The sequence below is a fragment of the Hevea brasiliensis genome, chromosome 3, assembly GCF_030052815.1.
Source record: "Hevea brasiliensis isolate MT/VB/25A 57/8 chromosome 3, ASM3005281v1, whole genome shotgun sequence".
Taxonomy (NCBI): domain Eukaryota; kingdom Viridiplantae; phylum Streptophyta; class Magnoliopsida; order Malpighiales; family Euphorbiaceae; genus Hevea; species Hevea brasiliensis.
The window spans coordinates 103029046-103101134 of NC_079495.1; the positions used below are offsets into that span (position 1 = coordinate 103029046).

Consider the following 72089-nt stretch of genomic DNA (forward strand, 5'->3'; position numbering starts at 1 on the left):
TTTATATAATAAGATGTATTAATTATTTTTTTTAATTTTATTTTTATCTCTGTTAAGTACAATAATTATTTATACTATTTTTTACAACTCATTTTATCATTTTCCTTTTTTTTTAATTACTATATGAAATAAAAAATAATTTAATTAATTTATTAAAAGATTTATTATAATTTAAATAATTTAATTATTTTTTAATCATTGTAAAAAATTTTAAACGATAAATAAAAATGAGCAAAAATAATATATTATAATTGTATTAGGTAAAAAAGACAAAATAAAATGAAAATAATAACATATAACTGAACATTTGAAGTAAATTTGGTATTATCTTTACAATAAAGAAATTTTACTTTTTATTTGAGTTCATATTACATGTACCCTTAAAATATCTTTTGTGGACTAAAACATCAACAATAAAATTAATTTATTTTTTTATATTTTATGATAAATAATATATTATCATTCCATTGCTATAATTGCACGATAATTTAAGATAATAGCTGCTAATGAGTGATGGGAGATACATCTCAAACACAATCTAATTAAAATGGCTAATTGATAATCTTCCGCCCGTACTGAAATTCAGCCAAAATAAATAAATAAATAATTGGTTAACTGACCTTGAAAGATAACCCCAGCCTTTATTCCACTGCCTTTACTATCATGAATTAGACTCGACCACTGATACACCCAAATTCCCCATCACGCTTTCATCTACTTTAATTTTAATCACAATAATTACCTGTAGATGTTGTGACATGCTGACTAGACTCGCCATCAGACTGGTTTCGGTTCAAACTAGCTCAGAATCGCCCATTCTGATTCATTTAAAAAGGTGAATTGGAATTGAAATTGTGTTTTGATTCAGATTTCGGTTCGATTAAGGTCTAAATTGAACAATCCAGAATTTTTTTCAGATTTTTTTAAATTTTTAAATAAAAAAGACAATTCAATCGGAACTGTACTGTTTAATTCTAATTCAATTTCTGTTCAATTCATCTAAAGTTTGAGTCAAAATTTAATATTTTATTCTCTAATAGAATTACAAAAATTGATATTTATATTATTTAGTATAATTAAAAAAACTCTCTCCCTCTCTTTTCATATTTTTTTAATTTATTTAAAAATTAAAAATTCATGTAAAAATATCAATAATAACAATACTCATCATTTTAGCACATGTTATTAGATGAGAGAGAGAGAGATAGAGAGGAATATTTTTTAGAGAGAGAAAGTTTAGTGGAGGTATATATATATATTATTGAATTTTAAGAGAGAGAGAGGAATATTTTTAATTTTAAATAAATAAAAAATTATCTGTTTCATAAATAAATTTTATAAATACTGAAAAAATAAGTGGAGAGAGATAGAAGTTTTTTTTTATTATACTAAATAATATAAATATTTATTTTTAACAATTGTCTTAAGCAATAATACATTAATTTTGATCAAAGTAAATTAAAATTAGTCAACTTATTGTAAATAAAATAAACTTATAGAATTATCTATAATTGATAAAGATCAAAAAATTCTAAATTTTTTAAATGGTTAAATTTACTCTACATTAATAATAATATATAAAATAATAATATTATATAAAATAATAATATTTTTAAGTCTATTTTAAGTGAAATTTCAAAAACAACCTCGCATATCAAGCGGTGGATATCTATATTTTCCTATATAAAGCCACCTGACTTAACACTCTAAGCATCACATTGTTCTTAATTTACTCTCTATTTTTCTCTCTTGTTCACTTGTCTCTTACACCTATAGGGAAAAACAATGGCCGTGGCAGGATCACGACGAATGATGTGGCCGGTTGAAATGGCAGTGGTAGTGATCGGGCTGCTGGCTATGGCATCGCCCACCATGCAACTTAGCATGAAAAACCCTCTGCAAGGGGCTGTCCAGAAGATCAATGACTTAAAACCACCAGTTTATGCGATCATTGTGACTACCACTTCCTCTGAGCAGGCATTTAATGAGTCTGGCATCTTCAATTCTACTTCATCTGTTGCATACAAAGGTAACTTGTGCGTGAAACTATTCTTCTTATAAAACCTTTCTAATTTCCTCCTATAATTTACTATATAACGTGATTTTTGTTTATTACTCAGGAAGAACATTCTTGCTTGGAACAATTTATGGACGTAGATTTGTCTTCGTTAATAGTCCAGCTAATCCATCGGTATGATTTCAAAGGATTATTCAGTGCATTCGATACACAACTATTTTCATTAACAATTATATGAAATTTATTTTTTCTAATTTTCATGAGTAGGAAAATATATATCCTTAAATTTACTATGATTTCATATTATATTTTAAAAATGATCGATAGTAATCACTTTATAGTAATTTTAATTTATGAATAAGAATATAATTATAAAATTTCATAAATTAAATAATAAAATATAAAAAAGTAAATAAAATTATGTATATATTGAATTTTTATAACAAAAGAAAGTAATTTATTAAAGTGTATAATGAGACTATATCTAAAAAATTTATCAAATTTTTGTATTTATATGTTATGAAGTACGTAATACATGTATTCTTATGTTATTATGATTCGTTTCTTTTTTTTTTTTTTGCAATATTTTTCTTTAATTAATTGACATGCTAATGGCTATATATTTAGATTAACGTGGCCATAACAGTGGAAATCATGGCTGCCAAATTTAATCTTCTTGGAATCATCTATTTTGGGAGTGCTGGAGCCCTTAATGATTGGTTGAGCGTCGGTCAAGTTGCTGTACCCAGCGCAGTTGGCTCCACAGGACTTTGGAAATGGCTGGTATTTTCTAAAATCAGGATTTTTCTTGCTTAAATGGGTAAATTATGAATTTAAGATATAAAATATATAGTAATACATATTTATTAAATATATGAATCTCATATATCTTTATTTTGGTACATGATGAATTGGATTTAGACTAGAATTTCCTTTAAAATCAAGTTTTCTTGCTTCTTTTTTTCAAATATTAAAATCTAAATATATAAACCTCCTGTGTTATTATGAGCAGTAGCTCTATATTTATTTACTTTATTTATGTGTGTAGCCATACAATGCATCAAAGGAAGGTCTGCTCAAGTTCGCAGAATTTAATGAACCAGAGGAAGGAGAAAATTTGCTCGGAAGTGTACTGTATGAAAAATCAAAGGTGTACGTAAATGGGACATTCAAAGAAAGTATTTGGATTGAAGTTACTCCAGAATGGCAACAGATTGCAGATAAGATTGAGGTTTGTAACTAATAATAATTCAGTAGGAATTAAGCTCAGCAAATAAATTAATTGTATCTTAGATTAGAATTTGCAACATAACAATCCATAATATACACAGATCGACTTTGTTTTTACTGGACTGAGGATCTCCAGTGCAGATACATACGTGAGCAATGAAGCATACAGAGACTTCCTTTACAAAACTTTTGAGACCTCAGTTGTGGATACATCGAGCATTGCTGTGGCATTGGTTAGTCAAAATTAAATAATTAAGAATTGAGTTAATTAATTAATTAATTATTTACATTAATTGTTTGTGTGATTAATTTGCAGGGAGCTCATACAAACGAACTGCCATTTATTTTGTTCAATGGAGTTTCAAATTACGCTGATGGAGGTGAAAGCAACAGTGATTTGGCCAACACATGTGCAGTGAAAGTATTGGAATGCTTCATTCATCTTCTACTTGGAAGGCCTTCTCCTGCTTCTTATGATGATTGAGTGAAATCAATTTATCTTGTTATCGTGGCTAGCAACCAACGCACGCGCTAAATAAGCTTGCCAATATTTACGTACTCGTTTGGATTTTGTAATGGCCTGCTGCCATAAATAATAATTATATTGATTAATTAAATATTATATGTTATGAAGTAATTAAAAAAAAAAAAAATCTATCCTTAACTAAAAAGGTGAATTTAATTCAACTGAAAGCTAGCCATGATATTTATCATTTCACTACATACCAAAATAATTAAATAATCAAATATTAAATATCTTTTCTCTTATATATATATATATATATATATATATATAATTGAAGTAATTAGACCTAATAAAGTGAAACTAAAAATTTATCTCAAGAGTTAACCATTTTTAGATGACAATTAACATAAAAAATAAAACCACAAAACTATATACGGACCAATACCTTTGGTTAATTATATTTATTATTGATCTTCCTAATTTCCACATTCTTAATTTGTAATTTATATATATCAGAAATTTTGAGATTGATGACCATAAATTTCACCGCGTCCATAATTCATTATCGATATATAGTTTTTTTTTATAAATAATTTTTCTAATATTAAAAAATTTAAAGACAGAAAAAACTTAATATAACACATCAACTTAAAATTCAGTTAATTGGCTCTCTTACATAACCTATTAAACTTAATATAGCATATCTTGATAAGTATCTGCCATATTTTGAAAAGATTTATAAGTTTTTCTTTGCCAAATGATTAAAAAAAAATCACAAGTGCACCAGTCACTCAAGTAATACAAAAAAGATATCATTCCCTAGAATATTTGTGTTATAGATTGAATTTTTGATGTAGAAATCTACTAATCTAAACTAAATTTGGACTAATAATCAATTAAATGGAAAGATTGGAAATTAAAGGGTATAATTGTAAATTCAATAAAGCATTTGCTTGAATATAAAATTTTCACTAAAATTATAAGAAATAGATTGAATTAAATGAAATATGGTAGAAATAAAAGTGCAAGTAATTAAAATCGATTAACAATCAACAATGGTAAAAGGCGACTCCAGAGTTATAGGGTTCATATTTAAGCTATTTTGGAATTTTGATAGGTTAGCCAAACGTGTGAAAATTATAGGTTTCAAGAAGATTAATTATTAAATCCTTTGAAAACTCTTTCGAGTGAGACAAATAGTGTCTTAATTAACTTAATCCTACTTTTGTGGAGTTAAAATTAACCAAAACCTATTAGGTTCTCTAATCAATTTATTAATCCTCTTAATCCTAATTTATTTTTATATCTAAGTTAATTAAGTTCAATTTCTTGATTATATCCTGCACTAAGCATGCCATTAGGCACACAAAAAATAGATAAAACCTCATAAATTCCATAAAATCTGGACTAATCAAATGAAATCTATAAAATATCTTAAATATTACATATTCAACTCCAAAATTTTAAAAGAACTACTTACTACTTATGTTTAATACAAATGCTCTAGCAAAAGAAGAAAAAAAATGATGAAAAGAAAACTAAAACTAAAGAAACCTGATGAAAGAAACATAGAAAATGATGGAGATGAAGAAGAATCGAAGTTTCAGATGAAAAATAATGAGATTGACGGCTCCTTTTTCTCCTCCTTCTAAATCTTTTTTCTTACAGCAAAAATGAGGTAATAATGCTTTTATATGCTCTGAAATTAACCCTAAAATAGACTAAAAATGGTGTGTGGTGAGGTCATACACGTGTGACAGAATTTTACTTCTTTAGCCAATTAATGAGAAAGCACATGACCAAAATTGTGCCCATGTAGCGTCTTATGCAGAGTCAGGATTGAAGAAAATAAGTAGAAATAGGTTTGCGTGGCCATGCAAGATCTTGCGATATTTTGGTAAATTTCAGAGAATTTTCCGTGAAGGTCCATAAGTAAGTGCATAGGCTATGCATATTTTGACAAGCTTGAGAGAGTTTCCAGTCAGCTGCATAGGCTATTGTATAACCTATGCAGGTTTCGGCTGGTTTGAGTTCATCCTCCATGAAGGTGCATAGGCTATGCAAGAAGCTATGTATATTTCGGCAGACTTACAATATTTCTCTAGTCTCTTGCAGCCTATGCACTAGGCTATGCAATTTTCGGCAACTTAAGAATTTTTTCTATTTTTTGGATACATGCTGCATAGGCTATGTAGCTCCTTATATAACTTTCGATAGCCTTAAAAAGTCTTCAATTTTAGACTTCATTTTTGGCATTTTTGGTTCAGGAATTTACTTCTCATTTGTACAATTACCATTTTAGTCCTTTAAACACACCTTTTATCTACAAAGCAAAAGTAAAATTACAAAAATTATGAAAAATTAACTAAATAACTAATAAAATTAACTAAAAATGATTAATAAATGGATAAAATAACTATGAAATCAAACCTAAATGACTATATGAAATGCATATATCAAATACCCCCATACTCAAATATTTGCTTGTCCTAAAGCAAACCTTAAAATTTAATGCAATTTTAGGGTGCCTTATCCATGGAGTTATAAAAATTACCTACTAGAGCAACCTAACTCATCTTTGGCCATACCAACAATCTGTATACTCATCTTTCAATATGCAAAGAATTTAATGCTTACCCAAACTTTCACCGCTTAGCCTCAAGTCAATTAATTATTCAAAAGTTCCAGAACCAACAAATCAAAAGAGAAAGTCATGCTCAAAAAGAACTCCAGAGCAATCAATAGCCAAAGTGTCTCTATAAAGAATGATGAAATTTTATGAATGAATGAATAAATTTCCAATATCATTGGCAAACTTCCTACTTCTATCCACACTAAAGTAGCAAGTACAATAAAGAGATCAAATGTCTTTTTAGGGATATAATAGGGCTATGGGGTTTAGAATAAGGCTAACAAGAAAAAGATAGTTGGGATTCAAAGCATGAGAATAATAATGTTTGATCCTTGAAGAAATTGGGTACACTCTTTTTTTTTTTTTTCTGGATAATAAATATATAATAAAAAGAAAAAAGAAACACTCTAAAAATAATAAAATAATTAAGTGCTAGCACATTTTGCAAAATACACAAAATTATGAGATTACTTTAATGCTTTAAATTTGTATTTTGTACTTTCTTTTTATGATTATCTCTAAAAATACTACCCCAAACTCATTTTCTTTAATAATTAGGTGGATTTTCTTCTATTCGATTAACAAAAATAACAAGCATATATATATATATATATATATATATACTAGCACTTTTACAAAATAATAAGTATTTCTTTTCTTTTTTAATAATATATATATTTTTATATTTATTTTTACTTATTTTTTATCTTTTTTTTAAAGTATACTACATTTTATAAATAATTATTCTTATGAAAAGGGCAAGAGTATTTTGTCTCATTGGCTAGATAATGACAAGGATTTTCAAGAAAAATGAGTGTAATACAGGCTAAAGAGTGTTTACAAAAGATAATTTTAATAAAAGGAGAGTCAAAAGTTTAAAATAAGGGAGTTTTAATCAAAGAATTTATTTTTCAAGTACAAGCTAGTTGTACGCGTTATTTTGAATTATATTTCTTACAATTATAAAATTTTAAAAAAAATTTAAATGTTAAAAAATATAAAATAAGTTCAATTTGACTAAAAAGTAATCATGATTTGGCTAATTTGTCCAAATTTACATTTTATGTCAAAAATTTTTAATTAAAACTCCACGGAGTCTAGCAAAACAAAATAAAATTTGAATTATTATGTTCATACAATTTGAAGTTTACTAATCAAATTAAAATTAATCATAAATTCATTTTTCATGTATGAGATTAAGCCATTAACATGTTAGTGGAAAACAATGACTCCATTTTGGTACAAATTGAAAATTAAAAAAAAAAATCTCCCAATATTATCAAAAACAAGTCTGTAACCTTATGATTATGAGGCCTAAACCAGTGAGCCAATCTAAGTAAGAAATGCAGGGAAAATCAATTTTGAAAATTTGAAAGCTGCAATCCCCAAGTTAACGCTTACCATCTTGTGGCTTTACATTAACATATGTTAAAGAATAGTTGTAATTGTAAATCTGCCTAAATCAACATACAGGGCACTTTCAACACAACACAACTAAAAAATTGGGTAGTTAAATTTTCTTGATAACCTTAAAAAAAAAAAAAAAAAAAAAAAATCAGACTGGCCGTTGCATGGTTCTGAATCCTAAAGACAACATCCCTGGTGTTGGTGCATCCCATGAAAATGAAAATGTGCCTCTACTGTTGTAACTAGACAAACAAAAAATTATCACTTGCAGTCTATAGCACAACTCAATCGTGAAGGAGCCATTAGAGAATTTTTGCCATCATCAGAAATAATAGTTTCAAATTTGATAGAATGATAAAAAGATTGCTGGCTAAGGCTTTTGCATAGACTAGATTTTTCTCACTTTTATAAGACCAGTTTTCCTTTCATGAGTGTGGAACTTGCACTGCCAATCTCCAGAAAACTCGCCACATCTTGGGTTAAAGGTCATTCAATTTAATGGAGAAGCCTCTACAAAAGCTTCAGTCCACCTGTCACATCATCAACCACCTCAACAGGTCCTGCACATATCAATGGAAAAACAATGTGGAGATAAAAATGTAAATCTCAAAACCTTCATTTTTGTTGTTTTTATTATCTCCACTTTTGCCACATGATAAAAGATACTCAGCACACACTGAACTGAACAGTGCATGCATAAAAACGTTCTATTTAGTTTGCAAATCATTTGAGAAGTTACATTTTGTTATTTTTGTAAAAACTGAAGCATACAGTTTTTTCATGGAACTAAGGGATTTTTTACAATCAGATCAGACAGCTCACAAGGTACACGCTGCTAGAATAGAGAAACTTACCAAGAATAGCCATCACTGTTCTTGAATCTGAAACAAAAGCAGAAAAATAAAAATAAATTTTACCATGCTTGTTGAAGAAAAGAATGTCAACATAAGCCAAAGTCAACAGTAAGCTTGTCAAGAATTAGAGTGTTGTAAATGTGCATTTGAAAAAGGTTGACTTGTCCATGACCCCAAAAAACAAATTGAACTGGGAGAGAGCCTGTGCTTTAAGCAACCTTGCTTATCCTACTAATTCTTGCATTTCCATATATTAGAGCTCAACCTCAGCTTTGCAAAGTAATTAATCCTCTGATTTGCGAACTAATTAATTTGAATTTGAAAGTTTAGAATCATATTTCATCTTTTTGTTTATTTGCTTTCATACTTCCAATATATTAAGAAAACAGAGAAGGAATGTTATGTGTTATTAGAGGCTCAAGCACATTAATTATAAACTATAACCATTCTCTGAGCTAGACAAAATCTTTAAACTGCAAATATACCCAATGGAAGAAATTTTATCATGACCTCTGCAACTAAAACAGGTTGTCTGTTTGAGGTTTGAGAGACTTCACTGGTTTCTACCTTCTACTTCCTAGCTCCTAATTCCTTAGGTCCATTTTGGGTTGCTGTAATGCTGCCATAATGCTTCTTAGCATGCTCCTTCAAAGCATTAACAGCAGTCCTTTGTTGATTTCCTTTTGAGGAGCTAACTTTTACTTTACTTCCCATACTCCACAATTTGCCAAATATGGCACAGACAGTTTCAATTCTTCTACCAAACTCGTCAACAAGCTATGTTTCCTAAAAACACATAAAAATGACTCCTGAGCAACTTCAAGTCCAAATGGACACTTCATTACACAATGAAACTATAATTTATGTTGTCTACACAAAAATTAATCATCTAGCAAAACCAAGCCAATCTCAATGAAGGGAATCATCTCTGTGACTCACTTGGTGCAATCTGTGTTCTCCCAGCATCAATGGTTACATGAGTTGGCAATTTAAGTGATTTTGCCCTCTCCTGCCAAACAGGATAAATAAGTTAGGTAAACAAAACCATATAAATGAAACTAATTAAGAATCTATAACAAAAGTTAAGGGTAGAATACAAAAATTGCCATCAAAGGACAAAGTAAAAACATAGGCCTAGAAAATACTTTTAAGGTCATTATAACAGCCAATTAAGTTCCAAAACTAAAAAGAGGCTTTACAAATTTGGCCAACAATGCAAAAATTACCCGTCAACAAACATTCAAAACTTCAACAACATGCTCCTTATGAGTTTGTAGATAAAAATAACAAGATTATAAATGTTTTAAAGCAAGAGAGGAAATAATGTAAAACAAGCTGAACAAAACAGAGAAAAAAACAAAATAATCCTGGTGACAGCAATAAACAAGGCAAAGAACAAAGTCACATCTATTAATGTTTCTTCAATTACCATTAGCTTAGCTAAGTGGAAAGCCATAGCAATACATAAATATCAAGAGAGTCACAGTTGACAGTATCTAAATTTAGGTTTCAATGATTTACTGTTTTCTAAATAACATTTTGGAGACCAACATTACATATTCTGATAGGGTCAAGACTCAAGAAGGGCCAAAAACCTTTCAAGGTTTATTCTAGAAGACCTAAAGAACAAGGAAAGGAAAAGGAATCTTGCTTGATGATGTGCAATTGGAATGGGCTGCTGTAAGGAACAAAAGGGAGAAGGACATGTGACCAAAGGTGGTTATAACAGAGGAATCATCTCCAGAATACAAGGAAAGTGAGCAGAATGAAGGAGCATCTTTTGGCTATCTAGAATTGTGAGGGCAGAATTATTTCTCAGTCATTTATCTTTCTTTTTCTCTTCTTGTTGCTGTAGAGACTGGATTGCTATTTTGAATTTAATATTTGTTCTGTAAAAAGTTTGCCGAAATTAATACAATCAAACCTGTTTCTCTTAGTTTCTTGTCTCACTTATTTATTTTTCATACTCCTTACTCTATCATATTCTCATTAATTTGGGTATCCACTTAGGCTGATGCTCTTACATAAAAATCACAAAAATAGTTAGCGGAAATTGTAAAAATCCCTTTTTAGCACTGCAATTCTCCTTCACCTCCCAATCACCAACCAAAAACCAAGAAAAAAATAAATTAAAAATGAAAAGTGTTCACAAATTGTAGCACTGAAAAGAGTGTAATGGCCATATTAACTACTACAACAGCACAAGAATTTTAGGACGGCATTAATTATGACATCACAAGAATGCTAAGACATACTGACTTGCAAAATAAGCATATCCTCCTCGCTTTCAATTTTCACAACCACCTTTGGCTGCGCACACATCTCCCACCTGCATTTTTATCAAAAGCTTTAGAATTGGAAGAGGAAGAAGCAGTAGGAAATAACATACCCACCCCCCTACCCAGGTTCAAACTAATTTAATTTGAATAAGCGTGTAGATTACCTGTTTAACGCTTTAGGTGCCCGATGAAGGAGCTTCTTATATAGGCCCAAAGTTGCATGGCTGGCCAAGGCAAAGCTTTTTCATGAATTAGAATAAGGTCCAGTTGAATAGCAAGAAAAGAGAACAGAAGAAAAGTAGCATATTAATCAGCCAAGGATCATTAACGTCAATGTATCCTTGAAGAGGAGAACTAACTCATGAAAGGAATAAAGAATCAGAAAATCATCACTTGATACAGCACAAACTGGCCTTTTCTTAAAGTGTTAGTTAAGTAATAATTAACAAAGATAAGAGCCCCTTTCTTAAAGTGTTAGATAAGTAACAAAAATAAGAGCCAGCAGTTGTTCAAACAATAAAATCCACAAAAGCCTGCTCAACTAACAAAAGAAACAAGGAAAAGGAATAACATTTGTGGTAAGAAAAAAATTTCCCATGGTGAACCTGTAAATGCTTGTGTAATACTGTGTATTGTTTATTGCATTGAGCTATATAAAAATAGGGTTACAAGATAAGGAAGATGAGGTTTGTTCAGCCTATCTCAGCTGAAGCTTAGAGATAATGATATACATTATTGTTACACAGGATAATCCCCATTAGAACCCTCCAACCCCAAGCAAAAAGTCAGTCTTGCCTTCAGCTGATCAATAAAACTAAGACATGGATTTTAATGTCAATAGTTGACAACTTCACCAGATTTATTAGCCCTAGATCCATTAATGTTGAAATTAACATCCAATAGGCTGTTAAAAGAGGGGATCCCCAAGAAGGATGGGCTACAACAGATTTGTAATCCCTATGATGCAACAAGACAGCCCAAAACTATCATTAGATCATTCTATGTTCAAATTAACATCCAATAGGCTGTAAAAAGAGGGGATCCCCAAGGGGGGATGGAGTAAAACAGATTTGTAATTCCTATAGTGCAAGAAGACAGCCAAAAACTATCATTAGATCCATTCTATGTTCAAATTAACATCCAATAGGCCGTAAAAAGAGCGGACCCCCAAGGAGAGGTGGGGTACAACAGATTTGTAACCTTCTCTGAATTATCACATATAAACCACATGGTACATGGCTCAATGCCATTATTCATCAGATTATATGCCAATAACACAAGCATATTCCATTATTTGCCATCTCTAAAAGAATCAGCTACACCCAGTTTCCCAAAAAATATATTAGTCTTCAAAGTTTAGTGAGGTATTTAAAGATCTCATTCCCTTCAAATTTACATGCAGAAAGAAGACAATCAGTAGTTGATCTAAGAAAGAAACATAGCATCAGTAAGCCAGAAAATCGGTCATCAAAGGATTTCTAATAATCATATAATCTCTCTCTATCAAACACCCAATAATAGAGATGCTATTGATCAAATCATATACAAACAAGCTTTTTTTACAGTATGTTTGCACCAATCTTTAAAACTGCTTTACTAATAGATCCCCATAAATTAACAACAATAAAGGGCAGCTCTCAGTGATTTCTTTGTAGTGGAGAAGGCAGACAAAACAAATGCTCAAGAAAAGAACCCTCAAAAAGAAGCTGTTGTTGGGAAGTCTTTGTTCCAACTTGCAATTTGAGGGAACTTTGTTTATATAAATTGAAAAACGAGCTAGGCTACCTGCATTGGGCGGCGATTTTTCCTTTCCCCATCTTAAGATCATTTCTGACAACCAAAACCTGTAAAAATTGACAAACAAATATAGAAGAGCAACTAGAAAAGAATAGATCTTCGAACTTCACATTACATTCAGAAAGCAAGCAGAGAGAGAGAGAGAGAGAGAGAGAGAGAGAGAGAGATTTACCATTTTGAAATCATCAAGAATATCAGCGAGCTTCTCAACGTCAAAGGGTTCTTTGGACTTATTTTTCTTGCTTCCACTACCAAAGAGAGTGTCATCTTTAGCTACTTTGGCTCGAAGAAAGATGAAAGCAGGACGGCGAGAACCAATACAGTAACCCAAAGCAAGGCAGCCTGCCCCAACTAATATGGCGCTAAGCCACCTCAAATCCATCAATTCAATTCAAACCCAGATAAGATTCAGTGATTTCCTACAGTATAAACGGTGCCCAAAATACCCAGATCGTTACAGGCATGTTATTGATTTATCAACAACTTTAGGAACCATAACAATTTAAAACTCTAGCAGAAAAATTTTGCAAGTACTTACAGATGTGACAGCGAAAGGAGAAATAACTACTTAAAAATAGAATTAGTAGAAGATGATCGAGATGGGTTCTCCTTCAACTTGAAGAGAGGAAACCTAGCAGAAATTATTGGCGGAAAAAGCAGACCTTTCGTCTCATTCATTCCCTTTCTCTTCCTAAGAACCCTTGCTGCGAAGTGGAGCTACAACTCAATTCCAATGGGAAAAATAAAATCCTGTCTTGGGATTTAAAAAAATGAAAAATGGGAAAAGAAGTTAGTCCTTGCAAATGGGAAAAGAAGAAAAATAAAATCCTGTCTTGGGATTTAAAAAAATGAAAAATTAAATCAGAATTTGTTGAAAAAAATAAAAATAGATTAATAAAATTGATGAAATTTTTTTAAATAATATATTTAATTTTTATATTTTAATGATATTAATTATTTAATTTTTATATTTTAAATAATATATTATTTAATTTTTATATTTTATTTCATTAAATTATTTATTTTCTTCGTCATTTTTTAGTTAGTTAATACTAATCAAATTAATATTTAATTTTTTTATATTTTAATAAAATTAATTAGTTAATCTTTATATTTAGAGAAAATATATTTATTAATCATGTAATTTAACTCTATTAATATTTAATTTTATAATTATTTTTTATACCTAAACTACTTTAATCATTTTCTTCAATATTTCTCTTTTATCTTCCCTTGTGTTCTTTCTCTCAATGTTTTTTTTCTTTTACAATCACATTCTTCTCCCTTCATTCTCTTTTTATTTTCATCTATCGATAAAAATGATACAAATTATTTATATAACAAAATTAATTAATTTTCTTAAACTTATAGGTAATTAAAGAAAATTATTTCATAATAGATAACATACAAAAATGATATTTAAGAAATTAAAAATTTAGAATATATATATATATATATATATATATATATATATATATATATATATATATATATATATATATATATATATATTCAGATTTAATCTTCATAAAGTAAAATTTTTATTTTTATTTAATAATATATTTTTTAAAATATATGAACTAACTAATTAATTTTATTAAAATAGAAGAATTAAATAGTAGTATTTTTTATAATATAGGGATCAATTAATTAATTTTTTTAAGATAGAGAAATTAAATCGTAATTTAAATAATATGAATAATAAAAAAATTAATGAAGAGTAAATTATTCAACGAAATAAAATATAGATACTAAATAATAATTATCTCTAAAATAGATTAAATTACTCATGTTATATATATAATTGAAGAATTAAAAATAATATTCAAATAAAATAACATTTTTTGTCGAAAAATAAAATAACAATTAGTCGCACATTAAATGATTTATTTGCTAAAATAAAATAAAATAAAATAAAATAAATTTTGATATTTAATTTTTATTTTTATAAATTTATGTCATTTTCATCATCTAAAGTAAATTTAATTTATTTATTACTTTTATTATTATAACTATAAAAAATAAAGAGGCATACAATAAGAAAAAGATAAAATAATTTAAATGCTATAGCTATAATAATAAAACAAAATAAAATCTGTTATAATAAATTTATGTGCCAAAAAAAATCTAATGATAAAATATAAGATATATGTCATTTTCATTATCATAACTAAATTTATTAATGTAATTTTTTTTATTCTTTCTAAGTTTATTATAATAATTACTAAAAATTTATTTTAAGAATATTTGCTTAATAATAATAATAATAATAATTAATTTATATTTTAAAAATTCTTTATAATAATTATTTTCATTTATTTAAAAAATCTTTAAAGGTATTATTCAAATTTTATTTATTGATAGCATATCATTAATTTTACTACAAGAAACTTGGCAAATAATTATATCTGATAAATAACAGCGATATATATTAATATTGAATCTTTAAAATTTAAATATATTATATAAACAATGACAAATATTAAGGAAATAAATGCTTATTAATAATTTTTATTACTAATTGCTTTATTATTAAATTTAAATTTGATATGTTAAATTAAATTTAAATTGTTAAAAAAAGAATAAATTCAGTCAATAAAAAGGTTAATTTATTCTTTATAAAAAGAAAAAAAAAACTAAAGATTGAATTATTATAATAGAATATTTATATTTTATTAATAAAAAAGAATAATGTTGTAATTTTTTTTTCTGTTTCTTAATTCTTTGGAATTTTTCTCTTCTGCTTATTTGAGGAATTTCCCTGAAGGAACCTTTCAAAATTCAACAATTTTATCAGAAACCATTTTCTTTGAAAAGTTGGTTTCAATAAATTAATTATTTTGATTAAAATATATTATTGTTATATTTGTGTTAGAAAAAAGTAAAAATAAAAATGAAATTAATAACCACAATGTCACAATTATAAATATATTTTATTTAAATAATAAATAATCAAATTATAGATATCTAACTATATCTAACTACATATTAATACAATAAAATTGATCATAAGTGATGTAAAATATAAATACTATTAAAAAATAATTAATAAATATATTATATTAATTAATTATTTAATAGACGTACTCTATAATAAAATTAAAATTATAAAAATTAATTATTTTTAAAAAATTAAATAGTTATATTTGTTCAAGGTTAAATAATTATAAAATTCAAACTTTTATTTTTATTTTAATTCGCGCCTTGCTGTCACCATTTTTAGTTTTATTCATTGTTCTTTGAGAAATATCACACATAGTCACACAATTTTATGAGAATTTTTATAAAAATTATTAAATTTTAATTTTTTTCATAAAATTCATTGAAATTTAATTTAATTTCATAAAAATTATTTTAATTAAAAATTAAAACTTTTTATATTAATATATTGACTTATTAACTATTTTATATAAAATTATATGAATTTTATGAAAATACTATAAAATTATAAATAATTGCGTGTAATAATTAATTTTATAAAAATATTTATAAAATTATGAATGATTGCATGTGATAATTATTTGTTCCTTTGTCTCTCTTTCCTTCCTATTCTTCCATTCAGTAGTTTCAAATTTCAATCAAAGCAAAAAATGAAAATTAGATGCTTAGTAGGATAACTTTCAGTTAAATCCAAACAAGCTGTATCAATATGGCAAATGAATTGAGATTCGAGTAGTGGCAGTGTTTTTGCTTTTCATTTAGGAACTTTCACGAACACTACAAATGCATGCGAAGACACCCAGAAGTTTATCATAGCCTCACACCATCATCGACCACAAGTTTATCATATCCGAGTGATCTTCGTAAGTAAACTTTGATTATTTAGATGTCATTTTCTTAATGGTGTTTATAGAGCAAACCCCAGTTATTAAGGATCTTTCAATGCGTCTATTAACCAAGTCCCTGAAATGAAACCCATAATTGATGGATTCTCAAAAACCCATACGATGATAAATAATTCTGACAGAACAACAGTATGCTTAAAATGCTAACATTTAATTCAAACTAATCAAAATTTCTGCAACGAGTTTTAATTTGTGCATTCAGCAACAAAATCAAATAGGGAAGTGTACCATAAGTTTGTATTTGCTAAACCAGTCCATGCAATTCATACTTAGCTCTATCAGAATAAAAAGGTCCACATTTAGAGAGAGAAACAACTGAATAGGCACAATATAAATTTAGGGTTTCAATTCCATGACATCTTGGTGACAATATCCAATCATAATATTCTAATTGGATGATTATTCCAAGCTCGTGTACCTATGTTAGTGAATTTACTGAATTATTTCATTTGTTTTGATGACTACTATCTATAATTTCTAAAGAAGTAATTATATTTAGCCATTTTGGATTTGATCTAGTGGCTAACCTGAATCCTCCAATGCACAAGTAATTGGGAAATTCGAATTCAGTCTCTCTACTAATATGTTCCAATTTGAAATTAATATTCATAATAATACTTAAAGAAGTGCGCATAATTTATATTTTTTAGGTTAATCAATAAATACATATCATAGAGAGTCTCTGTATAGTGGCATTCAAGTCATTAACCCAACGCCATTCATCTCTTTCTTGAGTTGCATATACTTTCTGTAGCCCTCGTACGCTAATGACTCCTTGAGAGAAAACCCTCATACTAGGTAGGGCACTCTGTCACAACTACTACTTTCAAACAAGGGAATTTGATGTTGCAGCTCGTTGAGCAGAAGGCAATGAGGCTTTTTAAACGATCAAGTATCAAATTTCCAAACTGGGGAAAATAATCTCATCTTGTGATTAATTTCCTTCATTTTCTGTCACCATATTTCTTTCTCTTACACTCATTTTGGTGAGATGCAACATACTTTCGGCAGTGGAGGATTTCACCAAATGTACTAATCCTTGACATCTCCACACATCTAGGGTCACAAGATTTTGAAAAGATGCAGAAGATGGTGCCAAATTCATCAATTTGTGGCGGCCAAATACTCCGAGTGTAACACCTCTAAATTTTAAATTTATTATTTTGTGGGTAAATATTAATATATTATTTTATTTTATTTTTTGGAAAATTATTTGAAATTTTTCGAATTTTAGAAATCGGGTTTGATTTTTCGAAAATATAAAACTTTGATGATTTTTAAAAATTTATTTAAAGACCGCGTGGCAAAATTAAAAATATATTTAGACTCTACGAATTTTTTTGAGTTTTTTAGAATTTTTTTAGAATTTTTGGGCCTCATTTTCGGTCCCAAAGCAGAGTAAAAATTCAAAATTTTGTATCCTGAATCAGACAGATCGAATCGAACCAGACCGAATCGGACCGATCGAATCGAATCGGTCATTTCTTTTTTTCTTCTTCCTCCTCTCGCGCGCGCCCGACGCCTCTTCCTCCTCTCCCGTTTTCTCTCTCCTCTCACCCCCTCTCGCAGCACCGCCGCCACCCAGCCCTCCCCACTCGTCGGCGCGCCGCCCCAGCCCCTCTTTGCTGTCGGCATACGCTCCAGGCGGCCGAAAAACGTCGCGCGAAGTTCCCCCTACGGGAGCGCGTTGTTTCGCCTTCCCAGCCAAAATCCAGCCGATCCGGCCATCGATTGAACCGGGTCTTATGTTAAAACTCTTCTACACCTCGAGAGCTTTCCATAGACACCAAGAACATTAAAATCCATCGAGCGGTTTGCCCAATTTTTGTCCGGAAAGTTTTATCCCATTTTGACTTTTGAGCTAGATTTCTCACAAACCGTGAACCCCATGAGAAAATCGAGAGTACCGGAGCGCTCCACTCGTCAAGAGCTTCGCGGAAATATATATTTCAAAATTTTCCGACATCATTTTTCGATGGGTCTCACGAAACTTCGTAGTGTTTTTCCGAGTACTAAATGAGCTTAGAAAATTCCGTAAAAATTATATACTGACCCCTGTGTTGTGGGCTTTGTGCAGGTACCTTCAATTCGCGAAAATTCAACGGTTGTCCGGATCTGTAAATTTCAAGCCAGACAGACAGGCTACCGAAAAAGTTTTGGAATTAGGTCAAAATTTTGGCTCCCCCACCGTTGTCATACGTCCCTAGCGCGTTCTCGAGGTTGGAATCGGCATAGGTAAACCCGAACCTTACTTTTTCTTAATTATCTAATGCTTGAATGGGATTAAAAATCCATAAAATATTCGCAGTAGCTTAGAAAATTATAATTCCTTTTGCATTGGCTTAGTAATAATGCTCAGGACCACGGGGCAAAGTTTTAGAATTTTTAAAACTCATTTGGATAGTTTTTGTAAAAGGGTTAAATTATAAGGACTAAACTGTAATTTTTCATATTGTGATTGTTGACTGTTTGGATGGGCCCAGGAGGGGCTATGTGATGTGATTGAGTTGTGTGTGTGTGGTTTGTGGATATAGAAGTGTGTTTTAAGCCCTTTTGCAGGTTGGGTAGTTCCTAGGTATAGTGGAGACTCTGCCAGATTTTCGGCACAACTTAATACATCTTTGGTCTTTTCTTAGTTTGTATTGAGTCAAATATATTAAATAATTATAATAAAATTGTCAGGTGAGCCGGGACGGCCTTCCTCCTCCCCCCAGCCGCCACAGTGACTTCGGTTGAGTCTATGAGTAAAATACTAATTTTAATTGTAATTTTGATATTATTATATATTCAAGTATGTCCCTGCATCACTTATAAATATGTATCTATGTAGTTAAACACGGCATGTTTTATATTGCATTCATAATTGTTAAAGTGCTATGGATGTTGTTTGTGGTAATTTGGAGCAGTGTGTGTGCGTGGCGTGCGTGTGGTATGGTATTGGATATGGACAGGACGGGTAGACACAGCTTGAGAGATACTCGCTGGGACTCGGTCCTGCAGGGTAGACATTGTGATGCCCCTTACCCGTCTATTATATAGTCGAGCAAGAAGTGCCACATTCGGTGCCGGAGCACCCTATCTTGTCTTGTCATGTCTATTATAAATTTTAATGTCATTTAAATCAGGTAATTTATGTGTAGAAATTTTTTTTTTTAATATATTATTTCTGTGGAGACCCGGACAGATCCTCCTCTGTTTTATTAGCATCTGGCAGGTTCCACTATCACCTGTTAACATATTCATAGTCATCTCACATATTTCCATATCATATTCTCTTTTATCATATCATTCACAACTATTTATGAGATCTCAAAATGAAGTGTCATCTATTGCATTCATATGGAAATTCATAGATAATAAATTATAAGTTTTCATTTCAAGTCCAAAATGAAATACATCATAAACTAGTAATTACATCATGACTAAATATAATGAACCAAAATACTAGTTTATACATGGGCCCTACCAAAATACAAAAGACCGGTAAGGTGACTCTGGACAATGGCAGATCTGATCAGAGCTCACGTCGTGCACTACCGTGTCTTCGCCTTGTGGCTGCTAGGACTGATCTCCAGTACCTACGCGATGGAAAACCAACGCGCTAAGCATAACGCTTAGTGGTGCATAATTTATAATAACAATAATTTAATAATTTGAAACAATATATGCAACTCATAATTTCAGGGTCTTTTACATTTGTATTGCTCTTTGGAAATAATTAACATTATCGGGATCTTTTATGATTACTTATTGTATTTTAAGTCTTAATTAATTTTTTTATCAGTGCCCAAGAAACCTATAACAAATTATAAAAGCTGGATGCACGGGTGTATACTGGTTAGACAGCCATATGTCTATCCGAGATACATCCATAGGTACGAGGCCACCGTTGGGCACGACTACCACAGCTTGTAAAGCCAGAAATAAAGTAGGCACAATGGCCAGTAAGTAGGCATATAGCCTGTAGAACAATCATACCAGACATATATTGTCAGTTCATGATTTTCTCGATAGGCAGTACTGCTATCTGTAGTCCCTAATTGGTATACCAATTTATCCAAACTAAATAAATAAGTCTAGGTATACTATGGGCAATTAAACATTTTTAATTAATTTAGCACTATTCACTATTACTATTTTCTAGTACTATTCATTGGTACCATTAATTTCATATTAATAGGACATTAGTCCTAATTTACATATTCATATCATTTTTAATATTTAATTTTCCTTATGAGTATTTTAATTATCCTATATAGCATTTTTCCCATGAACCTTTCTTTAGGTTCATGTTGATGTGTTATCTTTATCTAGGAATTTGACTAAGTTAGGATGTCTATTTAGTCACACTTCCTTCATAACAATTGCTCCTCTATGTTTAACTTTAATTTTAGTTTTTGAATCACTGAATTTGGGGTTATAGAACTCAAGTTATGGTCAAAATACCAAAGGAACAGTATTTTGGACAATTTCTGGGTTGGCAGTTTTAGTGACTCAACTTGTACTAACAATTTGATTTGGTTAAAGGCAAAATTGGGTCAAGTGGTCTTCATGAAAAGTGTAGCCCTATGTCTAAGCTTTCCATTGATGAAATTTTAGGTCATTTGGACCAGTATAGAGAGAGTTATGACCAAATGAACACTGGGTTGGCAGTTTTAGTGACCCAAATTGTGCTAACAATTTGAATTGGTTAAAGGAAAAAATGGGTTAAGTAATCTTCATGAAAAGTGTAGCCCTATGTCTAAACTTTCCATTGATGAAATTTTAGGTCATTTGGACCAGTATAGAGAGAGTTATGACCAAATGAACACGTACTGTTCATTTGGTCATTTTCTGGGTTGGCAGTTTTAGTGACCCAAATTGTGCTAACAATTTGAATTGGTTAGAGGAAAAACTGGGTTAAGTGGTCTTCATGAAAAGTGTAGCCCTATGTCTAAACTTTTCATTGATGAAATTTTAGATCATTTGGACCAGTATAGAGAGACTTATGACCAAATGAACACGTACTATTTACTTGGTCATTTTCTGGATTGGCAGTGTTTGGTCATCCGGGTTCCGGCAGAGTTTGGTCATGATTTTGACAGAATTTGGGTAGGGTTTCTTCTTGAAAAATGAAGGTTTGGATGTCTCAAAACACCTCCAATTGGCCTCATACCAATTGGAGTCACACATTGTCAGTTAGGGTTTAACAAACACACTAGACTCATTGAGTCCCAACCTGTAGAAAATTTGACACTCCCAAAATTCAATCTCCTCCTTCTCCAAACTCCAAATAAGCATACATATCACTTCTATTATCATCAATCTCAACACAATTAGGTCAAATTCAAAAATGTCACAAAATCCCCACTTTCAAGTGTACAACCCTAATTTCAAACATCAAATTCACATATATAACCATGAAATCAATTCCTACATATAATACCTTGTTAATTAACTTCCCTAACTAAACTAAAACCAACAAAATCCATCATTTTCATGGTTCCTCTAGGGCTGCCGAATTCAAGGATTTCTTTTCCAAATTTTTCTTTTTAATTTCATGTAAATCTTCACTTGGTTTAGCATGATTTTCATGCTTAAAGAAGAGATTAAAAGTTTTGAGCACTAATCTTTTTTTGTAACTTGTTAAACTTCACTTTCCTTGCTTCTTTTTGGTATCTATAGCTTCCTTAGGGTGTGGGGAGTATTTTTAATAAAGAGTGTTATGGGTTTTGGTGAGTGAAAGCTTGGGAAATCAAGCTTAGAGCTTGAATATCAATGGAGGACTTGAGGGGCCAAGGTGGGCGGCACAAGGGAGAGGGAGAGAGAAAAGAAGTGGAGGAAGAAGAGGAAGGTGGTTGGAGTTTGTCTTATGTGGCTTATATATTATATTTTTATTGTACTTAATTTTGTTTTAAATTTTCTTAAGCTTATTTTTTTTTCTTTAAATGCCATAAGTCTTTTTATTTTCCTTTCTTTTCTTTTCTTTCCTTTTCTTTTCTTTCTCTTCCCATTTTCCAAATTCAAATTCATAAAATTAATTTATGTTAATTATTCTATTTCCAAATTTTAATTTGACATTTAAGTCAAAATTCACCTTTAGGGGTAAAATGACCAAAATGCCTTTCATGGTGCTCATCGGGTTATTTTTATTATTTTATACCAATTTATAAATTCTCTAAACTTTAATTTATTTTTCTCTAAATTTTTTCTATATTTTCTTAACATTTATTTCTTCAATTTATGCCTCCTCACTATAGTTTAGGTGTAGTTCCAGACATTTTGACTGTCCGAACAGACATTAGTCGTCAGAACAGTAAAATGTACGGGCTACCTACGGCGAGGGCATTACAATTCTTCCCCTCTAATAATAATTTCGTCCTCGAAATTTACCTAAGGTGAAGAGCTGAGGGAACTACTGCCTCATCATCTCCTCGCTCTCCCATGTCGCTTCTTCTGTGTTGTGATGTCTCCACAAGACTTTCACTAGTGGGATCCTCTTGTTTCTGAGTTCTTTCACTTCCCGTGCCAAGATTCTGACGGGTTCTTCTTCATATGTCAAATCAGGTTGCACAATTATCTCCTCTGCTAAAATGACATGTGAAGGATCTTATCTATATCTGCTGAGCATCGACACATGGAATACACTATGGATCTTATCCAACTCAGGTGGTAAAGCTAGCCTGTAGGCTACTGGACCCACACGCTCAATGATATCGTATGAACTAATAAACCTAGGGCTCAACTTACCCTTCTTACCAAATCTTAGCACTTTCTTCCAAGGTGATACTTCAAGAAACACCTTATCGCCAACCTCATACTCTGTATCCTTTCTCCTCAGGTCGGCATATGACTTCTGTCTGTCCGAGGCGACTTTCAAATTGTCTCTGATGAGTTTCACTTTTTCCTCTGTCTGTCTCACTAAATCTGGGCCCACTACTTTCTCCTCACCCATTTCTGTCCAGCATAAGGGAGTTCTACATCTCCTCCCATACAACGCTTCATATGGAGCCATTTTTATACTGGCTTGGTAGCTGTTGTTGTAAGCAAACTCTACCAAAGGAAGATACTTCTCTCAACTTCCTTCAAAATCAATGATGTAGCTTCTCAACATATCCTCCAATACCTGAATCACCCGTTTTGACTGTCCATCCATCTGTGGATGAAAAGCCGTACTGAAGTGTAGTCGAGTGCCTAAAGACTCCTGTAGCCTCTTCCAAAACCTCGAAGTAAATCTCGAGTCTCAGTCAGATATGATCGATGTTGGCACTCCATGTAACCGGACTATCTCATCTATGTAAATTTCTGCTAATCTCTCTAATGAATAGTTGGTTCTAACTGGTAGGAAATGAGCTGACTTGGTCAATCTATCCACAATCACCCATATAGTATCATGCTTCCTCTGTGTCAATGGTAGCCCAGTCACAAAATCCATGATAACGAGGTCCCATTTCCATTCTAGTATGGATATAGGTTGCAACAACCCTGATGGGACCTGATGCTCAGCCTTAACCTGCTGGCATGTCAAACATCTAGTCACAAAATCACCAATCTCTTTCTTCATTTCAGGCCACCAATAATGTGTTTTCAGGTCTTGGTACATCTTGGTACTTCCTGGGTGCATAGCATGGAAGCTATTGTGCGCCTCTTTCAAGATATTCTTCTTCAATTCCTCATCTCTTGGTACACATATTCTGCCTTTATAGTACAGGCACCCATCTCCTTTCAACTCATAATCAGTCTCCTTCCCCTCTTGAGTTCTGCCCATAACAGTTAGCAACTTTTCATCCCTTAACTGTGCTTCTTGTATTTGCTGTAACAAACTTGGCTTTACACACAACTCAGTCAAAAGTACCCCATCATGTGCTAAAGACAACCGAGCATTCAATGCTCTCAAAGTCATCATGGACTTCCTGCTTAGGGCATCAGCCACTATATTTGCTTTCCCAGGATGGTAGTCGATCACACAGTCATAGTCTTTAAGAAATTCAATCCATCTCCTCTGTCTCAGATTGAGTTCCTTCTGAGTTGACAAGTACTTTAGACTCTTGTGATCAGTGTAAATGTAACACTTCTCACCATATAGGTAATGCCTCCATATCTTCAATGCAAATATTATTGTCGCCAATTCCAGATCATGAGTTGGGTAGTTCTTTTCATGTGGCCTTAGCTGTCTAGAAGCATAGGCAACTACTTTCCCTTCCTGCATTAGAACACACCCAAGCCCATTGTGAGAGGCATCACTGTAGATCACATAGTCTTTCTCTGACTTTGGCTGTGTCAACACTGGAGCTTCTGTAAGCATAGCCTTCAGCTTCTCAAAGCTGGTTTGACATTTTTCATTCCAGTTAAACTTTGCATTCTTATGCAGTAACTTAGTCAGTGGGGCTGCTATAAGGGAAAATCCCTTCACAAATCTCCTGTAGTATCCAACTAACCCCAAAAAGCTTCTGACTTCTGTTACATTTCTGGGAGGCTTCCATTCAACTATTACTTCAATCTTCCTTGGATCTACCCTGATTCCATCTGCTAACACAATGTGTCCAAGAAAGGATATCTCATCCAACCAGAAGTCACACTTGGATAACTTGGCATACAACTGCTTTTCTCGCAGTGTCTGTAGTACTACTCTCAAGTGTTCATCATGCTCCTCCCGGTTCTTAGAATACACCAATATATCATCTATAAAGATCAGAATAAACCGATCCAAGTAGGGATGAAAGATGCGATTCATTAGGTCCATGAAAGCTGCTGGTGCATTTGTTAGCCCAAATGGCATCACTAGGAACTCACAGTGTCCATACCGGGTCTTGAAAGCAGTTTTAGGAACATCTGTCTCCTTCATTCTCAACTGGTGATAGCCTGATCTGAGATCTATCTTGGAGAATACACCAGCTTCCCTCAACTGATCAAACAGGTCATCTACCCTAGGTAAAGGGTATTTGTTTTTCACAGTTACCTTATTCAGCTGCCGGTAGTCTATACATAGCCAAAGGGTACCATCCTTCTTTTTCACAAATAGCACTGGTGCTCCCCAGGGTGACACACTAGGGCATATGAAGCCCTTGTCTAGTAGCTCTTGTAACTGAACTTTCAACTCTCTCAGTTCAGTAAGTGCCATCCTATATGGAGCAATGGACATTGGTGCAGTACCCGGCATAACCTCTATAGCAAACTCCACTTCTCTATCGGGCGGCAAACCCTGCAACTCTTCTAGAAACACATCCGGAAAATCACATTCAGTGGGGATCTCCTGCATGCTTGGGCTAGTCTTCCTGGTGTCAACAACATATGCTAAGAAAGCCTCACAGCCCTTTCTTATCAATCTCCTGGCTGTTGTGGCTGATATGATGGTGGAAAGATAACCCGTTCCTTCACCCACAATTGTAACCTCATCCCCATCTACTGTTTGTAGTGACATCCTCTTCAGCCGACAATCTACCATCGCCTGATGACGTGATAAACAGTCCATACCCAATATCACATCGAACTCGTGGAATGGTAGCTCAATCAAGTCAGCTAAAAACTCATACCCTTGTATCTTCAGAGGACAACCCTTGTAGACCTTTTTCACCATGACACTATGGCCTAAAGGGTTTGTGACTTGTATGTCCTCCTCTAGCTCCTCTACTTGTACCCCTCTATCAACTGGTGGTGTGATACACACATATGAATGTGTGGAACCCTGATCAATCAATGCACATACTAGCAGGTCATAAAAAAAAAGTACCTCTAATGACATCAGCTGGTTCTGGCTCATCTCGAGCTCTCATAGCATAAGCACGTGGTGCTACCCTAGTCTCCTGCCTCTGCACTGTCTCTGCAGTAGGCCTCTGTGATGTATCAGCTGTATCAGGCCTCGCAGGTCTTCTACCCCTATGTGCTGCTGGGGCAGACCTCTCCATCTGAGGTGGAGTAGTGGGAGCACTAGCGTTCCTCTGTGGACAATCCTTCAGGAAGTGATCCGTAGACCCACATCTGAAACATCCACCTGTCAACAATCTGCACTCTCCTCTGTGGAGTCTACCACAATGTACACAAGCAGGTGGTGGGGTTGATCCCCGTGTAACTGCACCAGGTGAACTACCCACTGATGCACCAGATTGTCCTCCTCCTCTCCTTGGAGCAAACCGAGACTTCTGTTTCTTGCCCCGACCCTGAGTCTGACCCTGAGACTCCTTGGGTCTCTTACTACCCGTGTCTGCTGAACCGGATTGACCAGACCCAAAACCCCTCTTGCGTTGCCTATCATTTCTGGACTGCTCTTCATTTCTGACTCTCTCCACATCAAGGGCTGATGCTATCAACAGAGAGAAATCTGTGAAGTGGTGAGATGTCACTATCAACCTGATGTTGTCATTCAGTTCGTCCTCAAATCTTCTGCATTTATCAACCTCTGTCGGTATCAACTAGAATGCATATTCGCTAAGTCTCATGAATTCTCGCTCATATTCAGAGACTGTCAGCTGCCTCTGTCTCAGTGCCAAGAATTCTCTCCTTCTGGCCTCCAAGTACACATGACTGATGTATTTCTTTCTGAATTCAGCCAGAAAGAAATCCCAAGTGATCTGGCAGTCAGACATTTAGATATCATCACCCACCATCTATATGCATCCTCTTGTAGCAGTGACAGAGCACACTCCAACTGCTGCTCTGGGGTGCAGTGCAACTGCTGCAATACCCTCTATGTCCTCTCCAGCCAATACTCTGCTGCGGCTGGATCATCATCCCTCTTCCCCATACTTTCACAGTCTCTCTAGTGGAGATCTGTGTACAGGTTGTGGCTGTGGGGGTGGAGGTGGTTGTACAGGTAGTGGTGGTGGTGGTGGTGGTGGTGGTGGCTGTGGCTGTGGAGGTGGAGGTGGAGGTGGCTGTGGTTGTGGCTGTGGAGGTGGAGGTGGAGGTGGCTGTGGCTGGGGAATGGCTTCGGTGATCTGACGGAACAGCTGTGTCATCTGTTCATAGAAGGCCTGCTGTGCCCTACTCACAGTACCTCGAGATGACTCTGCTCTACTACCACTTCTCCCCTGACTAGGAGCAGGTGTGTGACTTTCTACTTCCTCCTCTATCGGTCTTGGAAGTCCGTGCTCTGAAGGATCAGATGCTATCGATCCTATAAAACAGACAAAGAAACAGATCTGCATTAGTATCACCTCGACTCTATTTAAAGGACCATGCATGTGATGCAACTATTTCTTTCTATCTATCTAGGTCTAGGACCGCCTAAACCTTTGCTCTGATACCACTAAATGTGATCCCCCTTACCCGTCTATTGTATAGCCGAGTAAGAAGTGCCACATTCGGTGCCGGAGCACCCTATCTTGTCTTGTCATGTCTATTGTAAATTTTAATATTATTTAAATCAGGTAATTTATGTGTAGAAATTTTTTTTTTATATATTATTTCTGTGGAGACCCGGACAGATCCTCCTCTGTTTTATTAGCATCTGGCGGGTTCCACTATCACCTGTTAACATATTCATAGTCATCTCACATATTTCCATATCATATTCTCTTTTATCATATCATTCACAACTATTTATGAGATCTCAGAATGAATTGTCATCTATTGCATTCATATGGAAATTCATAGATAATAAATTATAAGTTTTCATTTCAAGTCCAAAATGAAATACATCATAAACTAGTAATTACATCATGACTAAACATAATGAACCAAAATACTAGTCTATACATGGGCCCTACCAAAATACAAAAGACCGGTGAGGTGACTCTGGACAATGGCAGATCCGATCGTAGCTCACATTGCACTCATCAGCTGCCATTCTGCTAGGATCGATCTCCAGATTCACGCGATGGAAAACCAACGCGCTAAGCATAACGCTTAGTGGTGCATAATTTATAATAACAATAATTTAATAATTTGAAACAATATATGCAACTCATAATTTCAGGGTCTTTTACATTTGTATTGCTCTTTGAAAACAATTAACATTATCGGGATCTTTTATGATTACTTATTGTATTTTAAGTCTTAATTAATTTTTTTATTAGTGCCCAAGAAACCTATAACAAATTATAAAAGCTGGATGCACGGGTGTATACTGGTTAGACAGTCATATGTCTATCCAGTATACGTCTGTCAAGCACGAGGCCACCGTCGCACGAGACCATTACGGGCTTGTAAAGCCAGAAATAAAGTAGGCACAATGGCCAGTAAATAGGCATATAGCCTGTAGAACAATCATACCAGACATATATTGTCAGTTCATGATTTTCTCGGTAGACAGTACTGCTATCTATAGTCCCTAATTGGTATACCAATTTATCCACACTAAATAAATAAGTCTAGGTATACTATGGGCAATTAAATATTTTTAATTAATTTAGCACTATTCACTATTACTATTTTCTAGTACTGTTCATTGGTATCATTAATTTCATATTAATAGGACATTAGTCCTAATTTACATATTCATATCATTTTTAATATTTAATTTTCCTTATGAGTATTTTAATTATCCTATATAGCATTTTTCCCATGAACCTTTCTTTAGGTTCATGTTGATGTGTTATCTTTATCTAGGAATTTGACTAAGTTAGGATGTCTATTTAGTCACACTTCCTTCATAACAATTGCTCCTCTATGTTTAAACTAGAATTTTAGTTTTTGAATCACTGAATTTGGGGTTATAGAACTCAAGTTATGGTCAAAATACCAAAGGAACAGTCATTTGGCCATTTTCTGGGTTGGCAGTTTTAGTGACCCAAATTTTGCTAACAATTTGAATTGGTTAAAGGAAAAATTGGGTTAAGTGGTCTTCATAAAAAGTGTAGCCCTATGTCTAAACTTTCCATTGATGAAATTTTAGGTCATTTGGACCAGTATAGAGAGAGTTATGACCAAATGAACACGTACTGTTCATTTGGTCATTTTCTGGGTTGGCAGTTTTAGTGACCCAACTTGTGCTAATAATTTGAATTGGTTAAAGGAAAAACTGGAATAAGTAGTCTTCATGAAAAGTGTAGCTCTATGTCTAAACTTTCCATTGATGAAATTTTAGATCATTTGGACCAGTATAGAGAGAGTTATGACCAAATGAACACGTACTGTTCATTAGGTCATTTTCTGGGTTGGCAATGTTTGGTCATTTGGGTTTGGGCAGAGATTTGGTCATGATTTTGACAGAATTTGGGCAGGGTTTCTTCTTGAAAAATGAAGGTTTAGATGTCCCAAAACACCTCCAATTGGCCTCATACCAATTGGAGTCACACATTATCAATTAGGGTTCAACAAACACACTGGACTCATTGAGTCCCAACCTGCATAAAATTTGACACTCCCAAAATTCAATCTCCTCTTTCTCCAAACTCCAAATAAGCATACATGTCACTTCTATTATCATCAATCTCAACACAATTAGGTCAAATTCAAAAATGTTACAAAATCTCCACTTTCAAGTGTACAACCCTAATTTCAAACATCAAATTCACATATATAACCATGAAATCAATTCCCACATATAATACCTTGTTAATTAACTTCCCTAACTAAACTAAAACCAATAAAATCCATCATTTTCATGGTTCCTCTAGGGCTGCCGAATTCAAGGATTGCTTTCCCAAATTTTTCTTTTTAATTTCATGTAAATCTTCACTTGGTTTAGCATGATTTTCATGCTTAAAGAAGAGATTAAAAGTTTTGAGCACTAACCTTTTTTTGTAACTTGTTAAACTTCACTTTCCTTGCTTCTTTTTGGTATCTATAGCTTCCTTAGGGTGTGGAGAGTATTTTTAATGAAGAGTGTTATGGGTTTTGGTGAGTGAAAGCTTGGGAAATCAAGCTTGGAGCTTGAATATCAATGGAGGACTTGAGGGGCCAAGGTGGACGGCACAAGGGAGAGGGAGAGAGAAAAGAAGTGGAGGAAGAAGAGGAAGGTGGTTGGAGTTTGTCTTATGTGGCTTATATATTATATTTTTATTGTACTTAATTTTGTTTTAAATTTTCATAAGCTTATTTTTCTTTTCTTTAAATGCCGTAAGTCTTTTTATTTTCCTTTCTTTCCTTTTCTTTTCTTTCTCTTCCATTTTCCAAATTCAAATTCATAAAATTAATTTATGTTAATTATTCTATTTCCAAATTTTAATTTGACATTCAAGTCAAAATTCACCTCTAGGGGTAAAATGACCAAAATGCCTTTCATGGTGCTCATCGGGTTATTTTTATTATTTTATACCAATTTATAAATTCTCTAAACTTTAATTTATTTTTCTCTAAATTTTTTCTATATTTTCTTAACATTTATTTCTTCAATTTATGCCTCCTCACTATAGTTTAGGTGTAGTTCTAGACATTTTGACTGTCCGAACAGACATTAGTTGCCAGAACAGTAAAATGTACTGACTACCTACGGCGAGGGCGTTACAGACACGGCTTGAGAGACACTCGCTGGGACCCCGTATTTAGTTTATTAAGTGAAAGTTCGGCTTGAGAGACACTCGCTGGCAGAGGTTAGATTAAGAGGGCTGTATAGGGAATCAGCTCCCATATATGTATTGTTTGATAGTGTTGGGTGTGTTAGTGCTCCAAATTGCCTTTTTGATGTGAATTGTATGAAATTTATGACGATGTTGCATTTCACTCCACAGGGTGCATTAGCTTTAGATAGCTATAGAGATTATAGTTAAAATTGATATTTTACTCTCTGAGTCAAACGCTCACTCCTATTCATCTATTTTTTTCCAGGCTACAGGAGGATTTTTGTTGTGCCTAACTTTCTCTTCTTCTTCGCAGGTCCATTGAAAGTATTTAATGTATTTTGTACTATTGAGTTAAATTCTTAGACTCCGCATGTGTTAGAAGCACTTATTTTATTATGGGCTTGTATTATAAAAGTTATGTTGGACCTGTAAAAATTTATCATTTGCATGCATGATGGGATTGGATGAGGGAGCTGAGCTCCCATTTGAATTATGATAATTTGATTATGAGAAGGGTGAGCTGAGCTTCCCCATTTATTATATATTGTGTTTACAGGTCGGGCGAGTAAAAAACTCCCCGTTAAATGGTCAATTTTATGGCCGGACACTGTCTGATTGAATTCTTGAAATTAGGCCCAAATGGGCCTTAAAGTTGGGTTAAGGAATAGTTAGGCTTACTACGGGCCTCAGGGGCTTTAGGCTAGCCCAGGTCCTAGTGCCGGTCCGGCCCATAGATTGGGTCGTGACAAATGTGGTGTCAGAGCTTAGGCTCCAGATTTATAGAGAATATTTATCTAAAGTATTAGGAAGAGTCTAATAGGAGTCACATGCGAAGAATAGGGTCCATATTTGTCCTTGCATTGTCATCTTTGCTTCTAGTTTCTGCTTTGTATAATTGTGTGTAAATATGAGTCTATAGAGCTGTATAATATGCCGTTTTGAAATTTATGGTCTAATGCTGCTGAATTTTAAGAAAATGCGTAGAAGCAGAAGAGCTGCCACTGCACCAGAACGGGATGTGCCTGACGAGGTATCGGCACAGGATGAGGCGCCTGCCCCGAGGAGGCGGCGTAGGAGGCCTAGAACTGCTCAAGTAAAAGAGCAGTTGCCACCAGTTCTGGATCAGTCTTTTATGGCTCAGGGTCCCATGGACCCAATGGCAGCTACCTTAGTCGGATTACAGAGAACCATCGATATGATGGCACAGTATATGGTCCACCCTCCCCAACAGCAGTAGTCCACTGCACCAAGAGGGGAACCTTATAAACAAATAATTAATTTCAAGAAGTTGATGCTTGGTACTTATGATGTGTCAGACGATGCTTATCAGTTTTTAGATTCCTGTAAACAGGCAGGGATGGAGTTACAGTTGACTGATAGGAGGCTTATAGAGTGTGTGCGGCATGTATTAGGGCCAGTGCCAAGACAGTAGATGACAGACTACGTACTACCTCGTATTGAGGGATTATCTTGGACCCAGTTTGTGAAACTGTTTATCAACAGGTTTGTGCCAGAAAGTTTTAGAGATCAAAAGCAGTGGGCCTTTGAGGCCTTAAGGCAGAATGACAGATCTGTAGATGTATATGCTACAGAATTTCTAGAACTGAGCAGGTATGCCCCTACAGTAGTGGCTATAGAAAGTATGAAGGTAAAAAGGTTCCTAAAGGGGCTGAACAGGAGGTATGCAAACCTGGCCATGATGTCTGATCAGTCTTTTGATATGGTAGTTGATTGAGCCCGATAGATTGAGATTAACTATACAGGAGATAACAGTGGAAGAGCAAAGAAAAATAGGGCAGAAGGTTCTTCAGGTGTTCCCTACACGGGTACTATGGATAGTGGCGGCCAAAGTCACTATAAAGGTGTAGACACTATATTTTGGCCGACCTCCGAAGTCAAGGAACTTTAAAATCGAGACTTTATTATCCGCTCTCAACCGATGTCCTTCGATCACAAATGGCTTTTTCAAACTCATCGATTGCTCGACCATGGAACAAACCGATCTCACGCTTAAGTTAATTGTTTTCCGATCTCTTATCAGATGGGTTTGAATCAATATTGGGTCTCCGAACCATCCCGTCTTGCCTGCTAATACTTTCCGATCTCTCTGTACAAATAGTGTGAAACTTCATTTGGCCAATGTTATAATCGGGTCTCTCACTTGAATGCTCCAGATATTCCTTAAAATGAAGTTAAGGTTTCTATCCTGTCTAATAATGGTTTCGATCTTAAAAGTTCAAATCAATGTCAAATCTTTGCAATTCTAATACTTTAAGGCTTTATCCGATATTTGGTCATGACTTAGTCCGATCTCATTTTCACGCATAATGTTTTTCCGATCTCTTATCTTCTGATTAATAATTGCTTTCAAGTTTAATGTTCAACCGAGTTCAACAATTAAGTACTCAGACAATTTGAACGCTTTCCGATCTCATCAAAGAAATTAAACACAAAAAAGAAGGACTTCAATTCATTTCAAAATAAAATATACAAGTCATTCGGCAGGAGGGTCTCTCCCAACTTGCTCCCCAGATACATTATCTACTCTCTGATCCCCTCCCTCTCTCTCAGGCTCCTCGTCACTCTCCTCTTCAGCCTCGGGAATGAGCTGATTCATCCAGGAGAAGTCCTCCACAGGATAACGCTTCCTCAGCTTGGCCAGGAGGTCATTATTGGCGTTCACATATACCCTAGCCTCTTTTGTTGTGCTTTCCTCTTCCTTGGCCTAGAGCTCTCATCCTTGGCTCGGAGCTCCTCATCCTTGGCTCGGAGCTCCTCCTCCTTCGACCGAAGTTCCTCAGCGAAACGAGCGAGATCAGAGGATCGACCACCTCGGGTGACTTCTAGTTCCCATTCCACCTCGGCTATCTTCTCTTCGCAATGCTTCATCCAATCTTCCAGTCCGGCGATATAGTCATTGGCAGATGAGAGTTGAGCCTGTGTAGCTGAGACATCCTGGACGACCTTAAGAATCTCCCTCCTTAAGGCGTGGGCTTTCTCTCTGATTACATGTTGATTTGCAATGGTCTCCAAGCCCAAGCTCATTGTCTGAGTTAAGATATCATCGATGCTCTCCTCTGCCAACCTGTTCCGATCTTCTTGGAAGTAGATGGAAGCGCCCATGACTTTAGCTAGGCCAGGATTCCCTCGAGTGGAGTGGTTCCTTTCTAGCGATTGGATCAGGAGTTGAGCGCCCCACGAAAGTGTCCTAATTGTAGGACCAGAAAACTCCCCTTCCACATTGGAAGAGATCGGAGGAGGCGGGGGAGGTGGAAGTTCGATTTGCTGAGGAGGTGGAACGACGACCTCTACTTCTGGGATCGGTTGCTCCTGAGGTCGGGGAGGGGAGCTCGATACTTCTACCAATTCTCACTGGGGAGTTTGAGCAGCGGTAACAGTGGCCTCCTTCATTGCCCGCACCTTCTGGGAGACCTCCCTCTTTCGCTTGCGGCTCTCTTTAAAAGCGTCGCTACCCGCCATACCTGCATAGAGAAGAAGTTAGTGAGTTCGCTAAGATTTAGAGGCTAGAGATATGGATTGTACCAGGACTGAGGTCAGAGAGCTGAAGCTCATAGTCTTCATCAGTGATCAGCCGCATCATCCACCACTTTAGTTCAGCGATAACCGCATCTAAGCACGAGAATTTATGGGTGGACGCCTGAGACTTTAACACTTTCACCATGGCATCTTTGTCCTTATTTAAGGTGATCTTCTTCGAAATTGAAGCGACCAAGTGTTTTCAACTCCATGGGATACCCTCAAAACCGTTCGAAATCTTGCTTCTCAATATAAAGAACTGGTTCTTCAAGTTCTTTAGCGAAGAAGGGAGCTCGGTGAAGAGCCCACAGTTCGGCTTTGCCTGAAAAAACCAAAATTCGTCCTCCTTCCTTCGGGCAAGCCTATGCAGCTTGGCAAAGACTTTAGCTATGGGTTCCAGTCCCTTAGCTCGGCAGAGGCCCTGTAAAGCTACTAAAATCCGTCAGGAGTTCAGATGCACTTGAGCTACCGAGACATGGTGGAACTTTAGGATGGCCTTGTAGAGTTCGTCCAAAGGAAAACGGAGTCCGGCCTTCAGCTGCTCTTCGTATACCATGATGAGATCGCCTTCATCAAAGAAGTGATCGGCCCGAAGATCGCCATGGCATTTGATTAGCTTAAAAGAGTCGATCCGCAAGTTGTACTCCTGGCTTATAGATTGGAGATCAGTTTCTCTCAGGACCGAAGGCAGCTCATCAACTGGCAGGTTTTCTCTTCTCAAAGATGCTCCTCGCCTCGGTCTGGTAACCGGAACGATGGCTGTATTGGGACGTCCGCTTGGCCCAGTCGCATCGCCTTCTTCCGAGGTCCACAAAATATGGACGGAAGGTAGACTTGTAGCTTTCTGACCCTTGGCACTGGTCATTTTCAGAAAAACAAAAGAAATTAACCAAGAAAAGAATCAAAACCCTTACCGGAGTGTGATCGGCACCTAAAAACTTGAGAAAACGAGAGAAAATGCTGAGATTGCTAGGAAAGTTCTGAAAATGACATAAGGAAACAACTGACTCACCTCTCTCTTATTTATACCCGTCTGAGAATTAAATGCTCACGAAGTCCCAAGCAACGCATCGGTTAGCGGAATCGGGCCGCTTCCTTGACACGTCGCAAGAAGGTTCCAGAAACATAATAAAAAATTGAATAAATGAGATCGGTTAGCCAGGGTCTTTGGATTGGATAAACTTCCAAAGCCATGGACCGGCTAATGGCAATTCGTTTAGGGATCAGATCGGATACACATATCAGAGACCGAAAAGTAACTAATTCAATAATAAAACAAAAAAACATTTAAATAAAATGTTCATTTCATTTCTAAAAGATCGGATTACATTATCTGGGCGATCTCAAAAGATCGGATTACATCATTGGGGTAATCTCTAAATATTGGACTACATCATTTGGGGGATCTCTAAAGATCAGCGCTACATTCTACCTAATTTAGGACTACTACGGATGTTGACCTATGTCAAAGCCTAGTCTTTTGGCTGAATCAAAAGATGAGTTTGATCAGAAAGCCAGTCACGAGTATTGGATAGATGTGCAGCGCAAATAGGGTGACTATGACTCTCATGATGTCATCGACCAGAACCGAGCTACAGTCGGGACGCCCGATGTGGTTGGAAGCTAAATGAACTTCAAGAGGCGGTCACCGACATTAAGATTGAAATTAGCAGTCCTCCTGCCCGAGATTCGTCTACCGATTGTACCGGTAGACCGATTCGAGTTTGGCACGATCGTCACTTTCGATCTTGATCGGTAAATTAGTCCAGTTCCCTCACTGTCATTAGATAATGTCCTCATGTTTCTCCGATCGCCGGGGTTATAAATTTTCAGGCGAAGGGCGAAGAAAATAGTTGGAAAAAGATCAAAAACGGCCATCATAATCAGAATTATCACCGGATAAGCTAGGATTGGAGAAATGGAGCATTGAAAACAAACTGAAGGAGGAAAGGTGAAGTGTGAAGGGGATTTCCTGTTGGTGCATATATATAGGACCTGGGCATTTATTGCATACAGAAACCGAAGCGGATGCATCGGTAACTAAAGAATTAATTGAGTTGACCAATGCAAGTCAGGTAAAAAGGAAAGATCTAGAATGGGAGAGATCGGGAAATAAGAAGGGACTCGATACGAGAGAGATCGGAAAAGGAGAGGGTCATAATAGGGAGATCAGAAGAAAATAGAGATCAGAAAGTGCGGAGAGATTAAATAACTTTCAATCGACTCTCCTCATCATCAGAGCCAAGTTAGTTAAAGCATTGCAGACGTAATCAGATCCTCACCACACGCCTCATCTGCAGAAATGACCACCTAGCCGACAGACACCAAAACAGTTATGGTAGTCCTGTACATCTCGATCTCCACCATCGATCATAATCGTAAGGATGGATCCGGAGCCCTCGGATCAAAAAGTAGACGACAGGTTCGAGGACGAATTTTCTGTGAGGGGAGAAGAATGTAACATCCCTAAATTTTAAATTTATTATTTTGTGGGTAAATATTAATATATTATTTTATTTTAATTTTTGAGAAATTATTTGAAATTTTTCAAATTTTAGAAATCAGGTTCTATTTTCCAAAAATATAAACTTTAATGATTTTTAAAAATTTATTTAAAGACCACGTGGCAAAACTAAAAATATATTTGGACTCTACGAATTTTTTTGAGTTTTCTAGAATTTTTTCGGAATTTTTGGGCCTCGTCTTCGGTCCCAAGGCAGTGTAAAAATTCAAAATTTTATATCCTGAATCGGATCAGCAGAATCGAACTAGACCAGATCAGACCGGTCAAATCGAACCGGCCATTTCTTTTTTTATTCTTCCTCCTCTAGTGCGCGCCCGGTGCCTCTTCCTCCTCTCCCATTTTCTCTGTCCTCTCACCTCCTCTCGCCGCGCCGCTGCCACCCTAGCCCTCCCCACTCGCTAGCGCACCGCTCTAGCCCCTCCTTGCCGCCGACCGATGCTCCAGGCAGCCGGAAACGTTACGCGAAGTTTCCCCTGCGCGCGCGCGTCGTTTCACCTTCCCGATAAAAATTCGGCTGATCCGGCCACCGATCGGATCAGGTCTTGTATCAAAACTCTTTTACACATCGAGAGCTTTCCATAAACACCAAGAACACCAAAATCCATCAAGCGGTTTGCCCAATTTTTGTCTGGGAAGTTTTAGCCCATTTTGACTTTTGGGCTAGATTTCTCGCAAATCGTGAACCCCACGAGAAAATCAAGAGTACCGGAGCGCTCCACTCGTCGAGAGCTTCGCTACAATATAAATTTCAAAATTTTCCGACACCGTTTTTTGGTGGTTCCATGAAACTTCATAGTATTTTTTTGAGCACTAAATGAGCTTAGAAAATTCCGTAAAAATTATGTACTGACCCCTGTATTGTGGGCTTCGTGTAGGTACCTTCAATTCGTGAAAATTCAACGGTTGCCTGGGTCTGTAAATTTCAGGCCAAACAGACAGGCTACCGAAAAAGTCTTGGAATTGAGTCGAGATTTTGGTTATCCCACCATTGTCAGATGTCCCGAGCGTATTCCCGAGGTTAGAATCGGCATGGGTAAACCCGAACCTTACTTTTTCTTAATTATCTAGTGCTTGAATGGGATTAAAAATCCATAAAACATTCGCGGTAGCTTAGAAAATTATAATTCATTTTGCATTGGCTTAGTAATAATGCTAAGGACCGCGGGGCAAAGTTTTAGAATTTTTAGAGCTCATTTGAGTAGTTTTTACAAAAGGATTAAATTATAAGGATTAAACTGTAATTTTTCATATTGTGATTGTTGACTGTTTGGATGGGTCCAGGAGGAGCTATGTGATGTGATTGAGTTGTGGGTGTGTGGTTTGTGGATATAGAAGTGCATTTTAAGCCCTTTTGCAGGTTGGGTAGGTCCTAAGTATAAGGGAGACTCTGCTGGATTTTTGGCACGACTTAGGGCATCTTTGGTCTTTTCTTAGTTTGTATTGAATCAAATGTATTTAATAATTATAATAACATTTTCAAGTGAGCCGGGATAGCCTTCCTCCTCCGCTCATCCCCCACAGTGACTTCGGTTGAGTCTGTGAGTAAAATATTAATTTTAATTGTAATTTCGATATTATTATATGTTCAAGCATGTCCATACATCACTTATAAATATGTATCTATATAGTTAAATACTAGGCATGTTTTATATTGCATTCATAATTGTTGAAGTGCCATGGATATTGTTTGTGGTAATTTGGAGCAGTGTGTGTGCGTGGCGTGCGTGTGGTATGGTATTGGATATGGATAGGACGGGTAGACACGGCTTGAGAGATACTCGCTAGGACTCGGTCTTGCGGGGTAAACACGGCTTGAGAGACACTCGCTGGCAGAGGTTGGATTAAGAGGGTTGTATAGGGAATCAGCTCCCATATATGTATTGTTTGACAGTGTTGGGTGTGTGAGTGCTCCAAATTACCTTTTTGATGTGAATTGTATAAAATTTATGACGATGTTGCATTTCACTCCACAGGGTGCATTAGCTTTAGATAGCTATAGAGATTATAGTTAAAATTGATATTTTACTCTCTGAGTCGAATGTTCACTCCTGTTTATCTATTTTTTTTCAGGCTAGAGGAGGATTTTTGTTGTGCCTAACCTGCTCTTCTTCTTCGCAGGTCCATTGAAAGTATTTAATGTATTTTGTATTATTGAGTTAAATTCTTAGACTCCGCATGTGTTAGAAGCACTTATTTTATTATGGGCCTGTATTATAAAAGTTATGTTGGACCTGTAAAAATTTATTATTTACATGCTTGATGGGATTGGATGAGGGAGCTGAGCTCCCATTTGAATTATGATAATTTGATTATGAGGAGGGTGAGCTGAGTTCCCCAATTTATTATATATTGTGTTTACAGGTCGGGCGAGTCAAAAACTCCCCGTTAAATGGTCCATTTTATGGCCGGACTCTGTTCGGTTGAATTCTTGAAATTGGGCCCAAATGGGCCTTAGAGTTGGGTTGAGGAATAGTTAGGCTTACTACGGTCCTCGGGGGCTTTAGACTAGCCCAGGTCCTAGTGCCGGTCCAGCCCATAGGTTGGGTCGTGACACCGAGGGTCTGAAGGTTTGGAAGAATTTGATCCGGTTGGGTTTCTTGGTTCCATTAGTACCAAAGATTGGGAAGATAATCCAGTTTTAAGTGTTTGTTCCTCCTGACAAAGATGTCCAACTGTGAACAAGTCTTTGAAATAACAATATGACACAAGAAGTTTTCCATATTTAGGACTATCAGAAGCATGTCAAATGGGAAAAATGTGAATCCATTATGAAAACATTGCAGCTCAACTACTTTTAGGTTGTGAAAGAGTTCTGCAGGAATCTGGTCTTCCTGTAAAATTTTTCCTATTTCGACTATGTTTAACTTTAATTCCTTCAAGTTGGAAATAACCTGATAATCAGTCAAACAAAATAACAAGTTGATGTTCCATATACAGATTTAGATGTACATCAATAGATAGATAACTTTTTAAATATGGAGGGGTCAGAGTACCAACAAGAATTCTTCAATTCCAAAAGTTGAATGGTTAACCATGCACATGCAAGTAAAACCGAGGGGAAATAAAGAAGTGTAGGATTTAGGTATATAATATAATGATTAAAAAAAAACACCAAATGTTTCATGAAATTACAATTTAATTTAATAGTTTAATGTTAATATTTTTATTAATTAAAAAATATTTTTATTAATTAAAATCAATATTTCTATAAATATATTCCCATCTGTTTTCATCAAGAAAACTAATTAAATTTATAAATTAATATAAAAGCTATAAATTAATATGAAACCCAAGCCCATGCAACAGATGAAAATGTCTTTAATGGGAAAACTGTAATTTACTAGCAGACCACAAAGCAAGAACAAGGACTTGATTTCATCCCCATCTAAATGTTTGTAACTAAGCTGTAGCGCTAGGTATGCTTTTACTTGCATCCCCTCATTGTCCAAACTTGATAGCTGCTTCAGGGCATCCTCCCATGCATACAAAGGTTTATTTTTCAAAGCCATTGGTAAACCTGAACATCTTCGAGCTACTTCAATGGCTGTGGATTTGCAAATGAGAATCTAGCCCATTGCCCACCTTCTTCTCAAATAGATTCCATCCCTATGTGTCCAGCAAAACTTGAAGCTCTTGAAATCTCTTAGTGAACCCATAACTGATAATACATTTTGATTTCTTGATTTCATCAATATCTTGCATCCTGTATGATCATCTCCAAAAGGAATTCCTATATCCTCTAGTTCGGTTCTTTCCCAAATATCATCTAGAATTACAAGAAATTTCTCCTCCTGTCTTAGTCGCTCACATAAAAGTGCTGCTCTTACATTGTTTTTGTATGTGGCTATTTTAATTTTAATATATAAAAATAAAATATTATTTTAAATTTCTTATTAATTGCTTTATATTCTATTTTATTATTTTTTATATAAATTAAAATTTTTATCTCACAATATTTTAATAAAAATTTTATAACATTATAAAATCAAACAAAAATATTACTAATAAAAATAATAAAAAAAAATATAGCAATAAATAAAACTAAAAATTAAAGTTATAGGATAACTTGAGGTTGATTAAATCATATCATCAATTTCGTTATTTCAAAATATTAATTTTTTTTATATTCACTTAATAATATGTTAAAGAAATATAATATATTCAAATACCATTTTTATTCAATAACATTAACATTATTCTCAAAAAAGGATACAAGCATAAAAATAGTAAATAAATAACAGAGCTTTTAGAATCACTCACAGAGCTTTCCAGTTTCCACTAGCATTATTTGCCGCCCATTATTTGTTCCAATGAAATGTCAATAAGCAATTCCTCAAAGAACATGTTTGATTGTGTTTGATACAAAAGGAAGATATTAACTCTTCAAGCTTAATGAGTTAAGAATACCAAAGGCTTATAACATTTCATTGAAATGATTATTCATATGCACACACAATCTATCTATACAAAGTATATACCAAGCCAACAGAACAAGTCTTCCAAGTTTTAACTGTGATTTGGCGATCACTGAAATATTTAAAAGAAAAATGGAATTGTTGCTGGAAATTGATCTGAGATTTTCATCATCCTCTTAACGCAAACGAAAGGAGAAGAAGCACTAACGAACTTATTTTTTCTAACATACAGGTTAACATCAGTGCTATAAATCATCGCGGCTTCGGGATTTACCTGGAAGGAACAAGTAGGAAAACATATAAATACAGTGCAATATCGATGCAAGCTTACATAAATTTAGGAATAAATGATGAACTAACAGATGGTTCTTAGATAATTTCTAAGTCGACGAAATCTCCTTGAAAAGAGCTTGAGCAGGGGGGTTTCTGTAAGCAGAGGGGTTTCTGGAACAGGTATCAGTTTGCCAAAGAATGCAAGCGGCCAGCTAGTTGAAGAAAAAGTGGACTTGACATTAGTAGTTAAACAGAGAATACATAAAAAGCTAATGAGACTGACTTGAGGGACTTATATCAGCCAGTCTTACACACATGCAGAGAAATATATATGACACCATCCAAAAGTAATAGAGTTTTACTCTGTTGATGCTCATGGAAATCTTCCAATTGAGGACCGCAGTTACTTACCTCATAAAACCAATAGCAACTGAAATTAGCCATTGCTTCCAGTTAAGTCCCACTGTTGAAGTAAACTTCCTATTGAACTCAACTATAATGAACTGTAAAAGACCAGAGGATTTCCATAACCAAGGAACATATGAAAAGTGCAAAAACAAACTGTAGAAATTAAATAGGTCTCACCTGAAGAATTATTTCTACTGCAGCTATCCCCATGAACCAATGATTTTTTGTGATTCCTTTAAAAATATTCTTTTCATCTGGTTGTCGGGCATTAAATTCATTGAAGATCTGCAATTCAAACAATTTGCTAATTTTCACCCTATCACTTGTATACATTAACCCTTTTCATGGTCAATAAGGCAAAGAAAAGGAATGAGAATGGAATCAGCAAGTAAGTTAGCTGTTCCAAAACTAAACTTATGGCATCTTTTATTCAGAAGTGAACAAAATATGAGACTCATACTTGGAAGAAGTAGGACTGACACCTAGTAGACAACTAAACCTCGTGGCAACCAACTTACACACAGACTTTGTGTAGGAAATCCAAGACCAAATGGAATGAGGAATTGAGTTAACATTACAAAGGAAGTTTAGTTATTAGAATTAGATTAGGAAGTTTAATAAAAATAAAAAGGAAGATTCGGTGCTTAGAATGTCCAATTATACTTGGACTTGAATTTGGAATTCCAAAGAGAAGTGGACTTGCGTCGCCGACCATGTTTCTCACATGAACTATAAAAAGAGTGCTAGTGGCTATAATTTAAAAAGAGTGGAGAGGTGCACCAGTTTTTAGTGAGTATTCTTTGAGAGTTGCAAGGCCACCGAACCATGGAGTGAGTGCAGGCAGTCTGAAATTTGAGTAACAGTGCATCTGTGAGTGATTTTACTTGTGATTGATTTGTGAGTATTTGGGAGTTAGAAAAATAATTAGTAGTTGTAAATTATTTTTCCTTTGATTAGTGGGTTTGTTGGTAGATTAAGCTTACACCCACACATGTTCTTTTAATTTGTGTGGGTGAATTTTCACAACACTTTACTACAGTGGTACAAAGCTGCCAGAAGTGAGGTGCTAATGAACAGTAAAACTAAAAAGCTCAAGGTTCAAGATGAGGAGCCAAGCTACTATCACTATACAGGTACAAACCATTCAAATGAATAAGCCTCATGGAACAAGAATGGATAAAGAGAAACACAAGTAAAGAAAAGCTATATCTTGATTAGGCTAAGAGATGCATGGTTATGCACATCCCTAGAATTTACTGCAATAGCAGTCCTAAATCAAGTTGAGGAGAGGAAAGAAACCAAATAACTGATCTCATGCACATTGGAATAAAGTCTTTAGTTATGGAACGCAGTAATTTGTTAACCACTGATCAATGCGAGCAACCCAAAAAGCATCCAAGCCAATTATCAATGAACCTGCAGCTCTAGAATTACAGAGGGTCATCGTAGTGAAACCTTCCGATAAAATATATTATTCACATGGCCAAACAGAATCCCAAAATCCATTTCCACAATTATTTGAAACTCCTGAAAATTCCAACACAGGAAAGCTGTTTAATTCATTAACTTACTTGACAAAGCACAAATGCATTGAACATTATGGTATGGTTCACTTTGTTTGCATGTTCAGCACTTTGATGCTGCAGGCCTAATAAACTCCTCCCTCGGAAGGCAAGGACAAGCACTACACTTGCCTGATAAATTGTCTGAACTTTCCAAATAAAATTAGTAGAGAGCATGTAATTAAAATGAATGAAAATGCATCTAGTGTAGAAGATGAGCACTTAAAATAGAAACATGTATTCTACATACCTGGATCAGAAGGTTCCTCCACATGATATTTGTTATTAGAGGTGCCCTGAAAAGCATAAGATACGATATCAGCACATTTGCATAGGCTTCAAAATAAAGATAAAAGAAAGGAGTCCAGTGCCCTTCTCTCTTATCCCTTTTTTTTTTTTTTTGTTCGTCTGCGCTTTGAGAGAGAGAGAGAGAGAGAGAGAGAGAGAGAGAGAGAAAAGGTGGGGTGGGGTGGTCATCCCATATATAGTGAAGGGACTTTACTGCTGATTCATCACTATGGATCTTCCATTTCATTTGGGAGTGAAAGTGTTTGATAAACTGTATTCTTAGATTGATAGTGCATGATTCTAGCGGTGACAGAGGTGGACAAACCATTTTCATATGTTTGCTGCTTTCTTTGGGCCTTACTTCAGTGCCCCTTTTATATCCAACAAAAGAAAAGAAAAGAGGGGTTTGAGGGGTGGGGAAGGAATCAGAAAGGGCTTCCAACTCCCAGTATGAATGATTTTACAGATGGAATGAATTAGATGAAGCAAGCAAATCCTATGTAAAACCAGTGCAGGTACACTTTTTGTTTTAGTCTTAATAAAAACCGGTACAAGTTAGGGCTGGAAAATGGTTCCACTTTTAGGGGATGCAGACAGGATTGAATTATAGCATGTGAAAACCGCAAAAAAGTTATTAGAACAAAACTAAAACAAAGTAGACTCTGATTTGAAAAATCATTTGAAATTCAGATAAATATTTTTCAAAGCATACAAATCAACTACGCAAGCACACCATCTCAACCAAATGGATTAGTCATGCCCCAACTCAGATGACAATTGACAAGTTAGCCGACTCCGAAAATCTATGCTGTATCAAAAATAAGAGGGAAATGCTATTGCTTCTAAATGCTAAATAAACAGGATTTCTTTTTTTCTCTTAAGTTTCTGCATCCACTTTTAATTCTTCCTAATAGGACTTGAATGCATCTGTTTCCTTGAATAGAATGACACTAGCTTACCAAGGTGCCAACTATTAACACAACATTTATATCACTGTCCACCAACATGCCAACCATCATAAAATTTCTCACCTGTGACCAACAGGGGGCTTATGCATAAGGTGATCTGTAGGTGGCTCAGTAGCCAATGCCAATGCCCCAAGAGTGTCCATAATAAGATTAACCCAGAGAAGCTGTATCAAGAGAGAGAGAAACATCAGAACAAGTAACACATGGAATAGAGGATAGAACCTTCTTCTTTTCCCCCTTTCCTTTTTCATGTGTGTGAACTGTGGAGGCGTGATGGATAAGAGTGGGAATGGGTGCACAAACCTGCACAGTATTCAATGGGACCTCACCAGAAAAAATTGCAGCCACAATATTTATAATGATGGTTGCAACATTAACTGAAAGTTGAAACTGGATGAACTTCTGAATATTTGCATATACAGATCTACCCCATCGGAAAACCTAATTCCAGCAGAAATTAAAATTTATTGACAAGTTCACTCATTCAAAGGAATGAAATTGAACCATAAAAAGAATATTCTTATAGTTGTTCAAGAAAATTTGGGCACAAAAAAAAAAAAAAAAGAACATTAATTTGATTTGGTGTGCTGCACAATGGTAACTTATGGTAGGTTAACAACTGCAAGGCCTGGACTTAACCTACACGACAGGTCAAAAAGATTACAAGGGCCAGATGCTAATCTGGCTTTAAAGTTGCACTTCTTATCGAGACAAACAGCAGTTTACTTGTAACCAACCTTCACCACTGAAGCAAAGTTGTCATCCAGAATTACAATATCAGAACTCTCTTTAGCAACTTCTGTACCTTGAATGCCCATTGAAAGACCAACATCTGCCTAAATACTACCACCAAAATTAAAAAAATAAATCAAACACAAACAGATATTTAGGAAAATCTGTAGCATGTGCAATCATGAATATAGGTAACAAACCACTATTGTGCAACTAAAGGTGTAGTAGAAATTAATGTTTCAATTCACAAACTAAAATGCTCAAGAACATAAAAAATCATTTAAGCATTTGTTTCTTACAATACCAGATTGGTGGAATGCATCAGAAAGTGAATCCAAACATCTGGATGCACCTTTAGATATTCATTCACATAATTCACAATTATCCAACCAACTTGCTCCAAACAATCATTAACTCAACTCAATGAAACCTTAATCTCAACTAGTTGGGGTCACAGTCAACTATAAGGATCTTTTTCCTCCACTCCACCCTGCCAGTTTAGGAGCTAAGTCCTTTTTCATTACTTCATGTCATCTTACGTGCTCACCAGTTTTTTCATTCATCCAAACTATCATTCTGAGACTAAAACTTGAATTGCATGAAGCAATTTTAACAACAATCAGAAAACACAGTCAAACCTCATGTAATGCAGGAGCATCATTTGTGCCATCTCCTGTTACAGCGACAACATGTTTCCTCTTTTGCAATGCTTGAACAAGTAGAAGTTTGTCATTTGGAGAAGACCGTCCCATCACCTATACATTGAAGGTGGAACTAAATGTTTCAAGTTAATTTGACGTTTGATAGACATAATTAATGAGTGCAAAAACACAAGAAAAAGAAAAAGACATCCAAACAAATTTTCCATACTAAGATGTCCTCAGCAATTGCTTTTCTTTCTTCCTCTGAGTAGCGACGAAATACACTTCCTTCAATAAGATAAGGTTCCCTAGCATTTTCGTCTGAACTTAGTATCCCACATTCCAAAGCGATTGCTTTAGCAGTTTTAAGATTGTCACCGGTGATCATTCGCACCTACAAGAAAAAAGGAGGTAAGGAAAAAGGATTCTTTCAGTTAATCTTTTGGATGACATGATAGCTCATGCCTAAATTAAGGGAAATTGTCTAGACCCGACTTGTTTCACAGAAATTATTTTCCATAAAAAAAAATTCCAGAATTTGTGACGCCTACAAAAATTAGTCAACGGATGTGTATGTTTTCCTAGTCAAGGGAACACAAGGCCAATTTCAAGGAAAATTACTCGTACTTTCAAAATATAGCAAGTTGCTTTTCAGCCTTCAACATGTTCATGAAGAGGAAAGGAATTTTTAAGAGAACAACATTGACACCTATTAATCTATGGACTACTACCAAATCATCCCTGGCTATCTCTAATCTTAGTAGCTGCCACCAGTCACTAGTAGTAATCACAATTTATCATTTGTTCATATAATTTTTCTCACAATAAATAGAAAAATATGAAATTCTTGCAGGTTTAAGCATTCATATTTTTTTTATTGGAATATTTTCATTATCTCAATATTGAAAGAAAATTAATATTTTCCAGTGCATTCCAATTACCAAAGGATATTTCCAATTGATTTCAACATTGCAATCACACAATAATATATATATATATATATAGCCTCAGAAAATATTTTCCACAAGCAAGATATTTTCCATGAAATAAACAAAAATTTAGATTCAACAAAGGTGAACAAACACGTGGAATTGAATCAAAGTGCAACATGGAAATGAAACCCTAGATTTTGTGCAACTTTTAACACTCACAACCACAAAATTATAGTGCTAGCCTTAAAAAGTTATTCATTTTGATGACGAGAAACTTCTTGATGAAATTCAACCATTTTGGCAAGATTTTTTGTAAAGGTGTGCATAGGTTTTATCAATTACAATTCAAATCCTTGATCATGATAAGGAAAACAAAAGATGGATGATATAAATTCAAAGGAACACTAGCACTAAAGATTTAAAATTGTACTTTTTAGTTCGGCTTTTTAGGATTTGGATATAAGTAAATTAGAGGAGTGGAATTGAGTTTTCAGACCTTATGTTATTCAATCCCACTTTTCTCAAATTACCAAAAATGTTTTTGAAAATTATTTTGATGATTTTTGGAAAAGCAAATTTTTAACTTGAAAATTTTGTTAAGAAATGTTTTCTGGTAGAGAAATTTGTTGTTTAGTTGTTTAGTTTCCAGACTAAAATAAGTTGAAAACTGGAACGAAAAGATAATGCTAAAGTTCTAGTGCCAATTCTGAAACCGAAATTCTCAGAATTGAACTAAGAACAGAACCTTTCTGAGTGCAAATTAGATGTTCACTGGCATGGAGAAAAGAGCTAAAAGGTTTTAGTAGTAGCGCCACAAAACAGCATTCACCATGCTGAAACATCAATGTAATCTAACTTTAATTTTCCCTTTTAATGAAAAGTTGGGGAAAAGGAGAAAAAAGAAATGCCAAGAAGCTGAAGGATGTTCATCTATCAAAGAAACAGGTTTTCGACATTTAAAATTTGATAAAAGTACCTTAACACCAGCATTTTGACACAATCGCACTACTTCTTTGACACCTGGTCGACATGGGTCCTGCATCCATTTTCTGGATCAGTTTGGAGATACCCATGAAAACAGCTAGTGATACAAATGCAAACAGCCAAAAGAAACAAAATTGGCTTCCATCATTCTACTGAATCTAAGAAAAAAAAATAAAATATCAGTGAACATTAAGAAAAACAAAATAGAAGGACATTGCTATAAGATCTATTTTGCGTAAGCAGAGAAACAAAAAGAATCCAGGCATTCTCTTACTTAAGGGACAGGAAAGTTGACAGTGTGACATCACTCAACTGTATCATCCAATATCAGTGTTCTCCCAAATGTAGCCCAAAATTGTATCAAAGATAAACTAATTGAATTACGACCTAATATTTCACATATAAAATCACAAACAAGCGTGAGATGACAATGAAAAGCCTAATCATGCAGTGAAGTACATATTGAAACAAAACTTGAAACAAAAGAACCTTGAATTAGAGTATTTTTGTAGTGTTTCAACACCATTACACCAGTTTATACCTTTAAGCCAATAATAGCAAGCAAAATGAGATCATCCTCTGGTAACGCCCATTGAGTTAGCTCTTCTTCATCAACTGGAGTCTTCTCAATTTCATATGATCTATATGCTATGGCAACACAACGCAAACTACCAGCTGCCATATCATCAATAGCTTGTTTAAAAAATAACTTCTGCAAAGAAAGACCAGTATCACTAGAAGGAATCCTCTGCTAAATAACAGCATCACTCTTGGTAAATTTAACCAGAACATTAATGGTTTCCACATTTTAAAATTGTTTAGCATAGGAAAACTTGCCACAGAGAGAGAGAGAGAGAGAGAGAGAGAGGGTAGAAAATAAATTTCAAATTGCAGAAACATATTGATTAACTTCATTTTACAAATATAACCCTGCTTTTCTGAGAGGGCACCCATTTTGACAAACCTTATCTTCATCCATTGGCAGTATATGATCATTTGCGTCAATGTACCTCGTACATAAGGCTAAGATTATTTCAGCAGCTCCCTTCCAGTGTATATGCACTTGAGAATCAGGCTGTAGAATGTGATGCATTGGTATTAAAAACTAGTCACGTTCACATAGATGCAAAAGTAGAGGTTTTGTATTCTGTATATAATTCTAGATAAGTCTTATTTAAACTAAAAAGGCATACTATTTTTATCTGAACTTTTTTATCATAAAAGTTACATGGGTCTCTAGAAGGACTAATAGTTCCTCATTTATGGAGGCTAGTATTCTTACCCAGAAAATTTTGTTATTAAGACAAGGTCAACAAAAGAGTATCTTTATGAATTAAAATATTCTAATTTTAGCTGAATGAGTTCCCAAATTTATTAAATTTATTGCAAACTCATTTAAAAATTTTTTAAAAAAAGTTTTAAGGTGAGAGAGAGAGAAGAAGAAGCTAGGCTTCCAGTAGAAAAATAATTATGAACCTGGTCATCAATTGTTCCATGTCTGTATCACAGAGGAGAAAATATATCCTAGTTTTATTCTTCCATTGAAAAATTTTCACGAGAAAGCATTAAGAATATTTCAAGATTGTTTAAATGGTCAAATATTTCATACTTGCACATAGCAATCCATGTTTCCTTGGAGTTTATATACATACATATACGTGTTGTTTCGAGTACTTTCAACATTGTTAAAATTTAAGAATACACTTCATGCTCATGTAGTATAAACAGTCTTATAATCTTTATCCTTTTATACTTTGCACCAATGTAGTCATATTACCAGATGCAGTGCTGTACCACCTCTTTTTTTCTCTGAGTTGAATGGGAAGACATGAATGATAGTAGATTCTGATCGAACAGCATCAAAATTCATTCCGAGCTGCCAACGAGGGGAACGGGAGTCAATTAATTTTGCAACTAAAATATTACATGAGTGGAATGAAGCTAAAAGAGAAACCTTGACTCCCCAAATTAGAATAGCCATTTCTGTTGGTGAACCAGAAACCTCTAAATCTTCTCCGCCCTGTCCAGTAGCAGTAACACCACGTGAAGATGTAACGGATTCTTTAATGATTGGACTTCTGCTTAATTATATCATCTAGTGGAAGAAAAAGTGAAGAAAAGGATGAACAATTGAATGAACCTCAGGAACAAAAACACTGCCATTTGTGTTCTGTGCAATGCCTTCAATAAGTAAAGTTGACAACATAGGAGGCAACTCAGACTTGCTGTCTGGAGGATCAATTTTTTGTCCACCAATATAAGTACTAAGGACAGTCATCTGAGAATACAAGAAATCTCTCAATTTGAGAAAAAAAAAAAAAGAAGAGGATCTTTATTGCATACCCATCCCATGACCACAAAAAATAAAAAAATAAAAAAGCATCGACACTCCCTTTTCCCATATATGTTAACTACACAGCAAAGGAGACTGAAACACTTGATAATTTTATTGAAACAAAACACTGTTTAAATACAATATGAAAATAACAAAAGATAAGAATCATGGTCCATGATTCTAGCCATGATGAAAAACATGGAAACATGCTTTAACGAAAAAATAAACATGAATAACAGACTTCCTAAAAACTAGCTAACGACAGCAGACCATGTCTTTACAGTCCACTTGAGCAGAAAAATAGATCACGTCTAACAACTTGACCAAACTAACATGATTTTTGCAGTGTCTAAGACAATTTCTAAAAATATCAAATGAACCTGCAATTAGTAGATTTTCTAATGAGCACACAAATTAATTTAAACATCAGAAATATCAATGTCCACTTAACTGATATGGTCTGGACAGATTCAAACTGAAATTTTATAATCATAAACATTGTGAAGCAATTCAATCATATAATAAAAAAATTTTAAAATTATTCTCGTGTGCTATTATTTATTAGTGTAAAAAAATCCACTATTCTCAATTTACTGTCTTCCTAGCTCATTACGTCCTTACATGACAATACCATACATGATCTCCATGCATCTATAAGAATCCATTGACCAGGCTAATCCATCCTCCTTCTTTATACCTAAATTTGCAAGAGAAATTCAGAGTCTCAAAACCATTCAACTAATGGAAGACAATTGACCTGATTTAAGGTTAAGGTGCCAGTCTTATCACTGCAAATAGTTGTTGCAGAGCCCATTGTTTCACAGGCTGAAAGCGTGCGCACCTGCAATTCAACTTTTATGGACCTGTGCAGAAATTCAAGGTTTACAAAAGCAAAACGGGAAAATTATAATACATACCAAGGCCTTATCCGCCATCATTTTTCTCATTGAATAGGCCAGACTGTTGCAGAGAAAGCATAATATGAGGACAAGAAAAAATATAAGATAAAAATATATTAACCATGAAGTTAGCAAATGAGATTTCTGAAATCATTCATCAGATGGAGAAAGGAAAATTAGGAAATTAATCTGATATATAAACCAATAATAACCAGTAGCTTTATGTCAAGCATGAATGCCTGATGTTTGGAGACTTTGAGAAAGATACTCTTTAAGTACAGAAACTTACATTAAGGTAACAGCTAAGGGAAGTCCTTCAGGCACTGCAACGACAACAATGGTAACCTACAGTTCCAACATCAGTTAACCACAGTAATGGGTAACTTGAATTGTTGCTTACTGATTTTAAGCTTATTTTCAAGTCAATCTCTAGAAATAAATGTTTCCAGTATCATCAACTAACTTCCATCTTGTCTACAATTTGGTCGTCATTGCGGGAATTGCAAACAAACTGGAGAAGCAGCGCACTGGAAATTCAATGATATTTACCAGAATTATTTCTTAATGCTTGAGTTAAGGTTATTTTTACCAATCGCCCTCAACTTTGGGTATTGTTTCATTTTCATTCCTCAACTTCGATTTATTACCGAAAAAATTCATGAATTTTAATTTAGTTTCAGGAAAAAGTCCCATTTACATGCAATGCAAATGCAATAGCAGATTTCTAGGCAAAAAAACGAATTTATTTTTTTGCCCTTTATCAAGCTAAGAAAGAGAAAGAAGAGTCGAAGAGCTGCACTAAAGTTATTGGACGAAATTAGTTTGGCTAGTATTTATTCTCTTTATTCTCTTTCCGGTTACCCTAGTTTCCAATTGTATCTAGGTCTCCTTTTGTATCTAGAACTCTTGCATATAAATAGGAAGGATGTATAAAGATCAATAAACTGAATTCACACCAAAAGCAATTAAGTAAACACTTCAGTCATTAATAATACCTAAGTTGATACAAAAAAAGATTAATCCATGATGGAAACTCATGAGGTAGTTCACCAAAATGTTTACAATTCTGGCAATGATGACCAAACTGCAGTCAAAATAGAAGTTCAATGATGAAATTCGAACAAATTCTTTATAACTGCAGTCCTAAACTGAAATTTGGTAAGAAGAAAAAAATCGAAGAAAAATTTGGTCAAGAGTTCAGTGACCAATATTGCAGTTTATGCCTCATAAAGCACAGAGAGAATAATTTATTGAAAGGGACATACCATTATAGAAAGAATTTTAATGACTGCATCGACAGCATCAGCAACAATGCCAACCTACAGTATTTCCCACATTAGTTAACCACGCAAATAGACAAAAGGATAGAATCTGATTAAAATGCACGTACAGAGTTGCTTATAATTTTAATGGTTCCATTTGCAGCATCATTGGCAATGGTCTTGCCTCGTTTAAACTGAATGCTTCCATCAGGATTTTTGGTGTGGCCAGTAAAGAATCTGTCAGGAATCAAATTGACAAAGTCAAGACATGAATCTCTCTCTCTCTATATATATATATATATGTTATTTTTGTAGCTTGAATTTTGGATATATTTTTTTCATAGACCCGAATTGTGACTCGACTCAAAAGTTTCACACTGCGACCCGATTGGGATAAAAAGTGAGATCTGTGGTGGTGGTGGAGGGCATGGGCAGATAAACCTAGGCCCGAAGCCCACCACTAATCTCCTTGGAGGTGCGGGGGCAATGCCCTCGTGGTATGGACCAGTATAAATATTGTAATATTTTACCTTTTGTGGTAGAGTTGTGAATATTCGGAAAACACATTGGGGTTAGGGTTCGAGAGTTCTGATTGATTGTATCTTGCTCTTTTCATCATAGTGGAACTTTTTTTCTCTTGTTTTGCCCGTAGACGTAGACCTTACGGTTGAACTATGTTAAATCATGCGTTATTCTTCTTCTCTTTTCAATACTATGTGCCTTAGATTTGCGTGCTTGTTATAACAAACTGTTATCAGAGTTTTGTGCCCAAAACCTAGGGTTTACAGATGGCGTCGTCTTCAACGAAGTATGAGATGGAAAAGTTTGATGGTAGATCGAGTTTCAGTTTATGGAAGATTAAAATTAAATCTTTCTTGATCCTACAAGGTCTATGGAAGGCAATCGAGGATAACTTTCCAGAAGGTATAAAAGAGGCAGAGAAGGCTGATCTAAAGGAGAGAGAGCCTTGAGTGCGATTTTTATGAGCGTAACTAATAATGTCCTACCCGAGATTGCGGGTGAAAGCTCAGCATCTGTGGCATGGAAGAAATTAGAGGAGTTGTACTCTACCAAATCACTAACCAATCGCCTGTATCTGAAGAAAAAGCTTTACAATCTGAGAATGAGCAAAGGTACGTCCATTAAAGAACATCTTGATGAATTCAATTCAATCATTATGGACCTGAAGAATATTGATATTGAGATTGATAGTGAGGATCAGGCCCTTATTGCATTTTGTTCTTTGCCACCCTCCTATGAAACTTTTATTGATACTCTGTTGTATGGGAAAGACAGTATTTCACTAGACGATGTTAGTAATTCTCTAAAATTGAATGAGTTGAAAAAGAAATTTCCAGATAATAAAGAAAGATTTGAGGGGGAAGGTTTGGTGAGCAGAGGAAGAACACATTCAAGAGAGGGTACTTTCAGCAGGAAGAAATCTAAGGCCAGATCTAAGTCAAAAATGAAAAAAGCCAACTGTTTTGAGTGCGAGGAGTAAGGTCACTACAAGAGACTGTCCCAAGTTGAAAAATAAAAAGGGAAAGCAACCAGAAAGTTCTGCGAATGTGGTTGATAGTTTTATTGATTCTGATGGTGATGACAGTGCTGGAGAAATTTTATCTGTGAGTTCAGATCACAGGCAAAATTCCTGGATTCTTGATACTGGTGCTACTTATAACATGTGTCCACATAGAAACTGGTTTGTCACTTACAAACAGATAAGTGGCAAGGTGTTTCTGGGCAATGATCGTGCATTATCTGTTAAAGGAATTGGTAACATTAGATTGAGGATGTTTGATGGTATTGTCAGAACTATAGAGTGTTGGCATGTTCTAGGAATAAAGAGTAACTTGATTTCTCTTAGGACACTTGATTTTCATGGATTCAGATACCATGCAGAGAATGGAGTTCTCAAAGTGTGCAAGGGCTCTATGGTACTCATGAAGAGCAGTTTGGTTTCAGGATTGTATTTTCTTCAGAGCAGTACAATTTTAGGGGAAGCTGCAATAGCATCTGGAAGCAATAATCAGAATCAGACTCAATTGCGGCATATGCGTCTTGGTCATATGAGTGAAAGAGGATTATCTATGTTAAGCAAGGGGGATTTGTTGGATGGGCAAAAAATAGAATCTATGGACTTTTGTGAACATTGTGTGTTTGGCAAACAGACCAGGGTGAAGTTCGATAAAAACGTAGTGTGCAAGACCAGAGGAACGGTGGATTATATCCACTCAGATCTATGGGGTCCTAACAGAATTCCTTCCAAGAGCAGTGCCAAGTACTTCATGATCTTGATTGATGATTACTCTCGGATGGTGTGGGTGTATTTTGTAAAAACAAAAGATGAGGCATTTTCAACCTTTGTAAAGTGGAAGACGATGATTGAGAAGCAGACATAAAAGAAGGTCAAGCGTCTTAGAACTGATAACGGGTTGGAATTTTACAATCGTGAGTTCGATGCATTTTGCAGCAATGAAGGTATAGTGAGACATCACACTTGTACAAGGACACCACAACAGAATGGTATTGCAGAACGCATGAATAGAATGCTTTGTGACAAAGCACAAAGCATGCTCTCGCATTCAGGATTGGGAAAGGATTTATGGGCTGAAGCAATTAATATAGCATGTTTTTTGATTAATAGATCTCCATCTACAACTATTGAGTGCAAAACTCCTTTTGAGATCTGGTCCGGTTTGCCTGCTAATTACTCTCAGTTAAGAGTATTTGGTTGCCCTTCTTATGTTCATGTGAGAGATGGTAATCTTAAGCCGAGGGCAAGAAAATGCATATTTCTAGGGTATGCATCTAAAGTGAAAGGCTAGAGGTTGTGGTGCAATGATCCAAAGTCTCCAGGATTAATTATCAGCAGGGATGTGACATTTAATGAGTCTGCTTCATTGGATAATCAGAGGGAGAAGTCAATAGCAAAATCAGATCACGTTGTCAGAGAACAGGTGGATCTTGATATTGATACTTCAGTAGTTCAGTCCAGTGATTCAGAGGATGAGGTGCAAGATCCTGATCAATAAGAGGATGCACCTGAGCAACAGCAACAGGAACCATATAGCATTGCAACTGGTAGAGAGAGAAGACAGATTAGACCACCGCAGAGATATGCATATGCAGATCTAGTTGCGTTTACCTTGTCAGTTGCATTTACAGTTGATGTGCATGAACCCAGCAATTATAGAGAAGCTATTTCTTGTTCAGATGCAGATCAGTGGGTCGGTGCTATGAGTGATGAAATTGAATCTCTTCACAAGAATCAGACTTGGGAGCTTGTAACATTGCCTAAGGGACAAAAAGTGGTAGGTTGCAAATGGGTGTTCAAGAAAAAGGAAGGCACTCTAGGGGTTGAAGCACCTCGATATAAGGCACGGTTGGTAGCAAAAGGCTTTACTCAGAGGGAGGGGATTGACTTTAATGAAGTGTTTTCTCGAGTTGTGAAGCATAGTTCTATCAGAGTCTTACTTGCTATGGTTGCTCTTCATGATCTAGAGCTTGAGCAACTAGATATGAAGACAGCATTTTTGCATGGTGAGTTGGAGGAGCAAATTTATATGAGTCAGCCTAAGGGATTTCTCAATCCAGGTATGGAAAACCGTGTTCGCTTACTTAAGAAATCTTAATATGGTCTAAAACAGTCTCCTAGGTAGTGGTACAAAAGATTTGATACATTCATGGTTCGTAATGGCTTTAATCGTAGTTCATATGACAGTTGTGTGTATCATAAGAAGCTTTCAGATGATTCCTTTGTTTATTTGCTGTTGTATGTGGATGACATGCTTATTTCTGCTAAAAGCATGACACAAATTAACATTATGAAAAAGCAGTTGAGTGATGAGTTTGAGATGAAAGATTTGGGTGTTGCAAAGAAGATATTGGGAATGAAAATTACCAGGGATAGAAGTGTTGGGAAGCTTTTCTTATCTCAATAGGCCTATGTTGAGAAAGTGCTTAAGCGTTTCAATATGAATAATGCTAAGCCTGTGACTGTTCCGTTTGCTACCCATTTTAAGTTATCTGCAGACATGTCACCCAAAACAGGTGAGGAGATGGAGCACTTGTCCAATGTTCCCTATTCGAGCGCTGTTGGTAGCATCATGTATGCTATGGTATGCACCCGACCTGACATTTCACATGCAGTTAGTGTTGTGAGTAGATACATGGCATGTCCTAGGAAAGAGCATTGGCAGGCAGTGAAATGGATTTTGAGGTATTTGAAGGGTACTACAGATATTGGTCTGACATTTGATAGGGCCAAGATGAGTGATTTAGTTGTTGGCTATGTGGATTTAGATTTTGCAGGGGCTTAGACAAGAGGAGATCTTTGACAGGTTATTTGTTTACTCTTTCTAGAAGTGCTATAAGTTGGAAGGCAACATTGCAAGCTACAGTTGTTTTGTCTACCACAAAGGCTGAATATATAGCCTTAGCAGAGGCAGTAAATGAAGTTTTATGGTTACAAGGTTTAGTGGGTGATCTTGGGTTGATACAGAAAAAGGCAACGGTATTTTGTGACAGCCAGAGTGCAATACATCTCACAAATAATCAAATGTATCATGAGCAAACTAAGCACATTGATGTCAGATATTACTTCATTCAGGACATTGTATCTCAAGCGACTGTAGTTGTACAGAAAATCTCTACACATGACAATCCAGCAGATATGATGACCAAGGGAGTCCCAGTCAGCAAGTTTAGGCATTGCCTAGACTTGGTTGTGTTTATAGTGCTCAGTAATGCCCTTGCGAGGGCATATGGCAAGACAGAGTATTTTGTGGTTATTTTATTGATGATAAAGGGAATTCAAGCCAAGGGGGAGAATTGTTATTTTTATGGCTTGAATTTTGGATATATTTTTTCATGGACCCAAATTGTGACCCGACCCGTAGGTTTCGCGCTGCGACCCAATTGGGATAAAAAGTGAGATCTGTGGTGGTGGCGGAGGGCAAGGGCCGATAGGGTTGTGAGATATTCTACCCTTTGTGATAGAGTTGTGAGATATTCGAAAAACACACTGGGGTTAGGGTTTGAGAGTTCTAATTGATTGTATCTTGCTCTTTTCATTATAGTGGAACTTTTTTCTCTTGTCTTGCCCGTAGACGTAGATAATACAGTTAAACCACGTTAAATCCTGTGTTATTCTTCTTCTCTTTTCAATATTGTGTAATTATGTAATTTGTATGTGTGCCTTAGATTTTCGTGCTTGTTATAATAATATATATATATATATATATATATATGGAGAGAGAGAGAGAGAGAGAGAGAGAGAGATCAGTTACCTGATCAAAAGGACAACCAAGACACCAATAGCTCCAGCAACTCCAACAATACCAATGAAAGTTGCAATCCCATTTAAGCGAATCTATCAGCAGTCAGTCAGAGATAATCATAGTGCATATGCAACTAAAAACCATAACTGAGATAAACAACCTGCATGGGTGTTTCTTCACCAGTGTCTTCTGAGATAGAAGCCATGAGCAACCCCCATTCAGTATTAATCCCAACACTTGTTACCTAAGAAAATAGTTAGTAGTCTAGCAAGCAAGTTGGGAGCAACAAATAGATTGCCAGTGGTCAGGGAAGGGAGAAAGGAGTTGCTTTACAGTATGCCTTAACTAGTGCACATCTTGCAATATACAGTTATACACTGGCTACACTAGTTTCATGCTTAAAAAGCTTGAAAGAAAAGAAAAAACATTAACTGTCAAACCTTTCATTTTGGTTCAAATAGTGAGGAACAGGGAAACATGTAAAAGTAAGACCAAGTGTTTCCCAGTACCACTAACAAAATTTACCCCCAAATTGAAACTCTCAAGATAGTTTTATCACAAGCTCAGTGCCCTTTCCATTCTTTCATTTTTGCCTTTTCCACTACTAAAATACAGACCTAAATCTTGCTCCCATCAACAATGAGAACAAGAGAGACCATGGATGAAAATCGATCCTTGTTTCCATTTTTTGAGGGGCTGATAATCCAAATTCAGAAAATGCCTTCATTATTTAATTTTAATATTTCATACCCTCATCTAAGCTAGGTTTTAACGCTTTAAACCGTCAAGAAGTGAGATAATAGAAATCAGGAGGTAGCATGAACTATATTTCTATTTTCATTCCTTTAAGTCCGATAACCATGTGGGATTACAATTCCATTAAAAAACCAATTAGATGCACTTTTTAACACAATGGCTATACTTGGGAAAGATAATTTTAGAGGGGGGGAGGGGGGAGGCGCGGGGCGGTGGTGTGTTGGGGTGGGGTCGGGGAGGGGGTGGGGGGTGGAGGGGGAGAAAAGAAAATGGTGATAAAACAAAAGCAATATTTGAAATTTACCAGCATTGTGCCACAACCATCTGCCACTTTGCAGCCAGACAATAGAAATGGTAACCTTGAGTTCTTGTGAACCTGCAAAAATAGTAATCATAATTTGATACAGAAGTAAAATGAAGCAATGTTATCATGCTAAAAGAGAAGTCCAGAGGCCTACAATCTTGCTCTCCCCAGTCATGGCTGATTCATCAATTCCAAGAGAGTGACCAATGATCAAAATTCCATCGGCAGGTACCTAGTGAGATTTGGAATTTCAATCAACCACTCACAGGAAATTGTAGTGAATTATACTGCAAAGCAGAAAACATTGGAAACTACCTGGTCACCAATGTTTAGTGGCACAACATCACCAACGACAACATCAAATATAGATACCTCAACTCTTCTACCACCCCTTATAACCTACACATATGCTTGAAAGATAAAAATATAAAACACCTGGATAAACATAATCACTACCAGTAAGCAAATGGATAAACATAATCACGACTGGATAAACAACTGTCATCATGGAAACACACCTGCAAATGTATGTTTCTCTTCTCTGCAATTATATTTTGGAACCGAAGAGATTGTCTGTAATCACTTGTGGCTGAAGATGAAAATAATAAAATAAGTTAAATTTTATACAGTAAATGAATCTTGTGGATGCTTAAAGTTGGAATTGCTGGAAAAGAACACCAGTAGCAAAAAGCATCGCAATGAAGCAAGAGATATTAAAACCACCAAATTAGCTGTCATAATTGAGAGAAAAGTGCAATGGGAATAGAAAGAGCAGAGTTTGGGTGCCCACATAGACATATTAGATAGAACACATGTTCTGGTGACCATTTCACCAGATTCTGACCATAATAAATCAACTGCGATTATTTGACAACTTTAGTGGTGTAGGCAAGAAGGCAAAACGAATTGTCCTTATGTTACATGATAAATTCAATAACCAATAGTATAACTAACCCTTCAAAAAATGTATTTTTGGCCCTAACAAATTCTACTTTTCAATATCACCTCAAAGTAATACACAATATACATTTAGAAATCTTACTTTCAAATACCAAATTCTTAGAAACGTGATCTTTCAATAGTTAAAAGAAGAATTTATGAACAAAATGCATTCTTAGAATCATTGTTGCATGCATGTGCAAACAATAATACGGCAAAAGAAATCATACTGCAAAGATACATGAGGAAGCACAGGACATAATATGTTGCAAGGCAGCAGGCATCATACAACGAAAAAATATCACATCGAATAAACAGTACAACCTTTTTGTTATCTTTTTCTAACCTGTAAATGAATATTCATTATTAATAAAAAAATAAGGAGTATGACCAATGGATTAGGAGTGGCAATTGGAAAATTTCATTTGCCCGTATCTCATTCATCCACACCCCAATTGGGTCGAGTTTTCTTATTATCATTTACTTCCCTTTAATTTGCAATGACATTGCCATATCACGGTGTCACGGCCATTTATAATGCCACTGTGAAGTTCAAAAAAAAAAATTGTTTATAAGACAAAAAGAAATGTGTGTTTGTGTGTACATTCCCAATGCTCACAACAACGTAACTATAGGCCAAAAGACTAATATGTATGACGCAGCGTGAAGCTTGATAAACACGCATTCACAAAATACACTAAGGGCTCCCTGAGGTATTTGAGAGAAAATCTCAGCAGAATTTTATTAATCTAATGTCCAAAACTAAAATTACATAGAATAATAGGGCTATATATAGAGTTTTAAGTCTCCTAAACTAACTAGAAATATATGCCAATTGTCTAGGAAATTTAGATAAACTAAAAGACAATAGGAAGTAAAAATAAAATAGGAATTATCCTAATCCTAGATAGAATAGGAAAACATAATCAAATCCTAAATAGAGTTGGAGAGTTACTAAGTTAATTCTATGTTGAAAGAAGTAATTCACTACGTACAAGATCTCATACGTGCTATCTATTATACACATGAATTCTACCTTTACAGGAAATCCTATATGCAATAGGAAACTAATCTAAAAGGAAAGAAGAAGATATACGTTAGAGGGAAATAAAATTAGTTCCTATCGGAAGGGATAATGGAAGCCTTAAGTTGGTTCATGTATATTACACATTCCCAACTTGCAAATTAGAGGATGAAACATTTTGCTGCTTAATCCCTTGGTGAACAAGTCAACCAGTTGATCCTTTGAAGCCACATAAGAGACTATTATGGAAAGTCAATCACTATATTATTTATCTGTATATTCTATATTCTATATTCCTATTTAGGATTTCTTATTTATGATTTCTTCCTAATTAGTAGAACACAATTATAGGAATTAATTATATATATATACCCATGTACAGATTAATTGAAATTAAGGAGAATCATCTCTTTCTACATGGTATCAGAGCAAGTCATTTATCTAAGGTGATTATTTGTTCTCACCACCCAGCTCAGGAGAGACCTTGGTCGCCGACCGGCCGTCCCCTCTAATCCAGTTGTCGGAATCCAAGGGCGTGAGGCTCACACTCCCAACTCAGGTTCTCGCCGTTTCTTCACTCACTGGCACATAGAGGCGCGTCCGCCGACCGTTTCGACTCCGATCAGCATCGCTGGCGTCGCCTCAACCCCCTCATTCCACCACTGTGTGCTGTTGCCTAATCCAATATACCATTAAAGGACTTCTGAGGTTTGGCTCTCAGATCCTATTTCGGTATTTACTTGATTTGTGATTTTGGGTTATTTTGCGGCTGTAGGTACTTTGGATTAGTGTTTCGGTTGGTTTTCTTTGTCTCAATAAATGGTAGACAATAAGAATATTATTTCTGATGTGATTCTGGTGATGACTAAGATCACGGAATACAAACTTAATGGTTCGAATTACCTGAAATGGAGTAAGATTGTTAGGGTCTATTTGCGTAGTATTGATAAGGATGATCACCTTACTAAAGACCCACCTACTGATGATACACGACAAACTTGACTAAGGGAGGATGCTCAGTTGTTTTTGCAGCTTCGGAACTCGATTCACAGTGAGGTAATTAGTTTAATTAATTATTGTGAATTTGTTAAGGAATTGATGGCTTACTTAGATTTTCTGTATTCTGGTAAAGGGAATATCTCCCGTATTTATGATATTTGTAAGGCATTCTACAGTGCTGAGAAAGGGGATAAGTCTCTCACGGCTTATTTTATAGATTTTAAATGGGTATATGAGGAACTTAATGTATTGTTATCTTTTAGTTCTGATGTGAAAGTTCAGCAAGCCCAACGGGAGCAATTGGCTGTTATGAGTTTTCTTACAAGCCTTCCTTCAGAGTATGAAACTGCTAAATCTTAGATTCTCTCCTGTTCTGAGATTTTCTCTTTTCATGAAACATTCACACAGGTCCTTCGTACAGAGAGTACTCACTCTTCACAGCCTGCCAGTAGTGCTCTTATTAGCCGTAATCCAAATGGACAATAGGGTAATAGAAGAGAAAGTAGAGGAGGAATTACAGGCAATAGAGGTAATCAGCGTAATGGGGAGGCTAGTTCTAATCAGGACTCAAGAGGAGTCATTTATTATTATTGTCATAAACCTGGCCATACAAAATATAATTGTCTGCAACTTCAGAGGAAAAATCAGTTATCATATATGGCAAATATAGCAGCAGAGGATTCTACAGTATCTTCCTCTGAGAAAACTGTTTTGGTATCTGCAGAGAATTTTACACAGTTTTCCCAGTATCAAGCATCTCTAAAGCCTATCAGTTCCCCTGTCACTGTGATCGCTAAGTCAGATAAATCCACTACATGCCTTGTGTCTTTTTCATCCAAATGGGTTATTGATTCTAGTATGATAGATCACATGACAGGAAATTCTAGTCTTCTATCTGCTTTTTAGTCTAATCTCACTTCCTCTACTGTTACTTTAGCTGATGGTTCTACTTCTTGTGTCATGGATTCTAGAACTGTGAACCCGACTTCGTCAATTTCTTTGTCATCTATTTTGTATCTACTAAAATTTTCTTTTAATTTACTTTCTGTTAGTAAACTTACTCGTACCTTAAATTGTTATGTTTCCTTTTTTTTCCTGACCAGTGTTTGTTTCAGGATCTTGCGACGAAGCAGATTATTGGTAGAGGACGTGAGTCAGGTGGTCTCTACATTTTGGAAAATCATGTACCATGGTTGCTTATTTGCTCCAGTACCTTAACACCTCTTGAAGCTCATTGTAGATTGGGTCATCCTTCTTTGTCTACCATGAAGAAGCTGTGTCCTCAGTTTCAGTCTTTATCGGTACTAGAATGTGAGTCGTGTCAGTTTGTAAAATATTATTGTTTGCCTTTTGTGTCTAAAGTCAATAAATGGGCTTCATCCCCTTTTGAGTTAGTTCATTCTAATATTTGGGGTCCTTGTTCTGTTACTTCTAAAACTAGATTTTGTTATTTGTTACTTTTGTTGATGATTACTCTCGTGTTACCTGATTATATTTAATAAAGAATCATTCTGAGTTGTTTTCTATCTTTTGTGCCTTTTGTAATGAAATCAAAACTCAATTTAATATTTCTGTGCTTATATTAAGAAGTGACAATGCCAAAGAATATTTTTCAGCACAATTTCAGTCTTATATGACACAAAATGACATTCTTCATCAGTTTTCCTGTGTTGATACCCCATCCTAAAATGACATGGCCGAAAGAAAAAATCGGCATCTTCTTGAGGTAACTCGTGCTCTTCTTTTTCATATGAAAGTTCCAAAACACTTTTGGGCGGATGCAATTTCTACGGAATATTTTTTGATCAATCGTATGCCGTCTTCTGTCCTTAATGGGGATATTCCTTATACTGCTTTGTTTCCTACAAAATCTTTGTTCCCTGTTGAACCCCGTATTTTTTGTTGTACTTGTTTTGTGCGTGATGTTCGTCCACAGGTTACTAAATTCGATCCGAAGTCTCTCAAATGTGTCTTTCTTGGGTACTCTCGACTCCAAAAAGGGTACCGCTATTTCTTTCCTCCTCTTAATCATTATCTTATTTCTGCATATATCACATTTTTTGAGTCCACTCCATTCTTTCCTTAATCATCTGTGTATGAGAGTTAGGGAGAGGAGGATGATCTCTTAATATATACTGTCCAACCAATGTCTAGTCCTCTCCCACAGCTTGTTCCTTCTGTCTTTATACCTACTCGACCTCCCGTTATTCATGTTTATTCCAGGAGATTGGAGATTCCTGACTCAAATCCTCCACTAGCTACTTCATTGGGAGATCCTATACCTCATACTGATCATGATTCTGACCTAGACTTACCCATTGCTCTTCGTAAAGGTAAGCGTTCATGCACTTACCTTATCTCTTCTTTTATTTCTTATAATCAATTGTTTTCTTATTCTCAATGTTTTGTTACTTCTTTAAACTCTATTCCTATCTCTAATACCGTTGGTAAGGCACTATCTCATCCTGGTTGGTGTGCTGCTATGAAAGAGGAAATGGAGGCTTTAGATGCTAATGGTACATGGGAACTGTTGCCTTTGCCCACTGGTAAGAAAACTATTAGTTGCAAATGGGTATTTATAGTAAAGGTAAATCCTAATACTTCTGTGGCTAGGTTAAAAGCATGCCTTGTGGCAAAAGGATATGCTCAGACATATGGGATTGATTACTCTGACACTTTTTCTCCTGTAGCTAAACTTACTTTTGTTCGCTTGTTTATCTCTTTAGCAGCTACATATGATTGGCCCCTGTACCAATTGGATATCAAGAATGCTTTCCTTCATGGTGATCTTCAGGAGGAGGTGTATATGGAGCAACCACCTAGGTTTGTTGCTCAGGGGGAGTTAGGTAAAGTTTGTATGCTTCGGAAGTCTCTTTATGGCTTGAAACAAAGTCCTAGGGCCTGGTTTAGGAGATTCAGTGAAGCAGTATAGGAATTTGGTATGCAAAAGAGTAAGTGTGATCACTCAGTATTTTATAGGCAATCTGAGGCTGGTCTAATTCTCCTGATAGTCTATGTGGATGACATTATCATCACTGGGAGTGACTCTACAGGTATTTCATCTCTTAAAACCTTCCTCCTAACCAGTTTCAGACTAAAGACTTAGGATTGTTAAAGTATTTCTTAGGTATTGAAGTTATGAGAAGTAAGAAGGGTATGTTCTTGTTTCAAAGAAAATATGTACTTGATCTATTGACAGAGACTGGAAAATTAGGTGCTAAACCTTGCAGTGCACCAATGACTCTAAATTTACAACTGTTAGCAGGGGATAGTGAGTTGTTTGAAGATCCAGAGAGATACAGAAGATTGGTAAGAAAATTGAACTATCTTACAGTCACTCGTCCTGACATTGCTTATGCTTTTAGTTGTTACACTCATTTCATATAGGCATTTTAGGGTAGTTTTGCATCCATTTTGCCCTTATATTTTAGTATATTTTATATTTTTAGCTTTATTTTAGCTTATTTGTTAACTTTAGATACTTTATATTTGATTTTTATAATTTTGTTGTTTTTGATAGGATTTTGTGGCAAATCGAAGATCAATGAGTGCATTAGGAAGTGATTTGAAGAAATTTAGAATTCTTTAAGCATGGAGAAAAGTTGAAGAAATCAAGTTTTGAAAGAGCAAAGTAGCCAAAATTTGCTTGAGACTTTGCTTATGATGTTGCTTAGGGTATGTCATATAAGCTTAACCTTAAGCCTGTTCAAGCTGAAAGTCAAGCACGGCTTAAATCCTATATATTCAAGCTTTTACTCCACAACCTACTGAGAATTGCTTAAGATCCTGCTTAGGGTAAAGCGGCAGTGCTTAAGGTGCAGCACAAGTCAAGCTGGAAGTCAAGCATGAGCAGAAAAGTCCATTTTACTCCAAGTCTGCCGAGATTTGCTGAGGGTCTGCTTAACCTTAAGCAAACAGTGCAACCAGAGGCTGAAATTTGCTAAGAAGCTGCTTAGGGTTAAGCCGTACCCTAAGCAGACTGACAAAACATGAATAATGCTTCTGACTTAGATAATTTTATACCTCATTTCCTATTCACCCCTTGGCTCTTATTTACTTTTAGGGTAACTTTTTGGAACCATATAAATTCATCATGTCCTAGTTTTTGCCAAAAGAGGAAAGGGGAGAAAACAAAAAGGAAAGAAATATAAATAGAGAGAGGAGGAGAAACGCTATTTTTCTGGGGAGGAGCTGCTACAACCATCTTTTGGAGCTCTAGAAACCAGAGTTTGGGGTTCTTCTACCTGGGTTTTTCTATTTTAGTCCTCTTATCATATTTTTCTTTACTTTTCCATCAAGCTTTCTTATAAATACCATTATGAGTGAGTAAACTCTTTAGATTTCAAAGTTGGGAAAGATTAATTTGTGGATTTGGACTGGGTATTTCCTTATTTTACATAAATATGAGTTTTGATTCTTTCCTTGTGTGCTTGATTTACTTGCCTAATGTTGCTACCCATTGGGTATTATGTTAATCTTTGATTGAAGGACCGAAAGGTGAAAGTCATTGATAGATAATCAAGGATTGGAACTTAAAATCACCTAGATTTAGAAATAAACTAGGATTTTAAGAGGAATTAATGATTGGTTACAAAACTTAATGGGTTTTAAAGTAATCAAATAACATACGAAAGTAGGTTTGATTATTTTAGAACACACTTTGGTTTGCTTGAAAAAGATATCAAAGGAATTTAGAATCAATTTCCTTCAAACTCTATTTTTCCCTTAAAATTGGTATACCCAAGACAAATCCCAATTAATTTATGCATAAACCCCCAACTCTAGAATCACTTTTAACATAATTAGACTTTGATTTGAATTACCCATTGTTAATTTAGTTTAATTGCAAACTAGATTTAGCATTTATTTGTTTGCTCTTTACCCATTCTAATTATATTAATCAATTTACCTTGCTCATTTACATTTACCATTTATTCATTAATCATTAGCCCAAATAATCACTTCATTCATAGTTTGGTACTCAAACGGCAAATCCTCGTGGGAACGATACTTGATTCATCACTTTATTACTTGAGACGACCTGTATACTTGCGGATTCACCCCATCAAGTTTTTGGCGCTATTGCTGGGGATTTGATTTTTGTTTGATATTGAACGATTGTTTGTTTGGTTAATTTTGGCATTTTATTTTATTTTCTTTTTACCATTTTACTTTGAGAATTTGTTTATTTTGTTTTCCAGGTACTTTATTTTATGAGAAGGACAAAAAGTGAAGAAATCAATTTATTCTTTGATCCAGAAATAGAAAAGACAGCAAGAGCTTTTAGAGCAGAATCTAAGAGGGGAAAAATTGAATTTAAAACTCAACAACAACAAGAAAGAGCACAAGAGCAAGAGCAATTACAAGAAGAAATGGCCAACAACAATAACAACCACTCTGTGAAGGATCATGCCTATCCTAACATTGGGGATTTCATGCCAAGTATCACAAGACCAAGAGTAGAAGCTAATAATTTTGAACTGAAGCCTGCACTCTGTCAGATGGTACAACAATCACAATTTGGGGGAAGTCCAAGTGAAAGTCCACATGTGCATCTAGCACACTTTCTTGAGATCAGTGATATGTTGAAGATAAATGGAGTTTCTGATGATGCAATTCGACTCAGATTATTTCCTTTTTCTTTGAAGGACCGAGCTAGAGAGTGGTTACATTCTTTACCACCGGGTTCTATCACAACATGGGATGAACTTTCTCAAGCATTTTTAGCTCAATATTTTCCACCAAGCAAGACAGCTAAGCTAAGAAATGAGCTAACTTCTTTCAAACCTAAAGATGATGAGAGCTTGTATGAAGCATGGGAGAGGTATAAGGATTTGCAAAGGAGATGTCCACATCATGGGATTCCTAAGTGGATGCTTGTTCAACACTTTTACAATGGAGTTTCACCAGCTATTAGAAGTATAATTGATGCATCTTCTGGAGGTGATCTTATGGAGAAATCTGAAGATGAAGCTTTTTCTGCTCTTGATAAAATTGCTTATAACAACTACCAATGGAGCTGTGAGAGGAATAAGATCAAGAAACTAGCTGGTATGTTTGAGCTTGATGCCATGAATATGATTAATGCTAAGTTTGATGCTTTGACAAGGAAAATGGACAAGCTAAGCATGAAAGTAGATTCTTTAGCTAGAGGTTCTAGTAATTCAGTAGAAGTTGGAGCTGCAAATGTCAATTGTGCAGCTGATTTTTCTGCACTTAGTCAAGATTTTTCAAGTGAGCAAGTGGATTATGTGGGGAACTACAATAAAAAACCAGGTGGTAACCCATTTTCTGCAACTTATGATCTAGCATGGAGAAACCACCCCAATTTCTCTTGGGGAGGTAGACAAGGACAACACCAAAATTTTCAGCAACCTTTTGGGTATCAACAACATCAGAATTTTCAGCAGAATATAAGTCCTCCTGGAATTCCCAAACCTCAAAATGGGCCTGCTCCACCACAATCACAACAACCTCCACCACAACAAGCACAATCAGACAAGACAGCTAGATTGGAAGCCATGACTGAGACTCTGTTAGTGAGCCATCAAAGTCAACAAGAAATGATTTCTCAATTAGCATCTAAAGTGGATCTAATGGCAACACAATAAGATGTTAGAGAATCAAATAGCTCAACAGGCTAGCTCTTCAAATAGTAAAGCTTTTGGGAAGCTTCCTAGCCAACCTGAGAATCCAAGGGAGCAGTGCAATGATGTTACTTTAAGAAGTGGAAAGCTAATGGGGGAAGAACACAAAATTGAAGTTGAAAGAAAAGAAAGATAAGTGTGAGAGTGAATCCACTTCAACTAAAGCTAAAGCTAGTAAGAAAGCAAATGAAGAGAAAGAATATAAAAAGAAAATAGAAGAGAAATGTGTGCCTCCTGCACCGTACAAGCCACCATTGCCCTTTCCTCAGAGGTTTCAAAAAGCACAATTAGATAAGCAATTTGGGAAATTCCTTAAAGTTTTGAAGAAGTTGTATATTAACATTCCATTCACCGATGTCATTTCTCAAATGCCTTCTTATGCTCAGTTTCTGAGGAAGATTTTATCAAATAAAAGAAGGTTGGAAGATTATGAAACTGTTGCACTTACTGAGGAGTGCAGTGCTATATTGCAGAACAAGCTCCCACCTAAGCTGAAAGATCCTGAAAGTTTTTCCATACCATGTCACATTGGAGAAACAAGTATTGAGAGAGCATTATGTGACTTGGGGGCTAGTGTTAGCTTGATGCCACTTTCCATATGTGAGAAGTTAAAGGTTGGAGATCTAAAGCCCATAACTATTTCTTTGCAGTTAGCTAACAGATTTATAAAGTATCCAGTTGGCATTTTAGAGAATGTACCATTAAAAGTTGGGAAGTTTTTCATTCCAGTGGATTTTATTGTACTAGAGATGAAGGAGGATGTAAGAACGCCCATCATACTTGGAAGGCCATTTTTAGCCACTGCAGGAGCTAATATAGATGTAAAGAATGGGAAATTGAAGTTGACAGTGGGGGAGGAGGAATAGAGTTTAATTTATTCCAACATTCCAAGGACTTATAGGGTAGATGTTATAAAGCATGATGCTGAAACTGAAGTTACTAAACTAGAGGAAAATCAAGCTATTCTAATGCAATGCAATCAGCATAAAGTGCAAAAGAAAAAGTTAGCTTCACCACCTCATTTGATTAATAATGAAGCTTCGAAAGTTAAGCTCAAGCCTCCATCAAAATCACTCAAAAGAAGAGATTCATCTAAAGTTTGTAAGAATATTCTTCAAGATATAGTTGGGATTCTGAACAAAGCAACAGGTATTTTCACATATAATGGGAAAAAGTTGAAGTATAAATTCATTTCAGCACCTGTTGTGAAGGGAGGTAATATTTTCCAATTCCAACCACCATGAGCTTTAAAAAGAAGGTCAAGCTTAAGACCTTAAACAAGTGCTTCTTGGGAGGCAAACCAAGTGTATCCTTTTATAGTTTATTAATTTTTCATTTCATTTCATTTTAAGTTTTTACCCTCATTAAACTCAAAAATGACATTTGTTTATCTTTTGTAGGTCATTCATGAAGATTGGGCAAATTGACACTTGTAGCAAAAGGAAAGAATTGAAAGGGAGCAAGTATAAAGCAAAATTCTACACTTTATCCAGTACCTGTGAACAGTAACACTTTTAAACTCGTGCTAAATTGCTGATATTGAAATCTACTTGATAGCACATGTTTAATTTTGTGTCTTGTGTAAATTTTGTGAAACGTAACTTGAATGATGATCAATTTTGATATTTAGGACTGATGTGAGCTTTATTAAAGTGAAAAAAAAAAGTATTTGTTAAGTTTTACATTTTAGTGTATATATAGTTTTGTAGTTAGTTAGAATTTGCATGTTTTTTATTGAGTTACTGCTAATTTTTGCAGTCTGTTAGTTTTTGTTACTGTTCACGCTACTGTTCATGCTACTTAAGAAGTCAATTTCTGTCTTTTCTGCAATTTTTGAACGCTTGGAACTTGTCTCAAATGCTACTGAATGTGCTTTGGGTATAAGCTTAGGAATAAGACCATTTCATTAAGTTTGCAAAGGGTAATCACAATTTGTGCCTAATTTGAGCTAATTACCACATGCTTGTATTATGCTTGATAAGTTTATGAGAGATTGTGAGCTTAAATTCTTCAATTTTGTGGTGTTAATGTGTATTTGGTAATTGTTGAGGGTCATGATAGCATTCCATAGCATTTGGACTGTTTTTGGTAAGTGAAATCATAATTTTTCCCAAAACCTGCCGAAATTTGCTGATGATGTTGCTTACCCTAAGCTGTACCCTATGCAAATTCTACTTAACCTTAAGCAAATTTGTGCTTGACCCTAAGCAATACCAGAATCGTTAGTTCAACAATTGCTGCATGCTTACCCTAAGTTGTACCCTAGGCAAATCTTGCTTAACCCTAAGCAAATTTATGTAGATCCTAAGCATTACCCAAAATCTTTAATTTCAGCAATTGCTACATGTTTAACCTAAGCAACTACCCTATGCAAGTCATGCTTAACCTTAAGTAATTTTGTGCTTACCCCAGCAAAATGCCTTGTGCCACTAGTAGACCCACCAGCAGCAAGCTGAACAACAGTAAAGCCTTGACAGCAGAGCTTGAACAGTAGCAGTAGTTTAGTACTAGTTTTAGTTATTCAATTCAGTTTTAGTTTCTGTTTTAGGTTTATTTTGTAATCTATTTATTTTAATCTTTAAACTTTAGTAATAGTTCCAATACTTTGGTAATTAGTTTTTATGATTATATTTGCATTCATTTCCTTTAGTTTAGTTTATTTTATTTTATCTTCTAATATGGATATAGTTATTCTATGAATGCTTTTTGGTTTAATTCTTGATTTAACTGTTAGATCTTATTTCATTGTACTTTTTCATCTTCTTGCACATTATTTTTGTACTTTATCTTTTATTCAGTCCTAATTTTGTTGATATTGATGAGTTGCACAATTTACTTTGAGCTGCATATTTTTAACATCATTTTGAGATAATAGCTTACCCTTCAACTATTTATGCTTATGGTATGTTGCCAATGCTTATGCTTTTGCTTACCCTACGCAACAGGTTAAGCAATATCTTAAGCACTGTAAATTCATACATTTTGGATACTTTTTCACATTTTTCTCTCTAAAGCTTCATTGTTAATATCATTTTGAGCTAATTTTGGAATTCTTGAGCTTATATTGAATTAATCCCCAATTGTATATATTTCATTAATTAATTAGTTCACACAATTTTGCTCATTTTTGCATTCATTTTTGACATTGAGGACAATGTTTCATTTGAGTTTGGGGGTGAGGGCAAATTTTTGTAAAAATTTTAAAATTTTCTTTAAAATTTAAAATTTTCATTCATTCATTTATTGCATTTCATTCATCCATATATAGATAATCCATATACTTATACATATACCACGCACATGTCTATACTCATACACATACATTTGCATAGAGTTTTTATATAGATTACACTTAGTTTTAATTTGATTTATGCATTCATTTTAGGATCATGCATATCATAAAAATAATTTTTTTTACCTTGTCCTTAGAG

At 35.1% G+C, this 72089-nt stretch overlaps 3 protein-coding genes and 1 non-coding gene across 5 annotated transcripts in view; 1 reads left to right on the forward strand and 3 right to left on the reverse strand.

Moving 5' to 3' along the window:
* Nucleotides 1-1704: 1704 nt before the first annotated feature.
* Nucleotides 1705-3864, forward strand: LOC110641420 (bark storage protein A). Its single transcript, XM_021793121.2, has 6 exons — nt 1705-2029; nt 2121-2191; nt 2645-2800; nt 3066-3248; nt 3349-3480; nt 3564-3864. Exons 1-6 carry the CDS (start codon nt 1786-1788, stop codon nt 3729-3731), a joined length of 954 nt encoding a protein of 317 aa, XP_021648813.2. The 5' UTR covers nt 1705-1785; the 3' UTR covers nt 3732-3864.
* Nucleotides 3865-7727: 3863 nt separating this feature from the next.
* Nucleotides 7728-13417, reverse strand: LOC110641421 (uncharacterized). Of its 2 annotated transcripts, none has more exons than XM_021793122.2 (8): nt 13221-13417; nt 12855-13101; nt 12671-12729; nt 11050-11124; nt 10866-10935; nt 9546-9615; nt 8607-8633; nt 7728-8312 (listed from the first exon to the last, which is right to left on the reverse strand). In XM_021793122.2, the coding sequence occupies exons 2-8, from the start codon at nt 13062-13064 to the stop codon at nt 8263-8265; spliced, it is 561 nt and encodes a 186-aa protein (XP_021648814.2). In that variant the 5' UTR covers nt 13065-13101; nt 13221-13417; the 3' UTR covers nt 7728-8262. The 2 variants fall into 2 exon arrangements, with proteins under 2 accessions (XP_021648814.2, XP_021648815.2); XM_021793123.2 differs by having other exon boundaries at nt 11050-11109; nt 13221-13411.
* A 27808-nt stretch (nt 13418-41225) lies between these two features.
* Nucleotides 41226-72089, reverse strand: part of LOC110641416 (calcium-transporting ATPase 10, plasma membrane-type) — a 58880-nt gene continuing 28016 nt past the window's right edge. Inside the window, exons 9-36 of the mRNA XM_058143389.1 lie at nt 59568-59638; nt 59365-59448; nt 59204-59281; nt 59050-59121; nt 58150-58233; nt 57999-58081; nt 52836-52944; nt 52711-52764; nt 51735-51790; nt 51464-51506; nt 51304-51387; nt 50352-50489; nt 50166-50231; nt 49989-50087; nt 49176-49286; nt 48753-48923; nt 48204-48263; nt 46525-46689; nt 46293-46409; nt 45660-45758; nt 45226-45363; nt 44986-45086; nt 43917-43962; nt 43676-43810; nt 42282-42389; nt 42108-42199; nt 41784-41908; nt 41226-41697 (exon numbers count right to left, since the gene is read on the reverse strand). Coding sequence (XP_057999372.1) covers nt 41669-41697; nt 41784-41908; nt 42108-42199; nt 42282-42389; nt 43676-43810; nt 43917-43962; nt 44986-45086; nt 45226-45363; nt 45660-45758; nt 46293-46409; nt 46525-46689; nt 48204-48263; nt 48753-48923; nt 49176-49286; nt 49989-50087; nt 50166-50231; nt 50352-50489; nt 51304-51387; nt 51464-51506; nt 51735-51790; nt 52711-52764; nt 52836-52944; nt 57999-58081; nt 58150-58233; nt 59050-59121; nt 59204-59281; nt 59365-59448; nt 59568-59638 — 2618 coding nt within the window. The 3' untranslated portion in view covers nt 41226-41668. The remainder of the gene's footprint in view (nt 41698-41783; nt 41909-42107; nt 42200-42281; nt 42390-43675; nt 43811-43916; nt 43963-44985; nt 45087-45225; nt 45364-45659; nt 45759-46292; nt 46410-46524; nt 46690-48203; nt 48264-48752; nt 48924-49175; nt 49287-49988; nt 50088-50165; nt 50232-50351; nt 50490-51303; nt 51388-51463; nt 51507-51734; nt 51791-52710; nt 52765-52835; nt 52945-57998; nt 58082-58149; nt 58234-59049; nt 59122-59203; nt 59282-59364; nt 59449-59567; nt 59639-72089) is intronic.
* LOC131178964 (small nucleolar RNA R71) lies at nt 67768-67874 on the reverse strand. The gene has a single exon (XR_009147971.1). It is a non-coding gene; the product is annotated as a small nucleolar RNA R71 (small nucleolar RNA).

Excerpts from the sequence above, each read along its gene's own strand:
- LOC110641420 (XM_021793121.2), top strand. The coding sequence starts at position 1,786 with ATGGCCGTGGCAGGATCACGACGAATGATGTGGCCGGTTGAAATGGCA. Across the intron at positions 2,192-2,644 it reads ATAGTCCAGCTAATCCATCG|ATTAACGTGGCCATAACAGT; the intron begins GTATGATTTCAA and ends CTATATATTTAG. Across the intron at positions 3,481-3,563 it reads CGAGCATTGCTGTGGCATTG|GGAGCTCATACAAACGAACT; the intron begins GTTAGTCAAAAT and ends ATTAATTTGCAG.
- LOC110641421 (XM_021793122.2), bottom strand. The coding sequence starts at position 13,064 with ATGGATTTGAGGTGGCTTAGCGCCATATTAGTTGGGGCAGGCTGCCTT. Across the intron at positions 10,936-11,049 it reads GCACCTAAAGCGTTAAACAG|GTGGGAGATGTGTGCGCAGC; the intron begins GTAATCTACACG and ends ATAAAAATGCAG. Across the intron at positions 8,313-8,606 it reads AACAGTGATGGCTATTCTTG|GACCTGTTGAGGTGGTTGAT; the intron begins GTAAGTTTCTCT and ends TGATATGTGCAG.